Here is a 72,089-nt window from a genome sequence, read left to right on the forward strand (position 1 = left end):
CTGCCTGGTATGGGAACATCAATGCCTTTGGGTGTAAGATCTTTCAAAATATGGTGGATTCAGTCCAGTACATCACGGGTAAAACCCTCCAAACCATTGAGCACATCTACATGAAACGTTGTTGTAGAAAAGCAGCATCCATCATCAAAGATCCTCACCACCTCCCCCCACCCGCCAGGCCATGCTCTTTTCTTGCTGGTAGAAGGTACAGGTACCTCAAGACTTGCATAACCAGATTCAAGAATGGTTACTAGCCCTCAACCATCAAGCTCTTGAATAAAAGGAGATAACTACACTTATTTAAGGACTCCATTATATTGTTATTTCATGCTTGTTATTTCTTTATATCTGTACTTGCATAGTTTGTTTACAGTTTACAGATCCTGATGTTTACAGTGTACAGTTACTGTTCAATAGAGTTGCTAAGTGTGCCTGCAAAAAAAGAATCTTAGGGTTGTATGTGGTGACATGTATGTACTCTGATAATAATTTTTACTTTGAACTTTGAACTTTGAAATGCTCTCTAACTGCCAGTTCAGTTACTTGCCCTACATTATTTCCCAAGGGGGGGGGGGTCCTCTAATGCACATTCACAAGTAAGGGTGACTCAGTACATTTTGACTCAGGAAACTTTCATAGACATTTCACAAATTCCACTCCATCCAGGCCCTTAACATTCCAGGTAGTCAAGTCAATACTGTGGAAATAAAAATCTCCCACTAATACAATCCTATTATTTCTATCAACTATTAGCAATTTTTCTAAACACCTGTTCTTCAAGTTCCTGCTGATTACGGGTACGAGCAGTGGTGGAATTGGGAGGGCAGAGATCTATAACACAACCCCTCTAAAGATACATATCCCTTCATGTTTATAAGTTCTGCCCATATGGCCTCACCGGGCAATTCCCCAAGAATGTTATCTAAGTACTGCTGTTGCATTTTCCCTTATCAAAAAGGCCACATTTCAACCTTGCTTGCCTGTACCTCTGTCACACTTGTAGTTTCTGTACCCTGAAATACTGAGCTGCTGGTCCAGTCCTTCTCTCAGCCATGTTGCTACGCAAATTTCACATGTTACCTGTTAAACCTCATGTGTTGAATTAAATGCGGTTTATCTGAGTGTTCCTTTCACTGTGTCCTTGGTTATCCTGATGACTAAACTTGATCTCACTGGCTATTGCTTCAGCCCATGCTCCTGCTTAGAGTTCAAACACTCTGCCAATTTAGTTTAAATCCTTCTCCATAGCACCAGTAAATTTCCCTGAAAGGATATTGGTCCTTCTCTGGTTCAAGTGCAACCCAGCCCTCTTGTACAGGTTGCCTGTACCCCAGAAGAGTTCCAGTAGTCCAAGAACCTGAATTTCTGATGCCTGCATCCTCTCCTTTGACAGAAATTCATCTGGTCTCTCCTTTCATTTCTGACCCCAATAGCACATGGCACTGGGAGTAATTCAGAGATCACTAACCTCAAGGTCCTGCTTCATTTTTTATCCAACCCCCCAATACTCATTCTGCAGGGCCTCATCCCTTGTTCTACCTACATAAGAGACCATAGGACTAGAAGAGCTAGGAGAAGAATTAGGCCTTTTGGCCCTTTGAGTCTGCTCTGACATTTCATCATGGCTGATCCAGTTTCCCTCTCAACCTCATTCTCCTGCCGTATCCCCACAACCTTTCATGTCCTGACTTATCAAGAACCTAACAACCTCTGACTTAAATACATCCAATGACCTGGCCTCCACAGTTCCTGTGGCAATGAATTCCACAGATTCACTATCCCCTGGTTAAAGAAGTTCTTCCTTATCTCTGTTCTATATGCACATCCCTCTATTCTGAGGCTGTGTCCTCTGGTCCTAGACTCCCTTACTACTCTATTTAGACCTTTCTACATTTGATAGGTTTCAATGATATCCCCCTTCATTCTTCTAAATTCCAGCAAGTACCGGCCTAGAGCTATCAAACGCCCCTCATATGGTAACCCTTTCATTCTCCAGAATCATTCTTCTGAACCCCCTCTGAACCCTCTCCAATGACAGCACATCCTTTCTTGGTTAAGAGGCCCAAAACTGTTCACAGTACTTCAATTGAAGCCTCACCAATGCCTTATAAAGCCTCAGCATTACATCCTTACTTTTATATTCTGGTCCTCTCGAAATGACTGCTAACATTGCATTTGCCTTCCTTACCACCGGCTCAACCTCCAAATTAACCTTAAGGCTATCCTGTACAAGGACTCCCAAGTCCCTTTCCACCTCATACTTTTGAATTTTCTGCCCATATAGAAAATCGTCTACTTTTTTGTTCCTTCTGCAGAAGTGCATGACCATACATTTCCTGACACTGTATTCAGTTTGCCACTTCTTTACCCATTCTCCGAATCTGTCTAAGTCATCCTGCAGACTCCCTGCTTCCTCAACACTACCTGCCCCTCCACTTATCTTTGCATTGTCTGCAAACATGGCCACAAAGCCGTCAATTCTGTCATCCAAATCATTGACATACATTGTTAAAAGAAGAGGACCCAACACCAACCCCTGCGGAATACCACACGTCAGCAATTGCCAACCAGAAAAAGCTCCCTTTATTTCCACTCTTTGTCTCCTGCCAATCAGCCAATCTTATATCTATGCTAGTATCTTTCCTGTAATACCATGCGCTCTTATCTTGTTAAGCAACCTCATTTGTGGCAACTCGTCAATCATCTTCTGAAAATCCAAGTACACAACGTTCACCGATTCTTCTTTGTCTATCCTGCTTGTTATTTCCTCAAATAATTCCAACAGATTTGTCACTCAAGATTATTCCTTAAGGAAACCGTACTAAATTTGGCCTATTTTATCATGTGCCTCCAAGTACCCTGAGACCTCATCCTTAATCATCGACTCGAAAGAGTGGAATGACATCAGCAATGTTCCAGTCCTCTGGAAATATGCCAGAATCTAGTGATTTTTGAGAGATTGTTGCCAATGCCTCCACAGTATCCCTAGCCACTTCCTTCAGAATCCTGTGGTGTAGACAATCTGGTCCAGCTGACTTACCCACCTTCAGACCTTTCAGTTTCCTAAGCATCTTCTCCCTGGTAATAGCAATTGCACTCTCTTCTGCCCTCTGACACTCTCGAACTCCTGGCATACTGGTAGTGTCTGCCATAGTGAAGACAGATGCAAAATACTTATTTAGGTTGTCTGCCATTTCCTTGTCCTCCATTACTACCGTTTCAGCATCATTTTCCAGCAGTCCAATATCTACTCGTTCCTCTTTTTATATATCTGAAAAAACATTTGGCATCCTCTTTGATATTATTGGCTTGTGTACCTTCATATTTCATCTTTTCCTTCCTTTTGGCTTTTTTAGTTGCTTTCTGTTCATTTTTAAAACCTTCCCAATCTAACTTCTCTCTAACGTTTGCTCTATTATATACACTCTCTTTTGCTTTCATGTTGTGTTTGACTTCCCTTGTCAGCCATGGCTGCATCATCCTGCCTTTAGAATATTTCTTCTTTGGATTGAACTGTATCTATCCTGCACCTTTTGAAGTTCTCCCAGAAACTCCAGCCATTGCTGTTCTGTCATCATCCCTGCTGGTGTTCCCTTCCAATCAACTTTGGACAGCTCCTCTCTCGTGCCTCTACTCCACTGTAATGCTGATGCATCTGACTTCAGCTTCTCCCTCTCAAATGTCAGGGTGAAGTCTATCATATTATGATTATTGCCTCCTAAGAGTTTCTTTACTTTAAGCTCTCTAATCAAATCTGGTTCATTACACAACACCCAGTCCAGAATTGCCTTTCCCCTGGTGGGCTCAACCACAAACTGCTCTAAAAAGCCATCTCATAGGCATTCTACAAAATCCCCCTCTTGGGATCCAGCTCCAACCTAATTTTCCCAATCTATCTGCATATTGAAATCCACTAGGACTATCATGACATTGCCCTTTTGACATGTATTTTCTATCTCCCGTTGTAGTTTATAGCCCATATCTTGGGACTCTTCAGAGGACTGTATGTAAGTCCCATCAGGGTCTGTTTACCCTTGCAGTTTCTTAATTCTACCCTCAAGGATTCTACATCTTTCGATCTTATGTCGCCTCTTTCTAAGGGTTTGATTTCATTTTTTTTACAACGGAGCCTTCCTCTGCCTACCTGCCTGTCCTTTTGACACAATGTGTACCCTTGGACATTAAGCTCTTAGTTATAATCTTCTTTCAGCCATGACTCAGAGATGCCCATAACATTATACCTACCAATCTCCAACTGTGCTATAAGATCTACCTTATTCTAAATACTGCATGCATTCAAATATAACACCTTCAGTCCTGTATTCGTTGCCCTTTTTGATCTTGTCCCCGTGTTACCCTGCAACTTATCTCACTGACTGCAGTGTTGCCCTGTCGTCTGCCCATCCTTCCTGGCACACTGCACACTGCATCTAGTTGCATACTAACTGCCCCATCCTCAGGTTAACTTACCTTCTATGAGTTATATGGTTGCCCCTATGTGCTGCCCCATCTGAGGTATTTTCAGTGATTGTTGTCACTTTCATGGCAGATGTGGTAAATTGTACAGCACAAACTAAAAGTAGAACAGAAATCATCAATGTTACGTAGATTTCCTGATCATTTGATTTTGGAGCATAGTGAGTTGAGTAATAATACTTTGTGCTCTGTACTCAACCAAAAAGCTAAAAAATCAATTCCTAGACTGTTGGGAGATAATAAAAGGAAAGTTGTTCACTGGTGGATGGATGAATGTAAAAGAGCTGTGAAGGAGTGGAATAAAGCATTTAGGAAAGTTAGACAGTGCTACTGCTCTTCATCTTCCATACAATATAAAAGAGCTCAAGCCATAGATAGAAAAGCAGTGCATAGGGCAAAGAAAATGTATTGGAGAATGTACTGTGATATTATCAGGAAAGAGATTTAAGGAGGGGAAGTTTGGGTTAGATACTGAAAATGAGGGAGGAGTTAGAAAACTTGATGCTTCTCCGGTTTTATATGGTGGAGAGAACGTTGCTGTTACTGACTCTGAAAAAGCAGAATTATTAGCAAAAATATATGCTAATGTAACATAGTTTGGGCAATTTAAGTAAAGAAAAGAGATATTATAGATTCAAAGGTACAATTTAATGTCAGAGAAATGTATATAATATACATCCTGAAATGCTTTTTCTTCACAACCATCCACAAAAACAGAGAAGTGACCCAAAGAATGAATGACAGTTCAATGTTAGAACCCCAAGGTCCCCTCTAACTCCCCTCCCTCCCTTGAATAAGCGGCAGTGAACAACAATTCCCCCCTCCCCCCACCGGCAAAAAAAAAGCATCAGCACCCTCGCCAAGCACTCAAGTGTGAGCAAAGCAATAGCAAAGACACAGACTTGTAGTCAGCCCAAAGACTACATTGTTCACCTGGTAATTCGACATACTGCAGACTCTCTCTCTCTCCCTAATAAGGGAGAAAGAGGTGACTCCATTTTCCCAGGAAGCAGGAGAGACACACCAAACAGCTTGTTGGGCTACGATGTTAAAAGTCCATTATGTCACTTTTTTCGAGCAAAGTTGGCTAGCTATGCTCAGAGTGCCAAGAAAAAAGAATGTTCCAGTTCCAGCTTGGACGTTGAATTTCCATTGCCTGAACTTAAAAGGGCTACTTATAGTGCTGGTCAGACATCACCTGGGAAAGATGATATTTGTACTAACATGTTTACATGGTTACCAGGTTCAAGACTTACGTTGGTTTTAAAATTCTTTAATACAACATAGGTTGAAGGGTGACTTTCCTCTTCCTGGAAATTAGCAGTTGTTATCCCTATATTGAAAACTGGTAAGGATCAATCAGATCCTTTCAGTTATAGACCTATTTTGTTAACTTCACATATTTGTAAGATAATGGAACAAATGGTTATAGCCATTTGTGGAAAGTTAGCTGTATACCTATCTGGATTTTGTAAAGGGAGTATGACCATGGACTCAGTGTTAAGTTTGGAATCAGATAGTCTTTGATGTAGAGAAAGTTTATGATATATTATGGACACGCTAGTGGCTGCTTAAACTTGAAAAAATGGGAATAGGTAGTAGAACAGGATTCAAGATTTTTTACGCGACAGGAAGATATAAAGGTGGGAACAACATTTGCCAAGGATCATGAGATAGGCAATGGGACTCCATAGTGGACTGTATGTAGCCCACTCATTTTTAATATTATGATTAAAGATATTTTCTTAAATGTTCACTCAGACATTTCCAAATCCTTATCTGCTGATGATGATGCAGTGGGTAAGAGAAACAGGAATATAAAGTTGGGATAAGATAAGGAAAAGAAAGGATGGCATTTATATAAAATTCAGAGGATAGTGGGAACTTAACTAGAAGAGGAGTATAAAAGGAGAGAGAAAGTTATACATGTATTTACGTATTGGTCATACTAAGTTGAGTAATTGTTCAGAAGTAATGTGCATGACACAGGCATTTGTAGGGAGTGCAATTGTCAAGAAATGGTGCAGCATATATTGCTTGAATGCAGTTCTTATGAGGTGCAAATGAAACATCTAATTACTAAATTGAGATCTTTGGGACAGACAGGGCTTAACATGGAAAGTTTGTTAGGCTATTACTGCCTTTGTAATGTATATGTGCATATTTGACTTTCTGAAAACCATTAGAGTTTTTGATATTAATTGAGGTTTTTTTTGGGGGGGATGGGAATTTAATGGGCATACTTCATGTCTCTTTGCTTCACACTCCAACTCAATAGTTGGTCGTCATGCACCTTATATTGATCTGCCATCAACCATTAAATTTTACATCAAGAAGCTCTGCTATTCTTTTTGCTTATTAGTTCAGATTCTTCTGATAACTGCTGGTAGATTAGAACACCCATAAGAACATATTCAAAGTCCTGAGTTTCTGATGGGGGTCTTTTCCAGGGTGTTGCAGATTTTACTCCAACATTGACCTTCTTGTGGCACTTTCTTCAATTTCCCCAAAACTTGGGAGTGGTACCTAATGCTGCAGCTTTATAAATCTCTAGTTATGCTGCCTCTGGAATATTGCATACAGTTCTGATCACCTCATTATAGGAAGGACGTTGAGGCTTTGGAGAGGGTGTAGAAGTAGTTTACCAGGATGTTGCCCAGATTAGAGGGTTGAACAAACGGTTTGTTTTCTCTGGAGCAGTGGAGGCTAAGAGACGATCTGATAGGGGTTTATAAGATTGTGAGAGACATAGATGGAGTAGAGAGACAATACCTTTTTCCTAGTGTTGAAATGTCTAATTCCAGACAGCATGCATTTAGGGTGAGAGGGGGTAACGTCAAAGGAGCTATGAGAGACAAGTTTTTTCACACAGACCGGCAGATGCCTGGAATGTGCTGCCTGGGATGGTGGTAGAGGCAGAAACATTAGATATGGACATTATGCAGGCAGAAAAGATTAGTTTAGTTAGCGATTTGCTCACTAATTTGATTGGTTAGGCACAGCATTGCAATTTATTATTTCCTGTGCTCTATTGTTCTATGCTCTAATGTGAAAACTGCATTCACATCAATGGAGGTGCATGGCTACAAGCAAGCAAGTAGAAAATAATTAGCAAACAACAGGAATTCTGCAGATGCTGGAAATTCAAGCAACATACATCAAAGTTGCTGGTGAACGCAGCAGGCCAAGCAGCATCTATAGGAAGAGGTGCAGTCGATGTTTCAGGCTGAGCGTTCTTTTAAGTAATTGAGTTGATTTAAATAGTTTAGTAGCTATTTCACAGTTTATTATTTTTCAAAATTCATTATTTTAAGTTCAGTTACCTTTAATAGTGCCTTTAGTTTTCAATATTTCTTAAAGTCAAGGGCAGCACAGGGCTGCATTGAGTAGAGTTACTGCCTCATGAGCTCCAGTGACATAGGTTCAAATCTGACCTCAGATACTGTCAGTGGAGAGTTTGCCCAAACTCCCTGTGACTGCATTTTCCAGGGGGCTCTGTTTTATTTCCACATCCTAAAGACAAATTGATTGTTGAATTAATTGGCAACAATAAATTGCTCCAATTTGTATTCATGAGAGGTAAAATTTTGCACATTTGCTGGGAATCTGGGGAGAATAAAATGGGATTAGTGAAATGAATGCTTGATGGTTGGTGTAGACTTGGTGGTCTAGTAGGCCTGTTCCTGTAATGCATGACTGTAAGCGGATATGTCTATGCATTCAGAAACTCCCAAATATTATTGGCATGTTTGACAGCTGGCTGATGAGCCGTGGTGGAGTATGTCAACCTGAGACATCCATGATTCGTTTCCTCCTACGGATGCTGCTAGATCTAAGTTCCTCCAGCACATTGCTGCTCCAGTTCCAACATCTGAAGTCTGTTGTATCTCCAGTTATTCTGAATATGTGGCTTAGACAATTGTCTGTTGTCCTGCAGTGAACAGAGCTTGTTTAATCTTGCTTCTTAATGAGCTATGCTCTGCAATGAGGGCTAAAATGGTTTTGCAAAGACCATTTGCTGTAGTACGTATTGAGTGCAAAAGGCATGCTACATTAGGAAATTCTGGGCTGTTATTGTCTTCCATTGGGAAATTTTGTGAAAAAAAAATACAGTTCAATTCGTCAGAAGTAGAAACTGTAAAAGTTCAGATTGATCACTGTAGTCTGAAACTGTTCGCAGATTAGATTTAAAACTGACTTCATGGAAAAACAGAATTTGATATTTTAATTTATATTTACAACACAGCTAGGCTGTAAATTTTTCTTTTCAATTCATTCACATATCCCTAGGATATCCAACGCTTAATGTACTTGAGGAGGTTTACTTTCTTGAACATTGTTATCTTTGTAGTCAATACATTCACACAAGTAGGGAGTTTCAGGATATTAACCAAAGGAACAATGATATATTTCTAAGCCAGATATTGACCAAAGGAACAGTGATGGAGCCAGATTGCACATGGCTTGGGAGGAAATTTTGACATTGCCATGCATCTTCTGCCTGCGTCTTCCTACTTTTTCAAAATTCAAAGTACTTAGTTGTATCTTTTGCTTTGAGAACCAGCAGGAAGTTGCCATTCGTCCTCAGTAGCACCATCTCAAACTTGGAATATCCCACAGATTCGGGTGTGGTTATAGAATTTTCAGTGAGTAACTGCAGTGTACAGCAATAGCCGGCAGCCATGAGGCACTGGTAATGAAGTGAATGGTGATCTAATCGAGTGCACCATTTTGTTCTGGGTGTTTTTGAGTTTCTTTTATGTTATAGGGATGCATTCAATGAGGTAAGTGGAAAGTACTCTACCACTCTCTTCTGGTTTGTAGATGATGAAAAGACTTGGGTGAGTCAGTCATTTGTCATAGAATTTCCAGAACCTAACTTGCTATAGATATTTGACTTGTCTAGTTACAATTATGATCAATGGTAACACACAAGATGGTTATCATAAGGTGAAAGGTGGAGATGATAACACTGTTAATGCATTGAAAAGGTGAATAGATACTTTTATTGAAGATGGTTATTGGCAGCCAATTGTGAGGTGCAAGGGAACATTTTCCCTGTAATTTCCTCTCCAGATCACCTATCATCATGACTTAGAAATACCTCACTTTTCCTTTGTCATTGCTGCTTCTATATCTACAATACCCTATCCAACAGCATTCTGGGATTACTTTCACCAGAAGGAATGCAGTACTTTGTGAAAGTGACTCATTGCCATTTTACAGGTAAATAATTACTGGTAATGAGTAACAGACAATAAGTACTAGTTTTGTCAGCCATATATACATTCTAAAAAAGGAACAAGAAAAGATTATTTGCTTTTGATCAGCTCAAACTGTGTTAGCAAGTTTGCAGATGACACAACAATGGCAGGCCTTATCAAAGACGATGAAGAGACAGAGTATAGAGAGGAAGTGGAGTGACTGGTGGATTGGTGTGATAACAACCTAAGCCTCAGTGTGGAGAAGACCCAGGAAATCATTGTGGACTTCAGGAAGGGGCAGACGAGCCACCCCCCTCGGCGAATACATGGCTCCTCCGTACAGAGTTAAGTGCACCAAGTTCCTGGGAGTTCACATCACCGATGACCTTACCCGGTCCCTTAATATTACCTCTCCGAACAAGAAGACACAGCAGCGCCTCTACTTCCAAAGAAGATTGTGGCAAGCAAGCTTTCCCCACCCCAACTCCAACAGGCCATTTTAACTGAATTTTATAGGAGCACCATTGAGAGCATACTGATAAGTTGCATCTCCATCTGGTATGGGAGCAGTTGAGCATCAGACCAGAAGTCCCTCCAAAGGACTGTGAGAACAGCTCAGAGGATCATTGGGGTCTCCCTACCATCCATCAGGACATTTATCAGGAGCACCGTGTCCGCAGGGCCTTAGTATTATTAAGGATCCCACCCATCCATCCAGCATCCTCTTTGACTTTCTACCATCAGGCAGAAGACTCCGATGCACAAAAACAAGAATGGTTAGAATGAGAAAGTTATTTCCTCCAGGCCGTCAGAGTTCTGAATTCCCTGACACGTTGTATTCGAAGTGGCACTGGCTAATCTGTTCTGTACCTTACGATATTTAATATTAATACACTTTAGCTCCTCACTATTTATGCACAATTCATCTGTAGATTTTATCCTTACCTTCATAAGTTATCATGTACTATGTGTGTTATGTGTACTACTGTGCTTTACATCTTGTTTCGAAGAGATGTCTTTTTTCTATACATATTATATGGTAATAATACGTATATAGTTAAACGACAAGAAACAACTTCATATTTGGTGCACAGGGGTACAAACTGGTTTCTTATTTGAACTAAAGAATGAAACCATGCATTGCAAGTATTATCAGATATCCCAATTCCTGAACAATTACTGCATCATAATATCAATGTCCTGTAGGACCAACATTGTTAAAAACGTTACCATCTTTTAATATTATAGGCTCCAGCTTTTGGACAGCTGGAACAGAGTTATAGCTCCATCTAGTGGAATCCAAAATCTATGACTACAGAAGTAGAAAATTCCTCCCAATTGTTGAGATGGCCAAATACACCGGTTTCCAACTTCATGACAAATCTTACTTCCTAGTCACTGGTTTCATTGTTGCAACCATCATAAACCGAACCAAGTTGTTTTTCCACCCGTAAGTATCTAATTCTAATGTTCTCGGCATATTGTGTGTGATGACTATTTGGTGATACACTTGTCCTTTTCCTGCCTTCAATGTTATGCATTCCATTTAGAACTTACACATTGATACAAAATTTAATTTTATTAAACATGACTAGCATGTCCATTAGCAATAAAAAAAAAAGGCATTTTAGTCCATGAATATCTCAGAGTGATATAGTTTTATTACACTGGGGTACCCTCAGGTTGTTTCTTCAAGTCCAAATTTTTAAAATAGTCCTTTGGAAAGTGTCGAATTCTCTGCAGGTCAATCATGGGCTCCTCTCCTGTAGGTTCCTCCATTTTCTCTCTCTGAGCCAATATCATGGCACGGAGCAAAGGAGGATAAGGGACATAGCGGATAGTCACCTCGGGAGTTGGGGTGAAGCTCTTGAAAGCTTCTTCCTCGTGTTTCGGTATCAAACGCCAATCATGGTACATGACTTTGTCCATTTCTTTAACGGTGTCCTCAGTCTTCCCTAGATGTGAGAGAACAAGAGATTTAACCCACTTCACTGAACACAAGAATCTTAATAGGATTAAGTTACTCAAATCCAAAAATTAAACACCTACTGTAACAGCTGCAATATTAAAAATAAGTATATTAACTTAATTCTTCATGTTTTCTGAAATGCTGCTTTTGTCCTTTAAGAAAGTTACTGTTTTGATGTCTTTACACTTTTCTATCCAACAAATAACTCCGATCAAAATAGAACCATGGAATAGCAGAGCACAGGAACAGGCCATTCAGCCCACACCAGCTAAAAAACAGATTTTTAAAACTTCTAAACACTAATCCCTCCTACCGACACAACATCCATCTTCATCCATCTGCCTCACATTCACACGCCTATCCAAACGTCTCTTAAAAGCCTCTAATATATTTGCCTCTACCACCATATCAAGCAGCACATTCTAGGCATCACCACTCACCAAGTTAAAAAAAACTTACCCCTCACATCCTCTTTGAACCTACCCCTTCTCACCTTCAATGTATGCCCTCTGGTATTAGACATTTCAAACCTGGAAAACAGATACCCTTTGTCTACTCTATGGATGCCTCTCATAACCTTGTAAATCTGTATCAGATTTCCCCTCAGCCTCTGGTGCTCCAGGGAAAACTACCCAAGTTTATCCAACCTCTCATAATAGCACATGCCCTCCAAACCAGGCAGCATCCTGGTAAACCTCTTCTGCATCCTCTCCAAAGCCTCAACATCCTTCCTATAGTGGGCCAACCAGAACTGAAGTTTGTAAGGTTACAACATGACCTTGTGACTTTTGAACTCAATACAGCAAGCATTCCATCAGCCTTCTTAATCACCTTATCAACCTGCAGAGCCACTTTCAAGAAGCTATGAACTTCGATTCCAAGATCTCTCTGTTTAGCAACACAGTCAAGGATCTTGCTCTAAACAGTGTACTGTCTCCTGTCATTTGCTCTACCAAGCTGCAATACCTCACATTTATGTTAAACTCAATCTACCATTTCTTTGCCCATATCTGCAACTGATCTGTATTGTGCTGTATTCATTGCCAGTCTTCTACACTATCCATAACTCCACCAATTTTGGTATCATTGCAAACTTACTAACCCACCCTTCTCCATTTTCATCCAGGTTATTTATATTCATCACAAATAGTACAAGTCCCAGCACAGATCCCTGCAGAACACCACTGATTACAGACTTGCAGCTTAAATAAGTCCCTTCAACCACTACCCTCTATGAGCAAGCCAGTTCTGAACAAAAACAGCCAATTTGCCATGGACCCCATGCATCCTGATCTTCTGAGTTAGCCTCCCATGAGAGACTTGGTCAAATGCCTTACTAAAATCCATGTGGACTACATCCACTGCCCTACCCTCATCAGTCTCGCTCATCGCTTTGTCAAATAACTCAATCAAGTTGGTCAGATACGACCCGCCCCAATCAAAGCCAAGCTGGCTCTCCCTAATTAGGTTAAGGGTTTCCAAGTGCTCATATCTTATCCCCAAGAATTTCCTCCGGCAATTTCCCTGCAACTGACGTGAGACTCACCAATTTCCCCTCATTCCCTTCTTACGTATAGGTAGAACATTAGGCACTCATCTGTCCTTTGGGACCTCGCCTGTGGCTAGACAGGACAGGACCTCACTCTCCCTTATGTATCTTTTGCATAAATCCCTCACTCTGTCCATCCGCTCTATATGCATCTTCCTGTACAGTTGTAGATTAATGTGGTTTTAGAGTTCTCATTAAAATGCAACAAAATTTTACCTCTGAATGTTAACACTCCCCATGCTTTTCCATGGTCCATATCCTGTAGGGAGAAACATAAACTTAATTGCAGTAACCGCAACAGTTTTAATTCTTTACTATTAGAATATCTTTGTGATCATTTGCAAGGCACCAGGCAGTAAGAGTTATGTCAGTGGGAATATTAATTGAAAACTAGGAAATAAAATCCAACAAGGTAGAGATTAGCAGGAATAAGTGCCGTCAATCACCCTTTTCACTTTCTATAATTTACTCTCAGGTTCCGATTGTTTTATTCAATATAATATCTATCCTCCAAGCTTGCATGCACATAACATGAAAACTAACCTAAAACTTACAGTAAAAAGTGTGATTTGGATTTCAGTTGAAATACCATCTCAGTAACGACTAAATCTTGGAGAACCATTCTGAAGAAACACTACTGACCCAAGACATCAACTTTTCTGCGCAGCTACTGTCTGATCTGTAAAATCCACCCACAGTAGTCTATTTCTGTTTTAATACTTTATTGTATCCTTTTATAAATAATAGCAGGAAATACTTGGCAAGTTAGGCATTATGTGCAGAAGGTGATAGACAGTAATGTTCTTCCATTGTAACATCCAGCATTTTTCCTGAATAGGGTCACTTTAAATATTTTTTAAAATGGAAGTAAAATACACTGCCTGTACATTTTGACAAAATGGTTATTCTTGAAGTATGTAACATTTTATTTTCACTTCAGTACAGAAAACGCTTCAGGGCGATCTTCTCTGCTAAGAGTTCATTCCATTATCATTGTTAGTCACAGTGTGTAGATTTTCTGACTATATATTGAAACAAATTCAATGACATTGCCGGATAATAGTTTTTCAGACAGAAATCTGAGGAAGCAAGGTTTCCAGTCACTGGAAATGGACAAACTGAATGTGAGAGGTATGCTACATCAAATCTATCATCTATATGCTGACGTATTTGTTGACTTACGTTATTGTGTGCAAATACATCAATATACAGATGGTAGAATTGATAAAACATTCCCTCTCAGATCCTTTTTTGCTGCTCTACCTTGAAAAGATGTTTACAATTACATAAGTCAGTGTTTCAAGATTGAGCTAATGTTGAAAAATAATTAATTTACAAAAATGACTTTACTTCATTAATCATGATAATCAATACTGCAAGATCCTTGCTGGGAAAGGTTTGTAGATATGGGCTCTCAGGTAGAAACCTTGGTCAGCATGGAACCAACGGATACTGTTATGTTCTGTGTAACTTCATGACTATCACTATACAAAGGGGATGGGTGAAGATGAAGGGGAACGATCAACACCACCAGTGCTATTGTACTAATTCTCAAGCTCAGATTCTGTTAGCATGGAATTTACAGGAAACAACCACCTTGGCCTATGTGGATACAGACACTTGGGCATTGCAACTCCACGATAAACAATGAAGGAAAAAAGTCTGGGTCTCTCTCTAGAGAAAGCTGAGGAATAACTTAAGAATTCATGAAATTGTAAAACCCTTTTAAGAATGAACAATGCAAATTTCTATTGGGAAAGGAGGAAAAGTATAATCGAAACACACCCAAAGACAATAGTCACAAAATCTAATGAAATGCATAAGAAAATTATCTACTCATGCTAGTGAAAAAATTAAACCTGCAGCTGAAACAAAGGAACAATAAGTTAAACTGATAGATTTACATGTTGTAGATGGGAGGTGATTTCTACTAAATGTGTTGACGTGCTTGGAGTATCAAAATGTTCATTTTTGCACAGTGTATCATACATATTCTATGTATTAAACAACTTTTACCCTGTTCAAAATCTTATTGTTATGGTTTAACTAATGAAAACATAAAATGTGTTTGTCCATGTTTGCACCCTTACTGGTAGACAGCAAAAACAATTAGATCATTGAGACACAGTTCAAGTTGTTCAGAAGGGAATTTATGTCAGGTTCTTGTCAGAAACCATCATTCAGTTTGCAGATACTGAGAAAATACTTCAGCTTATAACAAATTTTGTGGTTGGCAATGTATTGCCATGTTAATAATAACCACTGCAAAACCAGGAAGGAATGAGTGGTTCTTTTAAAATGCACAATTACTGTACATCATTTCAACAAGGTTAAGCAGTTAATAATGTAAATGAACAAAGGTGCGAATACCTCGACTCATTTTTATCCCCCCGGTTCAGTCCCTTCCTACCTACAACTGCGACATTTCACATGCTCTTGATCTTATCAATGATTTCAAGTTTTTGGCCCCGATCATCTCATTTTCTCTATGGATGTCCAGTCCCTATACTCCTCCATCCCCCATCAGGAAGGCCTCAAAGCTCTCTTTCTTTCGGTTCCCCTCCACCACCACTCTCCTCCATCTGGCGGAACTGGCCCTCACTCTCAATAATTTCACCTTCGGCTCCACCCACTTCCTTCACACAAAAGGTGTAGCTACGGGTACTGGCATGGTCCCAGCTATGTCTGCCTTTTTGTCGGCCACGTGGAACAATCTATGTTCCAAGCCTGCACTGGTATCACTCCCCAACTTTCCAACGCTTCCTGCATCCATGCTGAGCTCGTCAACTTTATCAACTTTGCCTTCAACTTCCACCCTGCTCCTACACCTTCTCCCTCACTACCATTCAGGGCCCCAAACAGTCCTTCCAGGTTGAGGCAACACTTCACCTGTGAGTTTGTTGGAGTCATCTACAGTATCCAGTGCTCCCAGTGTGGCCTCCTGTATATTGGTGAGATACAATGTAGATTTGGAGACCGTTTCGCTGAGCACCTAAGCTCAGTCCACCAAAAAAGCGGGATCTCCCAGTGACCACATTTTAATTCCACTTCCCATTTCAACATGCCAGTCCATGGCTTCCTCCACTGCTGCGATGAGACCACACTCGGGTTGGAGGAGCAATACCTTATATTCTGTCTGGGAAGCCCCAACTAGATGACATGAATATTGATTTTTTAACTTCTAGTAATTGCTCCTCACTACTCTCCTTCACCATTCCTCATTCCCCTCCCCTTAGCTGCCCATCACCTCCCTTTGGTAAACCTCCCTCATTTCTTTCGTCCATGGCCTTCTGTCCTCTATCAGATTCCCCGTTCTCCAGCCCTTTATCTCTTTCACCAATCGACTTCCCAGCTTTACTTCACCCCCTCCCTGTTTTTCCCATCACCTACTACCTTGTACTTCTTCGTCCTCTCCCCCAACCTGCTTACTCTGACTTCTCATCTTTTTTTCTCCAGTCCTGATGAAGGGTCTCAGCCTGAAATGTCAACTGTTTACTTTTTTTCCATATAGATGCTGCCTGCCCTGCTGAGTTCCTCGAACATTTTGTGTGTATTGCAAAGATGTGAATACTGTAAACTTACAGCAAAGTAGATCTATACATACTCTATGTCCTGCATGTAAACCAATCTTTTGGACTTTGACCATTTATCTGCTTGAAGCAAATGACAGGAACTTAATTATGTCTTAGGACATTAATTTTGCATTTCAACCATGCACATGCTTTATGTTGAAACCTAGGGATTGGTATTGAACTTTGGTGGTCCTTTTGGTGACGTCTCTCTCATACTTGTCTGCAACTCACTATGGTCCAGGTTCCCATGCTCTCTTTAAACTAACTGGATTCACCCTATAATTTATTAGAATACCACAAAACATCTCAAAAAGGTGAAATGAAAATGTGTTGTGGTATAATTAGGAATTATATCCAATAATTCAGAAAAATTCTTCTTGTCCCACGCTGAAGTGTTGAGTATTCCACATTGTCAAATTGCTATTGCATAAAAATAACTTCTGCTTCTTTCAGTTTTTATTCCTCTGCGACACATTTGTTGTTCAACACGATTTACAAGTGTTAAAATGTGTTATCATTTCCTGAAACAATTATTTTAACACCTCCTATTGAATATAAAAGAAAACATCCCAAAATAGGAACATTATAAGCACATAGGAAAGATCGAAGAGTACAACCAAACAGAAGATAGATGTCCTGTTATTAGTTTGTCAATATAGTAACACTGTCAGAAAACACAAGCAAAATCAAACAAAAACTAACATTGTGTCAAAGGAGGAAATTGCAGGACAACTGACCAACAGCTGCTTAATGGTAAGTCTTTGGGAATGCAGATGTTAAAGGTTGCAGAGGTTAAATCCTAGATGATTGATAAACTAAATACAAATGGTGAAATGAAAGCTGTAGACATCAGTCATATTGGCCTCAAAAAGGAAACGTAGAAGGAAAAGGCCATTTAGCAAACAAATATAGGTTAAGAATTTTACGATTAAGATAATTTAAACCGGGGTGGGGGAGAGAGGGAGTCAATGAAATGGATCAAATTGTTCACCAAGGTTGTGAACTGTCTGGTTCTGAAGATCATTTATCATGATTTTGCCAAGAGCACGTAGAGATGAAACAGAAGACAAGGTCTCTTGAGCAGGAGGAGGAATAATTATACAAGATTCCTGATTACATTCAGATGGATAAGAGTGAACACTCTTTCTCTCAGCTGGACAGTGGGAGCTACCAAGACATTTGGTATGAAGGGGTAAGGTGCCATTTAATCATTGTAGTTGAAGTCAATTGGACTTAGATTCAAGCTGTTTCTACATTGTGGCATGGGAAGAAAATGTATTGAAGGTACTCAGATGGAATTCTAGAAATAATAGCTGTTGATTTGTACAATATATTTGCATGTTTATTAGGAAAAGCACCGAGATAGAGGTGCTATGGCAGCTTTGTTGAGATGTTAGGTATTGGTAACAAACCTGAAAGGCTCAGCATCCAAGGTAAGGGATGCCTAAAGGTCAACAGCTCACTGAGAAATAAATTGAGTGAAGGAAGGGAACCAGCAAAAACAACTGAAAGGTATCAATAATTAGTGAGGATGAAAGTTCCTGCCTGCTGCTCTTCATGGTAAACTCCATTATCATTTGGTGCCTCTCTCCCTTCCCTTTCCTCCATGGTCTTCTACCCTTTCCTATCAAATTCACCCTTCTCCAGCCCTTTATCTCTTTCACTAATCAATTTCCCAGCTCTTTACTTCACCCCTCCCCCACCTGGTTTCACCCATCACCCTGTACTTCCTCCCCTCCCCCCCCCACCGTCTTACTCTAACTTATCTTATTTTTCATAGTCCTGATGAAGGATCTCAGGCTGAAACTTCGACTGTTTAGTCTTTTCTATAGATGCCACCTGGCCTGCTGAGTTCCTCCAGCATTTTGTGTGTTTCTCATGTTGTGCATCATCTTTAATTTCCAAGTGAATCTTTGGGAGTAATAAATTGTTTTGATAGAGCAGAGCAGGCTCGATAATGGCCCAATTGACTAGACATTTACAATTCCAATTATTTGACCCAAACACAAATACCTGACTCTTGATTGAACCTCAAGTCACAGGCTTCGAACAGAATTGCAACCAGCAGACCAGGGCAAAGCTAGACTGAGCCGAGGAAACAGTAATAAAAATAGGGTGACTGGAAAAGGGAGGCAGGTGAGTCAAAGTAAATGGAGTAATAAATAAATATACTAAATTTACTTTGAATCCCATGGAGCATGTGGAAACTTTCCAATATCCAGGCAGTTCTTCTTTCTTTCTTTTTTTTTCAGGTAGGGTTATATATTGGGAGGAAGGGTTAAGGGGAGGGGGGAGGGTAGATATTATCATTCTATGTAATCGTTTCGAAAACTCAATAAAAATTGTATTTAAAAAAAGTAAATGGAGATGTGGGTGAATGAAGATGAATGATGTAGACAATAGACAATAGGTGCAGGGATGGGCCATTCGGCCCTTCGAGCCAGCACCGCCATTCACTGTGATCATGGCTGATCATCCACTATCAGTATCCAATTCCTGCCTTATCCCCATTACCTTTGATTCCACTATCTTTAAGAACTCTATCCATCTCTTTTTTGAAAGCATCCAGAGACTTGGCCTCCACAGCCTTCTGGGGCAGAGCATTCCATATATCCACCACACTCTGGGTGAAAAAGTTTTTCCTCAATTCCGTTCTAAATGGCCTATCCCTGTAGGAGTAGGAGGGAAAAAGAATGGAGGTAAACAGGGATAAGCAGATTGCAACAGGCAAGGTAGGGGTTACGGTGGTGACACGAAAGCGAGTGGAAAGGTTACAGGATCGGCTGACTTGTGCAATGTAATTAACTTTTAGCTTGTTTTTGATGCAGTAGCTGGGCTTATCATGAACCTGGAGACGCAGGGGGCGGAGGAAGGGATGGGAATGAGAGGGCAGAAGATCAGAGGCAAGGGTTCGAGGTAGGGGAGGGGTTAGAAGCAAGGGTGAGAGCGAAGGCGGAGTAGGGATCAGCTGACCTGAGCGGTGTAATCCACCTTGACCTTGTTGATGACCCAGTAGCAGGGCTCGTCGTAAGCATGGAGCCAGGACTTCTTCGTGACGAGGCGGCCGATGCCGAAGAGGGGCAGGCGATTGAGGATCTGGAAGAGGCGGCTCTCGGTGCGGATGTCACGGTGCGCTAGCACCGGCAGCTTCTTGCCGCTGTACGGCCGCCTCATGTTCTCGTAGTCCAGGGCGTAGCGCTCACAGTCCCGCGGCTGCGACTTGAGCGCCCAGTACTCACGCACTTTGCGGGCCATAGCAGCGATGGCGCGGACCTTCTTCTTACGGGCCATGGCTCGGCGATGTGGCTGGCAGCTTTCGCCAAATCCGCCAGCACCCGGACTCTGAAAAAGAGAACACCGGTCGCCTCTTGTAACACTTAAACCTGTCCCCCCACCCCAACACCTTCTGTAGAATAGTTCCGCCCCAGGTGCTGTGTTCTCGGGTCCTGGCGGGGATTTATCTGGGGCAGAAACAACTGCAAGGGGACATAAGATAATCGGAGGAGGTGCTAGCCGTAAGGTCCCTGTAACTTGTTTTGCAAATCAGTAAGTTTATCGCTGATCTATACTTTCCTCTGCAGTTATTCTGTGCCAGTTCCCCATAGCTTTCAATTTCCTAAATGTTATCCCTCTCTCCATCCTTGTATATCTAATGATCTGCCTCCACTACGCACTGGGGTTGCGAACTCCAGCGATTCACCAGCATCGACAAAAATAAATTTCAAACGTCTGTTCTAAATGACCAGTCCCTTGCGACTATGACCCTAGTTCGCGACTGTCCTAGTGAAAACATCTGAACCCTGCCTCATATTACTCAACATGGTCATCCTCTCATTACTCTAAAGTGCAAGGAATACAGTCGTAACTTTCTTGGTTATTCTTATTTTAGGATTAGCTTGATTAATCTATTTTGGACTGCTTTCAATGCTATTATCCAAATTATTTTAGGTTAAGGGAAAGATTGTGCAATACTCCAGGTGTGGGCTCATCTTGTGCAACTGAAAAAAACCTTCCCTATTTCTAAATTCCAACCCTTTCCAAATAAATGGCTATATTTTATTTGCCTTCTTAATTACATGCCTGCAAATATTTCGTGATTCATGCACTTGAATACGTATATCTCTCTGTTCTTCGTTCAGAAGTTGCAATGTCAGTCTGCCCTGTGGGTACAAATAGAAGTACCTGCCAGAAAATTCTGAACACAACCGAAGTTGCTTGAATTCCTTTGTAGGGCAGGAATGTCCAAAATGTGGAGAAATGGTTAGGATTGAAAACAGGTCAGGCAGCATCTCTGAAAATATAGAAACAGAGCTAAAATGCTATAACATTAAACAAAACCTAAAACAATACAGCACAGGGGGAGGCTCCTCATCCCACCATGTCTGGAGTGACCATGATGCCAATCTAAACTAATCCCATCTACCTGCATCTGGTGAGTATCCCTCTTTTACCTGCTTGCTCATGTATCTGTCTAAATGCCTCTTAAATTTGCTATCTGTTCCTTATGTATTCCCTGGCAGAGTTTTTCCAACACCTAATGCTTGCCTCACAAATCTTCACCTTAAACTTAGTATTTGATATTTCCATCCTGTGAAGAAGACTCAGTCTAACCTATCTAATTTTATGTACTTCTGTCCGGTCACCCCACAACTTCCACTGTTCCAGAGAAAATTTGTAGTTAACATACTCCATTCCAAACCTCTTCTGCTCCATCCTCCACACCGATGTTTACTGCACAGTACTCCAAATATGTCCTGGTGAAAGTTTTACACACCTGCAACATGACCTCCCAACTTTTGTACTCAATGCTCCAAACAATGAAGACAAGTTTGTCACACACCTTCTTTACCAGTCTGCCCACTTGTGTTCCCACTTTCATGGAGCTTTGGACTTGCATCTTAAGATTTCAGTGTATATCGTTGTTCCTAAGGATCATTCCCTTTACTACATGATGGTCCATGGCCTTCTGTATTGCACGATAAGGCCACACTCAAGTTGGACTTCTGTCTGGTAGCCTCCAACTTGATAGTGTGAACATTGATTTCTCAAACTTCTGGTAATTTCACCCTTCTGTCTTTTTTCCATTCTCCATTCTGGTTCCCCTCTCACCCCTTTCTCTTCACGCCTGCCCATCCTCCTTCCATTTTTTCCGTGGTCCACTGTCCTCTCCTTTCAGATTCCTTCCTTCCTCAGCCCTTCACTTCTTTCACCTATCACCTCTTGGTTTCTTACTTCATCCCCATCCACCCTTTTCCCCCTCTTTGTTTCATCCATCATCTACCACCTGGTACACCTACTCCTCAACCTTCATATCCTGCCTCCTTCTCCTTCCTTTCCAGTCCTGAAGTCCTGATGAACATCGACTGTTGACTTCACTTTATAGATACTGCTTGACCTGCTGAGTCCCTCCAGAACTTGGTGTGTGTTTCTCTTTTCCAGCATCTTCAGAATCTCTTGTGCTTACGTTTCACTTACTATGTACTTTCTTCTTGCATTTGACCTCCCAAAATGCATCATCTCACACTTATCTGAATTAAACTGTCGCTGCCATTTCTCTGCCCAAATTTTCAACTGATCCATAGGTTGCTGAACTTCTGTCAAATATATTAAACAAAGAGATGAGTTCATCTGGGTTTCTATACCTGCAATTTTGATTTGGTTTAGATTTGCAGGATTTGTGTTGGTACTGATGGACCTCTGCAGTACTTTGAAGCGCCCACTAGTCTTAGTGTCAGGTACAAAAGGGAGGACAGCTATCACAATTGCCCAGTAGACCACGACCCTTATGTCAGGTTTGAAGTCATGATCTGCAAGCACTCTTTTCATCAAGTGGCCAAAGACTACTAGTGCACTGAAGATGCTGGCCAATTTCATTCGATATCTGCCTTTTCCGATCTCAGACTCCTGAGTTATAGGAACAGCTCCTCATTTTCCATGGTTTATTTATTGTTACAGTCTACTTATTGTCAGAAGGCGGTTTGTATAGCAGGGGCAGACTGATTTAAGGAGCTTTGCTTTGTGGATGTTAAGTTCAAAACCCGTTCTCGTATATTCTTTAGTGAACAGGTGTACAAGGACATGGATTTCACCTTCCAATCTGTGTATTTCCAAGCTTCATCCAGAGGGCCAGTGCCTCCCAGGAGCTTCTGATAGTTCCTAACAAATATATTTCATCTTGGTAGAGGGTTGGGTTCATCCTTGACAAGGGAATGATTGGAAAATGTGCGGAAGTAGTAATAGCAGACAAGATTGGATGCCTGAGAAAGGAGGGCCGCAGATGGAATGGTAAGTGCAGGAGCAGCAGTGTTTGTGAAAGAGCTGAGGGAGGGCGGGAGTGATTGGCATCCATTAACCTCTCCAAAGATTTGTTTTCTTCACCATTTGCACAGAGTGGCTCTAGGGTGTATAATTTGCAAAAGTTGTTGCTCAGACTATTGTGACAGCCCTTCTCTAACTTGTGAACTCAACAAGCAAAGATCAGGGGAGTAGGTGCATGACTCCACTACTGACTGCTGTTTCCATCGTGCCTTGGAATTATCTGAATATCACTGGTCCTTTAGTTGCCGGGTCTAAGTCCTGGAACTCCCTCTTCAACAACACGATGAAAATAGCTTCATCAGAAGGACTGCTATGTTTTAAGAAGGAAACCCAGCACCACCTTGTCAAAGAGAATTAGAGATGTTCTGGGCGATCATCCCAGAAATGAATAAAATACATCCATTTTCAACAATAGGAGATTTTGTCTGTGTTCTTGTCAACTGATATCAGGATGGTATCTAATCTGCAAAGGTGATATTGTTTAGTTGTGTGAAGTGTTTGGTTCATACTCTCTTGCTACATGAGCCTTTCATCAGAGATCTTCTTTGCCTCTATCTTGAAGTGTGATAATGGTAGCAGACAACTCAATTGCAGATGCTGCTGTATTAAATAAACCTTTAGCTTTCTCAGTACATCACAGTTCACAGGGTCACAGTTTGAGGATAAAGGGGAAGCCTTTTAGGACCGAGATTAGGAAAAACTTCTTCACACAGAGAGCGGTGAATCTGTGGAATTCTCTGCCACAGGAAACAGTTGAAGCCAGTTCATTGGCTATATTCAAGAGGGAGTTAGATATGGCCCTTGTGGCTAAAGGGATCGGGGGTATGGAGGGAAGGCTGGTACAGGGTTCTGAGTTGGATGATCAGCCATGATCATACTGAATGGCGGTGCAGGCTCGAAGGGCCGAAAGGCACCTATTTTCTATGTTTCTATGTTTCTATCTCTCATTAATAGGAAACAATTCCTAAGTTATATTCTACGTGGCTGGAAGCAAGCTGTAGAAATTTGCCTTAAAAAGTAGATGCACTTTGAATACTCCTCTCTGTGTACCACTTCTCAAGTGCTAGGGATAAGCTCTGAGTCACAGTTATTGATTTAGAAAGCAATTTTAAAAGTGCTATTTTTAACATGCCAAGACTACCATCAATTTCAGAGTCTTGATAGTTAAATTTGTTTATTAGTAAGCTGCTTGTCCTCATGATCCCAAGTTAACAGTAAGAATATTAATAGAAATCAATATTACAGCTTTGTGCACTTCAGAATATTTATTTGTATATAACCAAGTTGTCTGATTCAGTGAAATTGATCCAGTGTGTTTGAAAAACTTTTGACAACGATTGTTTTCATTACTCTAATGAAAGTGAATCACATTTTGAGAGCAATTTTCATTTTAATGGCTGACTGAAACTGAAAGGAATTGTAGCAGGAATAGAAACAAACCTGTCCGATTTTCCTTCCACTGAAATTAATCCAGTTTTAGTTTCCATTTAATGCTGGGTTAATGTTACAGTCATTGTGACATCTCTGTGAAGTGGCACATAGGCTTCCCCACCTTCCCTTGGTGTGGAATCATGAAAGGACATCCCTCACACCCTCACACAGTCTTGGCTGCACATTTGTTTCCAGTACACCTGGCAATGATGAGGGAGAGGATGGAATATGGAAATCCACATGTTAATACCCAATAAATCCTACTCCATGATTAATTACCACAAACCTCACAATTACACTCTTAAGAGTCATAGAGCAATACCACACAAATACAGGCCTTTTGTCCCTATGAGCCTTTGCAGGTCAAAGTGCCCACCCAACATCCCAATTTCCTGCATTTGGCCCATATCCTTCTAAGCCCCACAGAGGGCTTATGATTATTTTAGTTCAACTTAATGATATTTTTCCTGATACTGAGGTAGATGCTTTAACTATGGATGTACAAACATACATTTGAGCAGCTCACTGAATACCTGAGAGAACCAGGATACCAGGGTTGGTATCCATGGAGAATTGTCCCTTTAGAGACCTCCCTGGCTGAAGTACTTGGCTGTAGCACTAGATGATCTGAGTGCTGCCCTTGCACGAGCAACTTGTCTTATGTCAATTCTGTTTTATTCTAGACCATCCAGGTTTCTCCAAGACCTTGGGAGCACTCTCCTCTCCCAGCTGCCTTCTCCAGCATAGCAGCTAGCCTCCCCAGCGTCGAGGAGACCTTCAAAAGGCGATGCCTCTGAAAGGTGGCATCCATCATTAAGGGCCCCCATCACCCAGGTCATGCCCTCTTCTCATTGCTCCCATCAGGAGGGAGCTACAGAAACCTGAAGACACGCACCCTGTGCTAAAGGAACAGCTTCTTCCCCATCATCAGGTTTCTGAATGAACACTGAACACTACCTCAGTGTGGTTTTTCCTTTCTTTTTGTACTAGGTATTTAATTTAATTGTATTTGTATAAACATGAGGAAGTCTGCAGATGCACACAAAATGCTGGAGGAGCTCAGCGGGTCAGACAGCATCCATGGAAATGAGTAAGCAGTTGACGTTTCGGGCGGAGACCCTGCTTCAGTACGGGAAAGGAAGGGGGAAAACGCCAAAGGAAAAAGTTGGATGGAGGGGAAGGAGGATAGCTCAAAGGTGATAGGTGAAGCCAGGTGCGTTGGAAAGATAAATGGCTGGAGAAGAAGAAATCAGATAGGAGAGGACAGTGGACCGTAGGAGAAAGGGGAGGAGGAGGGCACCCAGGGGAGGTGATAGGTAGATGAGAAGAGGTAAGAGCCCAGAGGGGGGAGTAGAAGAGGAGCGATGGAGGGAATTTTTTGTAACAGGAAGGAGAAATTGATACTCATGCCATCAGGTTAGAGCTTACCCAGATGGAATATAAGGTGTTACTCCTCACCTTGAGGGTGGCCTCACAGAATGGGAATTGGAATTAAAATGTTTGACCACCAGGAAGTTCTGCTTTTGATCTCACCCGCATCTCCCCCATTTCCTGAACATCCGCTCTCACCCTATCTTTCTGCCGCCTTAATAGAAATAGAGTTTCTCATCCTTACCTACCACCCCACCAGCCTCTGCATCCAACACATAATTCTCCGCAACTTCCACCATCTTCAAAAGGATCCTACCACCAAACATCTTTAACCCCCCCCCCCCCGCGTTCCACAGGGATCGGTCTCTCCATGATTCCCTTGTCCATTTGTCCCTCCCCACTCCTGGCACTTAACCCTGCAAACGGCCTAAGTGCTACACCTGCCCATTCACCTCCATTCAGTACTCCCAAGTGAGGAAATACTTTACCTGCGAATCTGCTGGGGTCATCCAGTGTGTCTGGTGCTCCTGATGTGGCCTCCTCTATTTTGTTCAGGCCCATCGTAAACTGGGGGACTGCTTCATTGAGCATCCCTGCTCCATCCTCAAAGTGGAATTTCCCCGTGGCCAAACTTTTTATTTCCCATTCCCATTCCATTTTCCAATATGTTTGTCCATGACCTCCACTTGTTCCAAGATGAAGCCACCCTCAGTGTGGAGGAGCAACACCTTATATTCCGTCTGGATAACCTCCAACCTGGAGGCACTGGTATCGATTTCTCCTTCCAGTAAAAAAATGATTCCCTCACTCCCTCCCCTCTTCTTCTCATCTGCCTAATGGTCCCCTCCTCCTTCCCATTCTTCCACTCTCCTCTCCTATCAGGTTCCTTCTGTTCCAGCCCTTTATTGAAACATAGAAAACCTACAGCACAATACAGGCCCTTCGGCCCATAAAGTTGTGCTAAACATGTCACTACCTTAGAAATTACTAGGCTTACCCATAGCCCTCTATTTTTCTAAGCTCCATGTACCTATCCAAAAGTCTCTTAAAAGACCCTATCGTATTCACCTCCACCACCGTTGCCGGCAGTCCATTCCACGCACTCACCATTCTCTGCGTAAAAAAACTTACCCCTGACATCTCTGTACCTGCTCCCCAGCACCTTAAACCTGTGTCCTCTTGTGCCAACCATTTCAGCCCTGGGAAAAAGCGTCTGACTATCCACAGGATCAATGCCTCTCATCGTCTTATACACCTCTATTAGGTCACCTTTCATTCTCCTTTATCTTTCCTACCCATCTGGCTTCACCTTTCACCTTCTAGCTATCCTCCTCCTCACCACATCTTTTTATTTTGGCATCTTGCCCCTTCCTTTCCAGTCCTGAGGAAGGGTCTCAGCCCAAAGCATCAACTTTTTGTTCATTTCCACAGTTGCTGCCTGACCTGCTGAGTTCCTGCAGCATTTTTATAATTATGTATTGCAATGTACTGCCACTACAAAACAACGAATTTCACAATGTATGCCATTGATGTTAAACCTGATTCTGTTCCTGATCAGGTTCCTGAAGTCACAGCTGCATGGCTCAGTGCCAGCATGTGAGGTCAACAGAACAGTATATGCTGGAAATGACAAAGCACAAAAAAATTACAGGGCTATTTCACTGTGATCTTTAAATATGTGATCCTTTTATAACCCATGTTAGGCTGAAACAGAACATTGTTTTAGTGTAATTGAAAATTCATAAACGTGCTTTCTGCTGTCATGTTTGTTACTTACAAGGGTGCTGTTAACTAGTGAAATACACACCATTTCACAAAGTTCTTAGGAAAATATTGTCTACGTTGGCATTGTAAGTGGAATGTAGGGGGAGTTGTGTATAACTCCTGGGATTTTAAAAGCTCCCTCAGTCTTTATTAGCTATTCTTCTACCTCTTCCATTCTAAATATTTACACAGATAAATGCGTAATTACCATCCTTTCTGCTTAAGTGCTTTCCCTTGGGTGAGAGTGCTGTTTTGTGGAGAGACCATTTTCCAGTGATCTCTCACTGATAAACAGGAACAAATTTAAGGACAAAAAGATTGGTGTGAAACACCCTTCCCAGTGGTAGCATTTAACAACCAAGCTGTCAGTGCATATGTATCCTAGCAACAGACATACTTTCTCCTAGGATACTCCTAGATTGAGAGTGCAGTTACATACACTTTAACAGACAGTAGGTAGGTCCTTTGGGGGAAGAAAACATGCTGAGAAACTTGGGTGGATTGAATTTGGAGCAGAGATATCACAGAATTGGCTTCCACTGAAATTGTGGCCAGAAATGTCTTGCCCTATGTAGTACACAAGGTTTACTGAAAACCTCAGGGAATTTCATAGCCAAGTCCTTTATCACAGCTGCATAGTTCATTCCTTTTATAAAGTTTTATAAGGTACAGTCATTTTGGAGCTGAATTGAATTCACACGATGATAAATGAAGTCTTTCATGCTAACTCAAGCTTGTCTCCATTACGTTGATGCTTTTGTTCCACTACTTGTTTAGCAACAGACAAACCAGCAGGCCACTTGACCCAAAAAGTTCTCAATAGCACTTATGGTCCATTTGAAGCTCATCCCTTTTCATCTACATCATTCTGCATCAGTAACCAGTCCTCATCTCTTCAAATATTTATCTCAGCATTGATAGCTCTCTATATTTTCAACACTCTCTGAATGAAGATCTTTTTCTCCCTCGCTCTTATTCAGCCATGAAATTCCATTTAAGGCAAATTGTACAGTTAAATTTTTATGATTTGATTGCTGCATTTTTCTTTCCATATTTTTCATAACTTTCCTTATAACATAGAAAGAGGCCACTCAGCTCATTGAGTCAATGCCAGTTCAAAGAGTAATCCTATTTCAAACCTCTCCCCACCGCCACTACTAATTTCCCTGTAACTTATTCTTCTAGGCAGGCAATAACATGTGGAGTTCTCTCATCATTGGAGCATATGGTGGGGCTTGGCTCATGCTATATTTCATCAGAATGCGTTTCGTTCATTGGACCACGATGTACGAGTCTGCAAAGAAAGGGGAGAGAAGAGTACGCGACATAATCCTCATCCTGATGCGAGTGGCTGCATCAAGTTGTTGTTGTATTCATTTTATGCCTTTGACTGTGAGGCTAAACACAGCTCCAATGCCATATTTAAGTCACTGACAACACCACTGTCATTGGTTGAGTCAAAGGTGGTGGCGAATCAGCATGTAGGAGGGAATTTGAAAACCTGGCTGAGTGGTGCCACAGCAGCAACCTCTCACTCAATACCAGCAAGGTCAAGGAGATGATTGTTGACTTCAGGAGGAAGAAGCCAGAGGTCCATGAACCAGTCCTCTTTGGGGGCTCAGGGGTGTAGAAGGTCAGTGGCTTCAAATCCCTCAGTGTTATCATTTCAGAGGACCCGTCCTTAAGCAGTTGTATGGAAAAGCCTGCAAAGAGTAATGAATACGGCCCAGTCCATCACTGGTGAAGCCCTACCATTGAGCACACCTACACAGAGTGATCTCGCAGGAAAACAGCATCCATCATCGAGGCCACCCACCATCCAGGCCGTGCTCTCATCACGCTGCTGCCATCAGGATGAAGGTACAGGTGCCTCGGATGAGCACCGCCAGATCCAGGAACAGATATTACCCCTCAACCATCAGGCCCTTGGACCAGGGGGGATAGCTTCACTCAACTTCACTTGCCCCATCACTGAACTGTTCCCACAACTTATGGACTCACTTTCAAGGACTCTTCATCTCAAGTTTTTGATATTTATTGTTTAGTTATTATTATTTCTCTTTTTCTCTATCATTTTGTATTTGCACATTGATTCTTTGTCCATACTGTTAGGTATAGTGTTTCATTGCTTTTATTGTGTTTCTTGTAATTACTGCAAAAAAAAAGAATCTCAAGTTGTATATGGTGACATATATGTACGTTGATAATAAATCTACTTTGAACTTTGAACCCTGAGTACACAAATACTAGTGCATTCTACCTGTCCCTGCTGTTGCAAAAGATGGTGGAGAAACAGGTTGCGGGGGAAGGGGATAGAGGAGTACCCTCGGGATCTAACAATAAAGGCAGACCATTTTTAGAAGTGAGGCAGATCCTGTATGGCTGTGCAAATATGCTTCATAATGAGTTGTCCATCACTGGTTGTAGTGAGCCATTCCAGGTGGTCTTGTAAAGTAGAACATGAGAGTTTATTTTATGAAATCTAGGCTCTCTTAGCTGATTGTTTGAACTAAAGTAAATTGATTTACTGTTGAAAGGCTGGAGAGGGTTGCTCTGTCTGTGTTGGAGACAAGGCTGCTCTGTCTGTGTTGGAGACAAGGCTTTAGAAGGCAGCTTATTAAAACCTTACATCAGGAGTGTATTATGGACTGTGAAGTCATGGCACGCAGCACCACATTGCTGGAAGTTAAAGTTGATGATGTTGTTTTGAACATCCCCCAGAATCTTTCCTCATTCTCCTCTTTATGGTTCTGCATTTCTTAAGAACCTTAATATCTGTCACTGTAACTCTCCAAATTATCTGCGCTTTTCTAATCACCCCAAATTAATTTACTATACAATTAACAACAATGGTCCGCTACTATGAGTACTACAGGTACTAAATTTCATGTGGTATTGTTCCAGTGAAGAATTTCTGCCTTTAATTGTAGTGTGTACTGTAAATGCAATTGACTATTATTGAGTCACTCATTGTCTGGCCACTTCTAAACCGTGAATATTACTGACCGTCTGGCTGTTACCCAGGTGTTGCTGAATGTGAATGCAAACTGCTTTATTATCTGAGGAGCTGTGAACGGAACTGAAGACTAGTAGTATTAAGTGTCTTTATTTCCTACTTGAAGATAAATTGAAGGCTATTGATGAACCAGATTAGTGTCAGTCCTCAGGATTCACCCCCTTTGGGAAAAGCAGTTCCTCCTCATTTCCGTCCTAACTCTACTCTCCTGAATCTTGAGGTTATGTCTCCTAGTTCTAGTCCCACCTACCACTGGAAACAACTTTCCTGCCTCTATTTTATTTATCCCTTCCATAATTTTATATGCTTCTTTCAGATCTCCTTTCATTTTTCTGAATTCCAGTGAGTACAGTCCCAGGCAACTCAATCTGTCCTCATAGTCTAACCCCCTCATCTCTGGAATCAACGTGGTGAACTTCCTGTGTAGTGCCTCCAAAGCCAGTATATCCTTTCTCAAGTAAGGAGACCAGAACTGCATGCAGTACTCCAGGTGCAGCCTCACCAGTATCCTATACAGTTGCAGCATAACCTCCCTGCTCTTAAATTCAATCTAGCAATGAAGGCCAGCATTCTATTTGCCTTCTTGATAGCCTGCTGCACCTGCAAACCAATGTTTTGCATTTCATGCATAGATATAGTGAAGTCCAAGGTTCCAAGGTTGTCAAGCTGAGGAGTGGTAGTGAGGACAAGCTCCCACTACCTAAAAGTGCTCCTCACGGCATGCGCCTCAAATAGCCTCTGACAACCAAGTCCAACTCCTGGCCTTCTCGTGTGGCTTAGCCTCCAAGCCCGACGGAACTGTTTCTACTGACAGGAGAAGGGGCGAAGGCGGGTCCTGGTGCCTTAAAACCAGTGCTTTGGGTAGGTGGAGCTCGTCAGCCTGGGAAGGCACTCCATCTAAGAGAGGGAAACTCTGATATTAAACCTCCACTGCCTTGTGGCCATACCCACTCATGGGAAAGGCTTTGAGAGTAAACCCTGAGGACAAATCCGGAGCTGGAGTCCCTAAGGCAGTCCGACGTTGCCTTCAATCTCGTTCCGGCAACTCCTGCGTCGACACTGGTGCCAAGCTGTATTGGCCCTTGCCCTTCCCTTGGACAACATCAGTGTCATGGAGAGGGGAGACTTGCAGCATGGGCAACTGCTGGTCTTCCATACAACCTTGCCCAGGCCTGCGCCCTGGAGAAGACACTCCAGCGTCGCCTCACCGCGACGGCACAACACGGAAAGCAGCAGTCTACCGGTTGTTGCTGTGGCCGAGACTGTCACTCCCGTGTGGGCCTCTACAGCCACAACAGATGCTGCTCTACCAACACAGACTGAAGCAAGACTTTCCAGGCGCAGATCCATGGTCTCGCAAGACTAACAGATGCCACCACCACCACAGTGAAGTCCAAAACCTGTCATTTTAAGTGTAAGATAAATACAACACAGATTTCAGGAAAGCTATTGTTACCGTGGAGTGAGAAGAACGTGGAAGTTGCTACAGCATGGGACAATTAAAAATGAATTTATTTTCTGTAATACATAGAATTAACGTGACAGGAACAAGACTGACAGGCCTGTGATATGCCCCACGTAACTATCTTTCCATTCCATGTCATTTAACCCAGTAAGAATACCCTTTTATTTATTATTCATTCCTCTCATATTTACATATCTAGCTCTCCAATAAATTATTTAGGCCATCAATCTGAATTATTTCCCTCTACACAGATGCAAACCAACCCGTTGAATATTTCCAGCATTTTCTGTTTTCATTCAAGAATTTCAAAGATTCTTAAGCTAAAGTAGAAGTAGTATACATACACAAAGATGTGTTTGAGTATTCTTTATAATGAGATGTCTTACACTGAAAAGAGCTTGATGGTGGAAACATTGTAGAGATACAGCATGGAAACACCCCTTTGCTGCATCAAGTCAATTCCAACTATCAAAACCCATTTGCCCTAATCCTACGCTAATCCCAGTTTTTTTAAAGCTCACTCCACTTTTTTTATCAGCTCCTCCCTCATTCTAATATTCTCAGACACACTTGGAGCAATTTGCAATGGCCAGTAACCCACCCACCCTTGGTATATGAGAGGAAACTGTAGTACCAGGAAGAAACCCATGTTGTCACAATGAGAACATGCAAACTGTAATTAATTCAGTGAGAAGGTATTTGAGGGAGTGTAGTTATTTATAACTTGAAAGAATGTAGAGGAATGCTTGGTTAAAATGTGGCCAACAGTGAAAGTGGCAGTTATAAATTGAGTTTTCCATTGAGATCCCTGTGTCCCAAACTCTGCCTTTTGCAATGCACTTTCTCTGTAACTATAACACTGTAATCTGTTGTTGCTTTCTTGTGTACTCTCAAGTGACTGATCTGTCCAGGTGGTTTATAAACTAAAGAGTTTCACTGTCTTGTACATGTGAAAATAATAAACATTAGAATTATTAATGTCCCGGCTCCTTTTTAAGTGATGAAATATTAAATATAACTGAAAAAACATCAGCTTCTGCAGTTGAACAGAAAATACAATCATTATGAAGTTCTTAGTTTTGCCCAACAAAAAGTTTGAAGAAAAGATTAAAAGCTGCTGCTGGTTGGAAGGGAATAGAGCTTCAGGTGCAATGGGTATAAACAAGTGAAAACTTCACAGACGTACCAAGTGCTGCAGAATATGGACAACAAAATACTGAGCTCTTTTCCAATGATGTGACCTTCATCTCTCTCAGCAATTGAAAACTTTGATAAATTCAATGAGCTGTTAATAACTCTGTTCTAACTTTGGAGAAGGGAGGAACAGAAAAGATACAGAAGAGAGAGTTTGGGGCATAGGGGCCCCAATGGAAAATCCAAATAAGGGGCAAGAGCCATGACAAGTGATATCATGGATTGTGATGTCAGGAGTTCACCTTTATCATTCAAGTGTGTTATAACAGCAGGATAGAAGCTGACAAGCCTCGTGTAACATGTTCTCAAGCTTTCGTATCAACAGTGTGATGGAAGGGGGAGAAGAGACAATGACTGGAGTCTTTGATTATTTTGTAGACAGAGTAAGGGAAAGGAAGGGTGTTCTTGTGACAAAGTGGATTGTGTTGCCAATTCTGCAATTCCTTGTAACCTTTGGCAGCACAGTTGTCATTACAAGCTCCGATACATCTGGATAGGATGCTTTCTATGGTACATCTGTAAAATTTGGAGTGGAGAGGGATGTGCCAAATTTCCTTAGCGTTTTGAGGCAACAGATACGCCGGTATGTCTTCTTGGTCATAGCATCTCTGTAGACAAGCTATGTTATATTAACCTGCAAATTATTGTGTATTTTAAAGTCCAAGTTATTCTATAATTTATAAGGTGTATGTATTTAGGATATTGGAAAATGTTAGTCCCCAAAAATGTGAGGAATGTTTGTCCCTCTACAAGGTTTTGTTCTCCTCCAGGGTATATAAGTGCCCCAACTTTCCCATGCTACAGAATTAGCCCCACACCTGCCCCCTGCTGCCTGTTAATCCAGTTTATTGTTAGTATGAATACTTCAAAACATAAAAGACGAATTGTTGTTAAATTTAGCAAGATACAGAGGGAATTGTAACCTGCTTTTCTGAACAACCCCATTCTCTGCTTGGGTTGAACCAAGCATCGTCACCAATGAATCTTGCTTTTTGGTCTGAACTGAACTGCAATAATTCAGGTTGACTAAGTCTATACTGCAGAATAAACCTCGATCAGCACGGTAGTGTAGTGGTTAGGGCAATACCACGACAGCTCAGGATGTTCCGCAGTTTGCAGTTCAATTCTGGCACTCTCCTGTAAGGAGTCTGTGGAATGCACGCGGTTTCCCCGGGTGCTCTGGTTTCCCCCCACAGTCTAAAGACCTTCTGGGTTCATTGTAAGTTGTCCCGTGATTGGTTTAGGGTTAATCGGGTTGGTTGGGAGTTGCAGGGGAGGCGTGGCTCAAAGGACCAGAAGGGCCTTCTCCATGCTGTGTTGCTAAGTAAATAAATAGATAGATAAATAAATAAATAGGCAGATAGATAAATAGATAAATAAATAAAGTAAATAAGTAAGTAAAATGAGGTGCTGTACAGTTGAATCATCTCAGCCCAGAAAAGAACAATATTACCCCACTTCCTGGCATCTTAGCATGTGTTGGAAATACAATTCTAAATTTGCTATTGTATTATGTTTGTGCTAACATCTTCTCTGGCAGAAAACTTCCTTAACTAATGTCATCGAGTGACACAACACCCAAACTTTCTGTCCACATTGATTGTCAACATCACCTTTCTGATGGCTAGTTCGTAGAACAATGTGTTTTTACCATATAAGAACAGAAGAACCTGGGGACACTCAGCAACTCAGGTAGTATCTGTAGAAGCAGAAATAGAGTTAGTGTTCCAAGTCATTGAACAGGAAAAGCAAGAAAGCTTATTGTTTGCCCTAAATCATGCTTTTTAGAAAGCTCAGGTTTTAAACAAATTGATCATTGAAGACTTTTAAAAATGTTAAAATATTGTTTGGACTTTTTGCCATCTCAAGGGACACAGTCAGGCATGAAGCATCTGCGTCAGAGAAACTAAGTGTCTATGGACAAGAAAAGTCAGCAGCAAGTCTACACAGTGAGCTAGGTATAGTAATAATTCAGTTTATATGCTTGAAAGATTCAGCTAAGTGGCACCAGATGGGCCATGCCATTTTCTTGCAGCTAGCACCGGGCAAGAGCTGGAGAAGCCTGAAGTCACACATCGCTGGTTGAAGAACATCTTCCCTTTAACCATTTAGCTAATGGTAAAACTCTTATAATTTGGCAACACTATGACCATTTGATAACTTTGCACTAAAGTTTCCTATTTTTTAGTCTAATTCTGTTTTATCTTGTAAAAATTGTGTATACTTTATTTTTTCTTGTGAATGCTGCTTATATAATGCTACGTTACTGTAATGCTGCTGCAAGTAAGTTTTTCATTGCATGCATGTACAAATGATAAACTTGATTTTGACTCTTTACTTTTGATTTTGAGCATAGCTTTCTACTGCATATTATCTCTTCCGGTGACCCAACTACCAGAATTTACAAGTAATTAAGCACTGCATTCTTTTCATGTACATATATCTTTTCTAAAGTAGAACTGTCTGCTGTACTCCAGATGTGAGCTGCCCAGATTTAATTTAGTTCCCATCTGCTTCCTTGTGTTCCAGCCCTCTGGATACAAAGCCCAGCATTACATTAAATGTTTTGATCATTGTTTTGCAAGCTCTATATAGCATTCTAACAATCTGTATATATATAATATAGACAGACCTCTAATTCTCTTTGGATCACCACCATTAATATTTGAGAAAATATTGTGTTCTGACAGATAATGCAAAGTTAACCATTTCAAGTTTAAAAAGAACAGTTAGATTTATTTAATTAATGTATAATAAGTTCTTCTAATTTAATGCTCCCAGGTATATTGCACACAATGCATCTTTTTTTTTATGTATCATTGACAAACCTAGACTTTCTGTAACGTTACTGGTAAATAGTTTCAGTTTACTATGGACAGACTTTTGCTTCACTGCGTGAGCAGCAGCTTCATCAAAATGGCAAACGTGGAGTAGCTATTTTGCACTTCTCCCTTTTGACACTTCTTCAGCAGTCCCTCGGGATAGAGGATGGCTGACTTCCACTCCATTTTGTGAGGATTAGGATGGCCAATGGGGACACTATGGGGCCTATTAGCCGCACTTTGACATCATAATGAACCCAATTATATTATGGTGACAATCCGATAAATGGAAATGGAACACTGGAAAGAAAGCTAAATCTCACACGTTTATTACAGCTAAATCTATTATGACCTACTTCTAGCTAGTTTTAGGATGTGCTATTGCAGTAACCTACCCGGAACAAACTCTAGAAATTCTCTGGCATTCAGATATGAGCCAGTGTACTTACCCAAACTAAATGAAAGTTATAATACTCCATTAAAACTACCCTGCTTGGTTACACACAAAAAGATGGAGGAATCCAACTGGTCAGGCAGCATCCATGGAGGGAAATGGACAGTCGACATTTTGGGTTGACACCCTTCATCAGGAATAGTCATAGTCATAGTCATACTTTATTGATCCTGGGGAAATTGGTTTTTGTTACATTTGCACCATAACTGTCTTGTCTCCCTTTCTCTTCACCATTTACACCTCGGACTTCAACTACTGCACAGAGTCTTGTCATCTTCAGAAGTCGCCCTCCTTTTAGCGTTCAGGATGTTCTGAATGAAAAATAGAAGGGAGATAGCCAATGTAAAAAAAAAAGTGGAGGGAAGGGATGGAACAAGATTTAGCAGGTGATGTGGATCTGGGTGAGAGACCGGGGTGTCCGGGGGGGGGGGGGTGGTTTTGCTGTGGTTGAGAGGCAGATGGATGAGGTTTACTTGAATAATCACTCCATTTTTGTAGTCCTTCACTTCATTACAGCTGCTAATGAGTCACACTCATAACTTCTTGAGTCTTAAATCCTTTTTTGATCCATTAATTGATAATATTACCAACTCCTGCTTACCTCTTGATATGTTCTGTTTCATCATTGAATTCATCTCCCCCTTGTAGTGTCTTTTGATTCTTTTGTGCTGCTGCTCATTAAGACAAATAACAAGAACAAAGCTATCAATCACACAAAATAAAATCCTTTCCTTAACATTGGCAGCACCCAACAAAATAATAATGGCTAGAACAACCAAAGACATTCCTCACAGTACATGCCAGTTCTTGAAGTTGGACTTTTATGTACATTAAATTCCACCAGTTATTAACTATTTACATATATGACATTATGCTGCCAAAAACTGGTAGTAAATCTGTATATTAGTTACACAGTTCCAAAACTTAAGCACACGTAAATGTATGCATCTCTTTAGTTCTTTCTATGAGAAAATCTACTTACTAAACTAATATAACACCCCAACAATATCTGTCCGTTTCTGATCATTTCCATAAATTACTTATCCAAAATATTATGCATAACTAATCTCACATTCCATACTGCTATTATTACTTTCATAAAGTCCTGAATTCCAAGTGTAGGGAGCAGGGAAAGAAGCTAAAGAGCAGGACCTCGGTGGTGGTAATCTCAGGGTTGCTCCCTGCGACATGAGGGTAGGAATAGGATGATATGGCAGATGAATCTATGGCTGAAGAATTGAAACAGGGGGCAGTGTTTCAGATTTGAGAATTATTGCAATCTCTTCTGGGAAAGGTACCTGTACAAAAGGGACATGTTACACTTGAACACGTGAGGGGCCAATGTCCTTGCAGGCATGTTTGCTAGCACTGCTGGGGCGAGTTTTATACGAGGTTGACAGGGGTATGGGAACCAGAGGGAATATGTCAGATAATGGAGTTGGTGTAAAGGTGGATGCAATATTTAGAGAAGCTGTGAAGATTCAAGATTGTTTAACATCATTTCCTGTACACAAGTATGAAGAAGAAGAAAGCCTTAACTCCGAGTGGAGTCATCGGGACGCCGTCATGACGGTGTTTTTTTAGCAGGCTTTCTTATTTTTACAAGGCCGAGTTTCTAGCTCGATGCTCAACCCAGCACAGATGGAAAGCGTGCCTGGGGAGCTGGCTGGATTCGAACTCGGGTGCCATTGTTCCGAAGTCCGGCGCTGATGCCACTACACCACCAGCCAGCGTACACAAGTATAAAGGAGAACAAAATAATTGCTAAACCAGATCTGATGCAGCACAAAAAAAAACACAATAAGATAAAGAGCACAATAATAATAATAATACTATAAATATAAATATATAAGATGACTTGTATACTTAGATTAATTGTATGTCCATAAGGTGATGCTATGCCCAGAAGTGTCTGTTCATAATGTGACTGATGGGAAATGATAAAATAGTAGTGGTTGAACGTGTGAAGGGATTGGTTAATGGGTGGAGGTGTTGATCAGCCATACTGGTAGGGGAAAGTAACTGCTTTGAGTCTGATAACCCTGGCATGGATGCTCCATAGCTTCCTTCCTGATGGGAGTGAGACAGATAGTCCATGGGTAGGTGGGACTGGTAGATCCTTAACATGTAGATTAAGGATCTCACATGTAGGACATGCCCTCTTCTCATTACTATCATCAATGATGAGGTACAAGAATTTGAATACACACACTCAATGTTTTAAGAGCAGCTTCTTTACATCTGTCATCAGATTTCTGAACAGTCCAGCCATGAATACTACCTCACTATTTTGCTCCCTTTTGTGCACTGTTTAGTTATTTTGCACAGTGCTGTCTTTGTCAACGTGGAGCGGACGTGGAGGGAGCAAAGGATGTTGGGAGTAGTGAGGCTGGAGCGATGCGGGAGGAGTGTGGGAGAAGAAGTGCCAGGGGTGGCAGGGTTGGTGGCGTGGGTGCAGGCACTAGGCAAGTTCATTTGAATCCAAACAAATGGTTGTTTGATCATTACAGAGTGTCTCTCTGGTGTTTTCTGCTCCTTCCCCTCTCCCTGCCCCCTTTTCCAACTATGATTCCCCTCTCTCTGCCCCCTTCCCTCCAGTGTTGAGGACAATTGTTGCCGTTTATCCTCAGTGGTAGTAGTTTGTTGGTCAGGAAGTGTATCAGATTCAGATTTACATTTAGATTTAGTTATCCCATGTATGTGCAAACATACAGTAAAATATGCCTTGTGTTAACAACCAATACACTCAAGGATGTGCTGGGGGCAGCCCACAAGTGTTGTCTCGCATTCCTGTGCCAACATAGCATGCTCATCATACAGGGCAGCACAACACAGAACACAACAAAACAGAAAACACCAAGCAACAAAGCAACCACAGCGAAACAAGTCCTGTTCCTCCTCTGGCCATTGGGCCTCAACTTCTGGACTTCAATCGAACTCCAAGTTTCAAGCTGGATCTACAATCGACCTTCGGGCTTCAATCTTTGATATCAAACCAGGACTTGCAGAAGATGATGAATGAGAACATTGGATGAGGGCCCACACTCTAAGCTTCGAACGCTGGACTCCACGGGACCCCAATAACTAGGTCTCAAATTTCATTCTTGTTGATGACAGGACCCTGAATGTCCTCGCTGGTCTGACCATGCCTTCGTCACTGGCTTTTGAATGCGGAGTGGAGGCTTAGATTCCAGCTTGTCCTCTAATTCTCTCACATCTCTGTCCCTAAACCCTAACCTGACCCCTAACTCCCTTCTCTATCACCAAAACCATACCTACGAACCTAAAATAAAGCTAAAGGATAACTAAGTCTAGGCAATGGCCTCAACAGAGATGGCAGCTCGGTGCCATCTTGAAAAAAATGTTTTGATTGGAACAGTTGCATAGCTAAGTCTGAGCAACAATATGTGTGCTTAATCACTAAGAAACTGAATCATCAGAGTTTATGGCAACAAACAATCTGCTGGAGGAATTTAGTAGGTTGAGCAGCAGTTGTAGGGGGAAAGAAAGTGAGATGATCTTGGTTGAAACCCCACATCGGGACTGAGGTTTGAGAGGAGTCTTTATGCCAGGGTTCGACCTGAACCAAAAAGTAATCTTCCTCCCCATTGATGCTGCTGAATGCTTTTAGCAGATTTTTTTTGTTGCTTCAGCCACCAGCATCTGTGGCCCCTTGTGTTTCCAGTGTTTATAGTAATAGTCAGCACAATATGTTTGACAGGAACTAATATAACATGAGTTTGGGGAATTTCAATCTACTTCCCAGAAGATGTGGAATAACAGAATGAAACTTCCTCTAATCTAAGTGACGCTGTCACTCAGAAAAGTCAGAAAAATAGCTGATGAGGTGAAAACTGCTTGCACCTGTGCAGCAATCGTTGCTCTTACAAGGTTAAAGACTACACAAACAGAAATGTAGCATGCTTCATATTGCTGTTGGCAAGGAATACATGTTGCTGAAATGTATGGCTAAAATAGGAAAACTTTCCATTCCTCACAGTATCTACCTTCCCTGTGGATAAAACTTCACAAACTATTTATTATTATGTAAGGGGGTTTCGTCTCTTATGTTACTGTGTAGGCTAATTAAAATGGCTTCTTTGTTATGTTATACTTGGGAATGCTTCTTTGTTATGTTAAACGCTGAGGAAGTCCTTCCTGCTAGCAGTTTGTTGAATCACGTTACTGATAAGAAGGTGTTATGAACCAATTGGGATAGTTGTTATGTTTTTGGTGTATTTGTAAGATATTGTATGCACGGGGTTTTGGGGCAGAAGGCGGGAGAGAGAGACAGAGAATAGACCAGGTGCTGTGCGTCCGCTAACAGGGTCGGACCCCAGGCGAGGCGTTCGGTGAGGAGGGGAGACAGAGACAGACTGGTGGGGAGCATCTGGTCGACCACTGTTATTGGTCCCAGGCGGCCGGTTGAGGTGGTCCGAGGGGTCGCAGGGTGAAGAAGAAGGGTCCTGAGCTCCAACTGCTTGTGCACGAAGAGATTGAACTTTGGTAAGTGTGGCGCCTTTTATTTTCCTTTTATATTTTATTCTCTACTAATTATATAGTTCCAGTAATATCTATTTAACTATTTAACTATTTAACATATTACTATTTAACTATTTATTACTATTTTTCTATTACTATACTATTACTAGTTATTATTTCCATGACTATTACTATTTACTAATAGTAGTATTACTATTACTGTTTCTATTACTATTTATTATTTATGGTGCAACTGTAACGAAAACCAATTTCCCCCGGGATCAATAAAGTAAGACTATGACTATGACAATGACTATAAACTGTAAATCATTTAATCGTATCTGGTGCATTGTCTGTTATTTGAGCGGGGTGGGGTACATCACACAGCATCCACACAAACTAATTACCCAGATTGGCGGGGCCGAGGGCTGTTTCCCTAGACGACAACGAGCTGAGCGACTCTGAGGGTGGCCGGGGGGCTACAATTATTTCTGGGATATCAGTGCATCATTGTTAATGGTTATTATTGCAGGGAAGCATTAAGTCAGGTCCTAAAGGGTAATTTTACCTTATTGTAAAATTTTGGAAGCATCATACCATATGAATGCTGACAGAGATAACTTTTATATCAATACAGTATAGATAAGTTAAAATCATCTTGCATTGCACAATTTGGAATTTACAAAAACTTTGAAAGTTTCCCCACAATGACCACTAGGATATTTGTGGCTACAGTTATTCTGTGATTTGTGAAATTGCCATTTGGTTTCACGGTGGAACTGGTAGAAGTGCTGAAACAGCTGTTCCTATATGCTTGCTTTCAAGAAGTGAGGCCCAGAAGAGATTTAAGCAGCTGTTAGCTTCAAGACACTTGAAGAAACCAGATGTATGACAACTTCATATCCTGAGTCTGAAACTGGAACTGCTTCAACTTCATCTATGGATTCCCTAACCTTTTGGCTATTTTTACTGCTATCAGGTAAACTGAATTATCATTTGTATATTTTGTTAAAATATTATTTGGAGACAATCGAGGACAAAGACTGCTATGAGAAATATTTTTACTTATATAATATTATTAAGTGTACTGCATTTAAAGTTCTAAAAGAAACATGAAAGTAATAACTAAGGAAAGAAGAGTGCATTCCACAGAAAATCTAGGCAGGAATTTTACCACAGTTCGCAACTATAATGGAGGAATCCACAGAGATGTGGATAAATGAGTGTTCCTGAATTCCGATCTGAAATATGGGGAATGAAAAGTAACATATTGACCATGATTTTTCAGAGGACTGAAATGGCTGAATCTTTTTGGAGAATCCAACAATGCATCATTCTGTAAAAATGTCAAGGTATAATTAGGAAGGCAATAGGCTGAACTGGAAGAAGTAAAAAAATAAATTCATCTTAGCATGCTGGCAGGATTACCATTTTCAGTTTCCATGCATTCACCAATATTTATCTCTAAATAGTTAAGTACTGTATGTTCCACAGAGACAGTCAGATGTGCAGGTGAGTGTTCTGAAATGAAGGGTTTATCAACATACTGCCCCTTAATTTTGACTTTTTTTGTTTTTGCTTTAATTAGGATTCATTATGTATACTTTAATTGTGTATACTTTCCCCAAGCTACCTTTGTTTCTTAACTGTTTCATTATGTATTGCTGGTTATGCTAAACAGCTTAAATTCACGGAAATGCACTTAATTTCATCAGTGAGGTTCCCAACAGCACTAGAATATCTTATTTTTTTATTTGGGACCAGATTTCAGTGGTTAAATTATACAACTAAGGATTGTAACAACTAACAATTGTAAGACTTAAGGATTGAAGGGTGCCCATTCAGAACAGAGATGTGAAGAAATTTTTTTAGTCAGAGGGTGGTGAACCTATGGAATTTGTTGCCCCGGGCGGCAGTGGAGGCCAAGTCATAGGGTGTGTTTAAGGAAGAGATTGAAGGGTATCTGAGTAGCCAGGGCATCAAAGGTTATGGTGAGAAGGCGGGGGAGTGGGACTAAATGGGAAAATGGATCAGCTCCATAATAAAATGGTGGAGCAGACTCGATGGGCGGAATGGCTGACTTCTACTCCTTTCTCTTATGGTCTAACTAACTGGACAGAATCTATGACCTCAAAATCAAAGTCCAATCTGTTGTATTCAAGAGACGTTTTTTGTTGTCGAAAGCACTGCTGTTAGAAAGCAATGTGAAACACATGCAGGTGGGTGCAAGATCCGGAAGGAAAAATATCTATAGAGTTACAAAATCTAATGCTTAATAATATGCGTTTGTCACTCAGCTCCTCTTGTCTATTCCACCATTCAATGAGATTGTACTTGATCTGTATCCATTCCACCATTCTTGTCTGGAAAGAAAATCTATCACTAACAGAGTTAACATAAGTAATTGGACTAATATGTCCTGCTTGTGGTTGGTGAATTTCACACTTCTACCACCCTTTGAATGATGAAGAATTCCCAAATTTGACATCGAAGTCTGTCATCCTACATCTCAATACAGCCAAACAACTCTCAATTTTGAAACAATATTGCATCCACATTCTTGCAGGTCCTTTTATTCTACCCTTAGTGTGTAAAGTGCACTTTATTCTGCCTGCAATTCTGAGTTCTTTGCCCAGTATTCTGAAAACTCCTTGAAGTTCAAATGAATTTGAAAACTGCCATGAGTCTGCATGCTGTCCATTTATGAATTAGGTTTTTTATGAGTGGGAAGAAGGCTTCCTCTGTCTGCCAGCTGTAAGGTTTCCTCCCAAATAATATGAGCTTGTCTCCCTGCAGTAAGTTTAACAAAACTGGGTCTGAAATGCTTTGTACTGACGCCAGGTCAAAATACTAAAATAAGGAAAATCCAACCAGCAAACTCCAACCCAAAAAAAGCATTTTTGAGAAGTTTCTATTAGTCCTTATGCTGCTGACTCTGAAAATCAGCTATGTCTTATCTAGTTAGCTCTTTAATTTTGTTTCATGTCAATGCTCACTTAAGGAATTCGAATCTTGGTTGAAAAGTAAATATGTTTGAAGAAAGATGATATTTATCAATTTGCAACTATTGGAGAGAGACTTAATGCAGCTGTATTTTTGCATGTTATATAGCATTTAATCATCTATCTGAAAGCCAAAGACAGATTAATGTTCTGAGAACTTTATGAGTACTTTGCTTAAAATGTTCAGATTTCTTGCCTGGCTTTTAACTGGGCCATAGGCAAAGTATGGAATGCAAACACTTTATGTTTGGCTGTTTTAATTGAAGAGCTTCATTTGCAGCAGCCACATGCTGACCAAAACAATTGCTGAAAAAAATTGTTTATTGGCTTCAGGCAGGTTCAAATCAAAAGGTCCAGAAACCATTCCCAGCAGCAAAGGCAGTTATAGACAGGAGCGATCAAAGTGAGGTTGAGTAGATCGGAAAGAAGGAAGTGAGGGTGGGGTGGGAGTCATATGAGGTAACACTGGTGAAAACTTATGCACCCTGTGCTATTACCCTTATTTATCTTAACTGAACTCAATAAAATGTTTTGATTTAAATAAGGGAATCCACATCCGTCACAACATTCGTGTACTTGGTCCAATATTCAATTCTGTTGAAATGGAATTAAAAATTAATTGTGGCATTCAAGGGGAGGTAAATGTTATTTTATCTGTTTTGTATGCCCAGTTTCATTCCCATTGTCAATGGGAGTGGGGATTATGATCTGATGCAAGGGCAGCTTAATTTTAATATACATTGAAAATATTGGATTATTTGTGGTTTAAATTAAATACTGCAATTTAAGCCACAAAGATACAATATTTTGCACATCAAATTTGGAATGTAGGCAAGAGACTTCTAAAGCTAGGATATGGAGCAATAAATTGACCGGCAGAGGCACTCAACAGGACAAATAACACCGACAGAGGCAGAAGGATAGCTGATGTTTTGGGTCAAGACCAGGATGTGGTAGGATGTAACCATGTTTGTGATTTTGATCCAGTGCATGCCACAACTGTGAAGGGACATAACAGACTGAAAACGAGAAGTATTTTGGACCTGACCAGTATGATTAAGTGCAGCACAGGCCGCTCCATATCGTACATCGTGTATGGTTGTTACTGTGGACTTGGAGGGAAAGGCTGGCCACGGGATAGTACAGACTGGTAAGGAAGATTACTGTTCTTTAACTTTATAACTGCAGTCACTAGGAATCTGGATTTGTTATCTTTGGATTTAGTCATCAAAATTATTTATGGAATCAAAACCAAATACTTACACTGACAGTGTAAGTAATCTGACAAAAACAGCATTGTACATGAACATCCAGCCTCATGGATCACCAACTGCTTGCCACATACCTAACTACCACTAGTACCTCCTCCTAGGTGGTTCACGCTTCCAAAATCAATACTCCTACAAGCATTTCAGTGTCAGCACTGGCTCTGCTGGTCGTGGTGTCACCACTAACTCAGAAGGGTCTATGTTAAAGACCCTTCAGTGCCTTCAGCATAAAACAAGGTCTTGTCTGCTGAAGAAAGGATCTGAAAGATCCTATGGATCTTTTACTCTATGCACTATTTGTTCTTCTCACTACTTCAGGATTGAGCAGGAGAGTTATCCCCAGTACCTTGAATAACACTTATCCCATAAAGAACATAACATAATAAATAAATAACAGATTATTACACATGGGAGCTTGCTGTCTACCAATATTGAGGAACAGAAATGTAATCAGATTAAGGAAATGTGTAAAAATAATAGGGTTGTTGTCATGGGGGAGTTCAACTTCCCAAATATAAACTGGGACTTTCTTAGTGCAAGGGGCTTAGATGGGGCAGATTTTGTTAAGTGTATCCAGGAGGGTTTCTTAAATCAATACGTGGGCAGTCCAACAAGAGGAGGGGCTGTACGAGACTTGGTGTTGGGTAATGAGCCTGGCTAGGTGATGGACCTTTCAGTGGGTGAGCAGTTAGGGAACAGTGACCACAGCTCCTTAACTTTCAGGATAGCTACTGTAGTTACGGTCCTTGCGGGAGAGTTTTAAATTGGAGTAGGGCAAATGACTCCAATTAAGCAGGAACTAAGAAGAGTTAGTTAAGAACACCTTTTTTTTCTGGCAAGTCCACATCAGACGTGTGGAAGGTGTCCAAAGATCAATTGCACAGAGTTCAGGAAAGTTATGTTCCTGTCAGAAGAAAGGACAGGGATGGAAAGACAAGAGAACCTTGGATATGCAGAGAGATGATGAAATTTACAAAAAGAAAAAAAAAGAAAAGTATGTAAAGCTTTGGAAGTTAGGATCAAACAAAGCACACGAGGAGTATAAAGAAGCCAGAAAAGAACTAAAGAAAGGAATCAGGAAAGCCAGGAGGGCCATGAAAAGTCCTTGGCAAGTAGGATCAAGGCATTCTATACATACATCAAGAGCAAGAGGATAACTAGGGAGAGGGTAAGATAATTCAACAATAAAGGGAGGAACATTTGCTTGGATGCAGAGAATGTGAGTGAGGTGCGTAATGAGTACTTTGCTTCAGTATTTACCAAGGAAAAGGATATGGAGGACTAGGGGATCAGTTCTGAGTGTATAAATTCGTTAAGGCATTTAGGGGTCAAGGAGGAGGAAGTGTTGGGCCTCCTAATGAGTAAAAGGTGAACAAGTCCCCCAGCCTGATGGGATTTACTCCAGGTTATTGAAGGAGGCCTTGACCAGTATCTTCGTGTCCTCTCTAGGCACCAGAGGACTGGTGAGTGGCTAATGTTGTACCTCTATTTAAGAAGTAATAAGGAAAAATCCTGGAAACTATAGACCAGTGAGTCTCACATCAGTTGTAGGGAAATTGCTGGAGGATATTCTTAGGGATAGGATATATGAGCATTTGAAACCCTTGACCTATCTAGGGAGAGCCAGTATGGTTTTGTGTGGGACAGGTCGGGTCTTACCAACCTGATTGAGTTTTTTGACAAGTTAACGAGAGAGATTGATGAAGGTAGGGTACTGGATGTTGTCTACATGGATTTTAGTAGGGCGTTAGACAAAGTCCTTCATAGGAGGCTAATCCAGAAAATTAAGAAGTATGGGTTCCGTGGCAGATTGGCTGTTTAGATTCAGAACTGGCTTGTGCATAGAAGACTGAGGGTAATGGTTGAAGGGAGTTATTTGAGCTGGAGGTCTGTTCCACAGGGATCTGTGCTGGGATCTGTGCTATTTCTGATGTACATAAATGACCTGGATGAAAATGTAGATGGGTGGGTTAGTAAGTTTGCAGATAATAGTAAGATTGGTGAAGTTGTGGATAGTGTAGAAAGCTGGCAAAGCATACAGCACGATATAAATCAGTTGCAGATATGGACAGAGAAATGGCAGATGGAGTAGACAACATCCACTACCCTATCTTCATAAATGTGAGGTGTTGCACCTTGGTAGGGCAAATGCAAGGAGACGGTACACTGTTAGGGGCAATACCTTTAACAGTTTTGCTGAGCAGAGAGATCTTGAGATCCAAGTTCATAGGTCCTTGGAAGTGCCTACACAGGTCGATATGGTGGTTGAGAAGTGTTATGGAATGCTTGGTGTTATTAGTCGAGGCACTGAGTTCAAAACTCAAGCGGTTAAGCCAAGATTTTTACTCCTCATGTATATGAAGGATGTAAGTAATAAAGTCAATTCAATTCAATCTGGAGTCATTGTGGCTATCCCTTGAGGTCGAGGATGATGGTCTTCGTTCTGAAGTGGCCCACAGAGCGAAGACGACTGTGAGTGTATTTGTTTAACGTGTACTTGATGTTGCACTCCAAGAAGCACACGATACTTCACAAATCAACCAACTGATTCCAATGGCATGGAAACCATGACGACTGGAGCTGTTGGATTTGTTGCAGCTTTCATCCGCCTTCACAGCCGTTGATTTCGAAGTAACTTTGTCCGCCTGTTCCACCGTTGAGGTCTTGGTTGGATTGTTCATTGTCAGGGACCTCACCCTCGACCTTACCGCCATGGTTGACCCTACCAGGAGCATAGCTCCAGACGGCATTGCTCTCGGGATCACAGGACCACACAAGCTTCTCCACCATGACAAGGTGACAATCCACGGAGAAGAATCTGGAGTAGTGCATACAGCATTAGTCACCCAGTATAAGAAGGATGATGGGATTTTGGAGAGGGCACAGAAGAGGTTTACCAGGATGCTGCCTAGTTTAGAGGGCATGTACTATCACGAGAGGCTGGATCAATTTAGGTTGTTTTCTCTGGAGTGCCGGAGGCTGAGGAGAGATCTGATAGAGGTTTACAAGATTATGAGAGGCATAGATAGAGTAGACAGGGAGTATCTGTTTCCCAGGGTTGAAATGTCTAATTCCAGAGGGCACACAGTGAAGGTGAGAGGGGGTAGGTTCAAAGGGGATGTGAGGGGTAAATTTTTTACTCAGAGAGTGGTGGATGCCTGGAATATGCTGCGTGGTATGGTGGTAAAGGCAAGTACATCAGAGGTTTTTAAGAGACGTTTACATTGGCACATGATAGGAAGATGGAGGGATATGGACATTGTGTAGCTAGGTGGGATTAGTGTTTGGGGGCTTTTAATTTGCTTTTTAGCTACTTCAGCAGAACATTGTAGGTTGAAGGGCCTGTTTCTGTGCTGTACTGTTCCGTGTTCTATGTTCTAATATGATGTTTTATTCTGATGTACCACAGTTGAAACGTACTTATTTTGATATATTTGTCTTCTATTTTGAGTAGACATTCTGCCCATGGGGAAATAGACTCCACACATCTGAACAGAGTTGACAATAGTCATGTGTCCCATGGTACATCTAATATTTGGAAGGAAAATAATTTGTCATGTTTGACGTTAATACAGGACATTGGTTGGTTGGCATCCGTCTGTCTCGAAGGATAAAGGGTGATGATGATTATCATCAAAGGGTGATGCCTGGGCGGAAGGTATGGAGATCCTGAGATGCCCAGTCATCAAGATCCCCCTCTCAGCTTCACCAGAGTAGCCCAAAGGAAAGCTGCAAAACAGTACGTTTGACACCAGCTTGGCTGCAGAAGCTGCTGGAAGGATGTTCAATGACGTCCAGCTGCCTTAGGAATTTGCTGTCTAGGTTTACTCCCGTAGCCTTCGTCTCTCCCGATGCTGCCCACAAGGCAGTGCGTCTATTTACCCCTAGCTGGAGATGTGGTTCATGAGCACCAGGGCACGTCCAGACACCAGTGGGCCTGCGTGCTATGTGTGTAGGGGCCGGACCTTCTCCCTGTCCCCTGTAGTTCAGCCTAAGTCCAAAAGGAGTTCAGTTTCCATGTGTCCCCAGCGAGGAGACAGTACTTGAGGCTTGCTGTTGGAGATGCTGTGTACTGGCAGGGAGACACTTACACGTTCAGCTCTCCTTTTCGCAAGACTGCCAGCCAGTGGTGGAAGCTGAAGTGAGAGCAACAGGCACTATCTACTACACTACCACACTAGATGAGTCATAACAACCATTTTGACATTTTAATAAAGGATGTTAGTTTCCTCATAAAACCAGAAGAGATCATGGGGGTGGTCTGTAATCCCCCAGCACATTCACTATTTCTTTAAAAGGAGTGATCAGTGATATCATATCCTCAGTAACCTTTGTGACCTGAACAGACACTGTGGAGGCTACAGCTGAACACTCAGGATTGGACTCACCTCCCATCTGCTGCCTGCTCAGTTCTCGGCAATGTAAGACATGGCATCCACTCAGCGTCAGACCCAGACGAAATGGACCAGCCTGACCTGCTCTCCAGAGATCGACCTGGGTCTAGGCAGTAGCAACCTGCATTGCAGCAAAGAACAGCCAAGGAACAATGGACTAGACTGGGCCAGAATACCATGGATCAGCCTGAGCATTTAGGATTATGTCAAATGTTATTCTAATGGTGTACTGCCACCTCACACCTTTATTTCCCTGTACCTCTTCAACATTCTCTCTCACACTTCCCCATCATCATCCCTTGATACTCTTTTACTATTACCCTACACTGAGAGATAATTTATAATGGTCTGTTAACTTACCAGTAAGAGCTCGGGAGAAAACCAGAGCACCTGGAGAAAACCCATGTAGTCATGGAGAGAGCATCTAAACTCTGTGTGGGTCTGGATCAAATCTGGGTTCCTAAAGCCGTGTGGCAGACTTTTATGAGAAATAAAAATCGATACTGGCAAGCCTTTGTGAAATTCGAGGCTTCTGTGAACCAATAATTGTATTTCATAAACTTCTTAATTTGTAGTTTCCACATCCACCACGGATAGCGGGGGCTGTGCTCACCCTTGGACATAGGGTACCATCAGGTCTATTCCACATTAAGGACAGTCTCCCTGGGAGATCGTTGTACTGCCCCCTCCTTCCTTCTCTTATGTCCAGTTTACTCCTCCCTACCTCCATTTTCTACACCTGTCTCTCATGATTTACTCTCATCTTTGTGGCAGTAAGGAGAAATACCTTTCCATTTGGTCATTGTAAAAATGGCAAAGAACCTGCCACCTATGAAGCACACAGGTTGTGTTGCAATGCCCTTAATAGTAATGATTACTTATCGTGAGGATTTCCGAAGTTTCAGATATTTGAATGTTTTAATGTTCACACTATATACTACATGCATTATTATGCATCAGAAGTGCCTGAAATCAATTTTAGAAACATAGAAACGTAGAAAACCTACAGCACAGTACAGGTCCTTCGGCCCACAATGCTATGCCAAATATGTACTTACTTTAGAAATTACCTAGGGATACCCTTAGCTCTCTATTTTTCTAAGTTCCATATACCTATCCAAGAATCTCTTAAAAGACCCTACTGTATCTGTAATTTTTTACGCCATTCTCTGAACTTTCAGCAATGTGACAACTTTCCCCATTCTAACTTTTAATCCAGAAAGAAATGTTCAAAAGGAGGTTGAAAGCAGGGTATAATAACTAAACAATTTTATGTGTGTTCTTAAAATTGTCAGCACTGTTACCCTATTCCCCCATTCCTCAGGGATCAGCTGTTCCAAAAATGGTCCAAGGTGACCTTTTTTTTTTCTCCCAGCAATAAAAGTGAAAATACATAATTTCTTTCAAAAATAATATTTTACTTGTTACCAGAAAAATTAGTATTGAGACAGTTACTGCTGGCAAAACTAATTCATTTAAGTTAATCTTGACACTTCGTTGAAATTCAGCTGGAATTTCAACCCTGTCTTCTTCTGATATAGTATGATTTTCAGCTTAAAAATAACATCAAATTAATGTTTAAAGTAAACACTGAACTTAAGAATTTCGTCATGACCCAACAACTTAAAACACTTCATTACTGATTCATAGAGAACATATGAATATATGAAATAGGAACAGTAGTAGGCTATCCTGCTCCATAATGCTATATGACAATCAATAAAATGAAACTTTCAGTCAGCTCAACTTTTCTGCGCCTTAATTTACTTTGTACCAGAACTCTATATATTAATTTTGAATAACTCAGACAATGAGAATCCACACGATCTCATGTGGAGAATTCAGCGTAGCCCTCAGTGATGAAACATCTCACTTCAGTTTTAAGTGACCGTTCCAATTTCTGGTTTCTTCACTTAAGGTAAACAGCCTTTAAGAATCACTAATTGGCTGTGAATAAGAATGTGATGGTATTCCCATGCATTTGCTAGCTTTGTTCTTTGAAAAAGCAAAATGTACTGGGTTGGGATATGATCTCAAAGAAGCGTTGGCAAACTGCTGCGGTGCATCTGATAGATGCAGAAATGGAGCACCATAGTTGTGGGAGTCATTTTTTTAATGTGGTGAATGGATGGCCAATCAAACAATGTGTAATGACAACTGTGTTGGAAAGTTATTGGAGTTGCAGGGAGTATTGCATCACACTCCTGACTTGTACCTTGTAGATAGTAGAATGTTTCTAGGAAGCTGAGATCTGCTGCTAAATACAACTCTTCCAACCTCTTCCTAAAGCCACAACATTTAAAGTTGGGCAAATTGAGTCTGTGGTCAACGATGGCCCTTAGAACGTTGGTGGTGGTGAATTTGTTGTGTTGAATGGCATGGTTTCTAAAGGTCTTCACTACTTTTGTCACTAATGCAGGGCTTCTATGTGATCTACTGGAACAACTCCAGGTTCTCAATAGAATCTCAAATCCCTCTCTAATTTGAAAGTCATATTAGAGGAAGCAATTGGGCATCTTCAAGGAAACTTTGGGTAGATCCTTTAATCTTTTCCTCTGTCCATCTGATAATATTTTCCCATTTCATAATAGGAAATAAAGTCCCTATTATGCGACTCTGACTTCAGGCAAGTGAATGGCGTGGTCTGCTCAACAGAGAGTGATACTGGGTCGGGGAGAGGACAATAATGTTGATTCATTTGTCCTTCCAATGAATTTAGAAGATTTTGCAAAAACAGTAGTAGTATTTTTTTTGTGGTTTTAGATGGTCCATGCTTCAGAGACATGCAGAAAAGCCAGGATCACTGCTGCCAGATAGACAAGGAGTTTTGTATCAGGTTGAAGTTTTGATCTTCAGTCTTTTCCATATTTGTCAAAATCTATGCTGAGACATTGAAGGCAAAGATGTTTGCAAGTAAATATGAAATACACCACATTTTATTATTTGCTTTGTCTGAGAGTTCTTCTGCTTAATGCTTGTGTGAGGACGTTGACTGAGATCAGTATTTGTCAATACTGGTACTCTTGCACTGGGGTTCACACAGACGAATATGCATTTTAAGGTACTAATCTAATTTCACCCAGAGGGGAATGAAAGTGTTGAGGAACAAAACATCACTTCTCATTTGCTTCCAGAGGCAGATACTAGCATTTGCAGAAATAAATAATTTAGAGTGTCTCTAATAATGCACTTTCCCACCTCCCCCCACCCCCATGTTAACTGAGTGCCCAGAAAATTACTTACTTTCTCACTCATTCATTTATTCCTTCTTTTCTTTTAAGGTGCTGCTTTGCTCATGACTGTTGTTATGAGAGAGTAGAACAGGCTGGTTGTCAGCCCAAGTTTGATCATTATGACTGGCATTGCCAAAATGGGACACCTGGATGTGGTGAGTATTTCAAAAAGAGGTGGTTCTTAACATCTCCAGAAAACATCATCAGGAGGCAAGGACGGGTGAGGCTTGAAGTATGCAGTGCACCTGGAAGTTAAGAACTAAGCAAAGCAAGTCCAGACACGTGTGGAAATTTTGGCTTTCTAGTGAACCCATTATTCAATAGTTGGTGTGGGCAATATTTTTGGGAGCCTCCATTGACCAAAACAGCTGATGGATAGTCAGGAGAAGCCCAAGGCAGAGAAGGTAACATGTATTTGCTGAAAACAGCTGTGGGCACATTACACACCTAGCCCGTCTCATTCAAGAAAGGTCATATTCAGCTGAGCTACTTCTGATCATTGATTCACTAGGTTGTTCAAGTAAGAACATTGTCACATTGGAAGAAACTGGAAGAAATCATACCAATAGGAATAAAAAAAATAGTGATTAGAAAAAAACTTGATTATCAACAAACAAGACGCATACAGTGTATTCATTTAGTATAATAAATAAGACAGAGTTAAAATGTGTTCCATATTTCAGTATTAATAAGAAAAATGTGCTAATGAATATTTCACTCTGAGAACAGAAACATTTTAACATCCTGAATGCTGGTGCCTGACTTTACCTTACTGCCTGTTATGCTGCTGGCGTTCCGGGCAGCAATGAAGGTCCTCCATCTCTGGAGGTGTTCAGGGCTTCCTTCACCATTTCAGTAGCTTCCTCTCGGTTTTCACTGCTGTCAGTCATGCAAGTCCTGGGTGGAGACTCAGGAATACCGTCTCACTCAGATGTAGAAGGATTCCTCATTGCTGATTCTGTAACAGTTTTATTTTACCAGTCAGGATTGTTAGCCCTGAGCTGAAATCCTGAACCTAGAGATCCGAAGGATCACTTTTAGTCTGACCTCTACCCTTGGACCTTTTTGGCATGGGTGACCCTACCAAGATCAAAAGCATAAAGCCCTGACTCCAGTGAAAATAGCTCTTCGGGTCTTTGACGCATGCGAACCTCCAAACCCAATGACAAGTTTGAGATCCTCTTGCAGTTGGTGTCTGAGCAGCTCAGCTTATTTTTTCTCTGATTTTCTGGTGACTAAAGTCACAATGGCTTCTGTACCATTCTGTACTTCAGTATACTTGTCCTGTGCAGCAAGCTTTGGCAGCATTTGCAGGTCTTCTATTTGGTAATTAAAATTATTCTTTTTAAATCTGAATTATAACTAATATTTTAGAAATGGATGCCACTATTCGGTAATTGAAAATTCTCTGCAGGTTTTACTTGTTACATACACCTGTTAGGGCACATTCTCCAGTTACCTTATAAGGTCACCGTAGCCTTCAGCCAGAAGCAGATGTCATCAGGTGGTTCCCAACCTTCACCGAGTGTTTTGACCCTTAACCACGACACTCTCCAGTTGGTGGGCCAGCGGTGGTGGCCAAATCACTGCCCATCTGCTCCTGGCTTCCAGCTCCCCTCCTCTCGCCTACTCCAAATCCAACAAGAGATTCGTTCTGCCTCTTCCCCCATCCTACAAGCTGCTTGTTTTTTGCTCCTTTCGTCCGGACCCAGATCTGACAACAACCGCCATGCTGATTTGGCTGGGAAACCTCTGCAGCCGATCTCCACAGGGAACAACCATGCCTGCCATCCCTTGTCTTTACACTCCTGCACTAAGGGCTGGTACTTCAAGGCCTTTCTCTCGTGGGCCTCTTCCCATCCCTCCTCCCACGGCACAGTCAGCTCAACCAGAATTATTTTCTTGTCTTCGGTTGACCACAGCACAATTTCCGGGCATGGGGTTGTGTGCACCACATCCGGGATCTGCAACCTCCTTCCCACATCGACCCTCATTTCTCAGGACCTGGCCGTTAGCAGCAGATTGGGCTTTGGTTCTTTGGTTACGAAAGGCCTGGCCCCCTCTTTGATGAAGGTGATGGCCTTCCTCAAATTTGTGCTAGCCGTCCTCTTCTTGTATCTCTCCCGCTCTAGTGTGTCAGCAAAAGCCAGAAACACCGTATCACGGCGTCCCTGAGTTAGAGCTGTTTTACACCCGGACGGTATATGAGCCAGTGTCCCCTTTTGACCACAGTGCTTACAGTTCGTGTCCTCTCTCATTCCCCATGTGTACAGATGTAATGGTGAAGGAAGGGTGTCATAATCTGAATTATAACTAATATTTTAGAAATGGATGCAACTATTTGGGAATTGAAAGTTCTGTGCAGATTTTAAAATATTTAGCATTGGATCAGAGTTGACAAGACACAAAATGGATGGGCTTTATTATTAATGAGAGTGGGCCAATGTGTTTGAAGGGGAGGGATGATAAAAACACTTAGAATCTAATATCCAGTGGTATTCAACTCCTTTCATAGTTCTTGCAACTGATCTTATAATTTGGATGCTATTAGTGGCTGCGCTGCACAGAGGCACAGTTAGAACATCAAGATAAAACACTGAGAATTGTTTTGGCTCATTAAGTTTATTGTGGAGAACATGATGAGAATTGAACAGGGCATTCAGTACCCAAAAGAAAGTATCATAAACATATTCATACTGGGGTGGTGTCCTCTAATGAGCATAACACTTGGAAGTTATTGCTGAGAATTCCCAATTGTTTGAACAATGCAATATTTTCAAAGATGATATTTTTTACACAGTTCCTACTAGCTGAATTTGCAGGCAATTTAACCATAAAATAATTATTTTAAAATCTTAAATTGCAAGCATTCTTAAGAACATACATGCATCATTAATTTATTTCTTCTAAACTTCTTGTTATTGAACATAAAGTACTAATGGTATAAAAGGAACTGGTTTGTAGAAGCTACAGCACCAAACAGTTAAATTAATATTAAAAAATATATTCACTGACCCAAAATACTCCAGAATTATTTTTGGTTTTGTATTTAATGTTTATTCTACAAGCCAGTTTACAGAGGTCCATTACATTCACATCTATTAGTGAAATATTTTAAACTTGCTTTTATTTCTTGTACAAGATTTGAAAGAACAAATAAATATGGATTTAATATTAATTTTAGTAACCATTAAATTCTTTGACCTGTAATCAAGAACACATGCTGATCTCTAAGTATGTAAGAAAATAAAAGTTATGTCTTGTACACCCATGTTTGTTCTGCAGATTAACTGATATGAATAAAGTTTAAAGTGGGGGTCATAAAATAAAAATGTCCTATAGAAATTAAGTAGTTATTTTCCAGGCAGAGATATTGAGTGCTTGAGATCAGATTACCCAGCTGAGTCTCTCCATTATTTTGCTTTCTTGCCAAAAAGCGAGATCCCACTTGGAATGTTTGAATTATTACAGCTCAGACTGAGTGCTGGGCAAGCAAGTATAGAACCAATCTTTCCGCTGGAAGTTAATGCTCCATTCTTCAAAGTAAACTTCTTTTTAATGAGATTGCTGGAAATGAAACCCTGTTGCTTCCTTTTGTCTCTCTGCAGAACAATTATGGAGGCACCGTTTTAATAACTTCTACCTTGAAAGCATCAGACTGAAACACAGCACCACTTAATCAGCTATTTACATATGAGTCTTATTACTTGTATTTTAACTTCTTTCAACATCCATTTCCCTTAACTACTGAGTGAACAGCAATATACTGATGTCTCTTTCAACCAATCTAATTCCCAAATCCTTTGTTTCATGTTAGATTTTATAAGAAGATCTTTTAATATAAATTGTTGAAGTTAATCTTGAACCGAGCTTGCGAAATACCCCAATCAGATCATTTTAAAAATGATAACTCATAATAATTTTAATTTTATTTGATCTCATTTGTAAGATAGTGTTTGTCAAAGTAAAGAAATGATATCAAATGTCTATTTACTGAATTATGCACCGAGGTGCATTGCATTTACCATTTCCAAAGGTGCAGTCTAACACAGTAAGAGAGTTTCTTCTACTTTAAGAAAAATGGTGCCTAAAACTTGCAGAACACCCAATTTTTTGTGTAAACAGGTATTGTGTGAAGTACCCATGACCAGATGGGTGACCTGAAAGGAAGCCAAAAACTTGTGAAAGACCTGGTTAACTTCCATTAAGGTGATTTAAACCTTGAATCGTGCACAAGCATTTTACTGGCACATTTCCTGACAGCAAGTGACTGCGGAGTTTTCAACCACTGCATTTTTGACATGCTGACTAATAAGAAACAAGGTGGCTCTTAATAAACCCTATCCATGGCAGCCACAGTACAGAGCACAAAGGAGAGGTGGGAGAAACATGACACCCCCCTCTGTAATTCCTGGCACCATCTATGGATTTATGGGCTTCGTTGGTGCAAGATAACGACTCTCTAAGGAAACGGTAGTTGCAGTGTCTTGTCCTGGGATCCAAGATACTTTGCATTTGCTATGAATGCAAAGCCCATGTGATAGGCTGCACCATTAATGGACAAACTCCGCAGGTAAACATGAAAGCACTATCACATGCCAGGTGATGGCATTAAATGTGTATCAAATATTGGGTGTAGATCAAGCACACCAAGGTGAATTATCCCTGACAGTACCCGAGCAAACTTCCTGTTGATCGTGAAATGAACTGGAAATAATCACAAGTGTAATCTGCTATGCAGAAAACAGCATGAATCACAAATTACAATGGGTTCATCTTATAGACATATAAGTCTTAAACATTCATGCTAGAATTAATTTATCTTCCACCCACAGCCAAGGCAAATTCATAGATAAGTTGTTGAATCAAATGAAGAAGCAAAACAAGTTGCATTTCGGAGCATATTACCCTTATCCAGGACATCCCAAAATATTGGCTGAGCTGTGATTGTTGGCTTGGTAATCAGAATAACCACAGTGATCACATCAGTGCTGTGAGATTGCTTACACCTACCCAACCAACAGGAGGCAATTGTGTTTAATACTTCAACAGATAATTATCACATCTTTGACATTGCAGCACTCCATATTTACTGCACTAATGAACTGGTCTGAGTCGTGCACTCAAACCTTTGAGTGAGATTTGTATACAAAGTTTGCTGAGACTATCATCAACGAAGTTTAGAACATAAATTATCTAACATTCAAGTATTCATCTTTTAACTTTTTTTTTTGACTCCAGGAAGACTGTATAACAATTGTGAGAAGATAACTTGTGACTGTGATGTACGATTGTCAAAATGTTTGAAGAAGGCGGCATATCAGAACCGATTTGCACTGTGGCCCAATTTCTTTTGCGGGAAAAGAAGACCAAGTTGTGAGAAATATCGGGGCATATTCTGAAATGTTAATCTTATATGAGCACAAAACTAGCTTTCATTTGGTTTTGTATTCAAGGAATCAGCAATATAATGCTAAAAATGATTTAACAAGGGCTTTAAACAAGAGCAATTCAAAATTGTAGTCAAGCTGCCACCAACAATCCAAAATTTAAATTTAATCAATGGCAAATCACAAGCTGCATTGCCATGATATGCTTCTTTTATGTAAGTTTAACAGAAGGAGTACAGGGTTGCAGATTCTGGCCCATCCCTGTGAAATTGATTATGAAGTCAGAGTGTACTTGAACTTCTAAATTCCAGCATTTAACACATCCAAAGAAAGGGAGGGCATCTTTGCAGAAATGAAGTATCCTTAACATAGCAAAATATCCCAAACCATGATTATAATTCTACATTTCAAGATATTGAAACTGACAATGAAAATCTTGGGTTTAAAAGGGAAAAGAGAGAGATGGATTTAGGAAGAGCATTGGCCCAGGCAGCTGAAGCTGGGATCACTGGATGAGCAATGATTATCATCAGGGATTGAAGCATCATGAAGATCTCAGAGGGTTAAGAACTGTAGATCATCAGAAATGGTCAGCATCTCTTCTGGGTTTAATGATAGTTAGACAGGTTACCTGGGCTTTGGGAAACATAACAGCAGAAGGGAGATAAGGTCTTTGGGTAAAGGAAATGAACTTTGTTTTCAAGCATTGCTTGTTGCTTGTGGCAAAAAACAAGCAGCAGTGTTTCCTCCTAGCATTTCCAAGATAGCTAGTTTTCCATCCTGGGATCAGACTCGAACTATTGGCAACCTATCTCTCCTTCTGGATTTGAATCTCCCCTAAGATATACTCCCTCATCATGTGATCAGTCCCACTGCCCAGTGATCAGGCCTTCCTCTATGCAGAGTGTCTCCTGCAGTTAGAACATATCCTGTTGATTACTCGACACTATCCAATCCCCCGCATCATTAGAAAAACTCCAGGAGACCTTGATCCCTTGTCGTATAGCTCAACAACACCCTAATAATCTGCCCACCATTTTTCTCAACCACATGGCATTCATCCATCCTCTCATTTCTCTACTCCAGCAGCAGGCCATCTGCATCCTACTAGCATGTGACCATTACTGCAATGTTCCCCATTTATACCACAGAGACTGATCTATCTACCTCCAAGTGAGAAATCAATTTGAAAAAAAAAATACAAGCCCTATGAGTTTATTAGCAGATTCCAGCTTAGCCCATTGTCCACACCCTCTCTGCTTGTTTGGAAACTCAAAAATCATGCTCCTGGAAGGATTGGGATCTATAGATTCTGCCAGCACATCATAAATAAATGTGTTTTAATATTTCTTGATGCTAAATAGTTCAAGTCAGTAGCCTGAAGGAGTAATGCAGGAACAATAGAAAAAAAAACAAGAGCTGAAGATTAAGTTAATAAATGGTATGAACCATAGAAGGCAACTAATGCCTGGACTCGAAATATGGGAGAAACAAGAGTGATTGATGACTTGAGTGTGATGGTGGGAACGGCCTGCCAGGTAATGTAAGCTGGAGTAATGGGCTATGTGATTTGCACAAGACCATTATGCCCTTTTATGCTGAATGACTTGTATATCATAATCAAAGATACAATTAGAACAAAAACTTATTAGGAAAACAAATCTTAAATGTCAATCTATTTTGTTCAGATTGTAAAAGGATCACAGAACTGGAATGCTGCCTGTCTGTTCTTTCTCTTAAATACTACTTAGTTGTGATTATTTTCTCTGTTCCAATGCACTTTCAGATGTCAACCTATAATGTGACTCAACAGCCATATTTTGTTCTGCAAAATAAATTTACCCATGATTTACTATTGAACATGTAATCTGAGCTAAATTGCGGAGAGAAGTGTACAAAACAAACAGTTATTTGCTCTGGATTATTTTTGGAGCTGTTTCAAATAAGAAAAAGCTATTGTGATAAAATTAGAGTGGGTGAACACATATGATCAATGTTTGAGAATGTAGTGTACATATGAGAATGGGACACTATATTTATAGTTCTTCTATTATGTCCCTCGTTAAGTTTTCAAGTTCTGGTGATAGTGTTTATTTAGTTTTAATTATTATCTGGGAGCAATAATTGTTATAAAATGTGTATATTTTCCATAATTATTTGGGAATTGGACATTTCATGAATTGCTGGCACTGATTCAGTTTACTGGTTTTCCTTTACCACACCACTGTAGAAACTTGCCTTGTTTTTTTTTAAATATTCCCATTCCCATAGCATGGAACACATGTAAACAAAGGGCAAAAAATTTGCCCCATAGACTCAGTGACACTGAGATTTGTGTCTTTAATTGTTTTTCAAGGTATTTGTCCATGAGCATTTGTGTTTTTCCTTTAATAGTTAATGTTTCCAGTTTTTACTTTTATCTTCGTAGGTAGCAATCCTTGTCCAATCAGATTTACCATTCTAAGTCATAAGAAAATGTGTAAATTATCGCAGAGCTGATGAATGGAAACATAAAAAAATCCTGCAATCTGAAATAAATATAGAGAATGACGAGAACACTCCACAGATCAATTAGCATCTGTTGGAAGAGTTAGTATTAAGATCAACATTTATTGTTTGTGCCTAATTGTCCTTGAAAAGATGATGTGGAGCAATTGCCTGGAATTGCTGCAATCTTTTGTGTGAAGGTGATCACAGAGTGTTGCTGGTGAGGGATTTCCAGCATGTATGGCCAGAAGTGATGAAAGTGGTGGAGATGTGTTTTCAGGGCAGGGGGTACATAGTTTGGAGAGGAACCAAATAGATTTCGATACAGATAAATGTGAAATGATGCATTTTGGAATGTCCAACTAGGTTGGACTTAAACTATGAATGGTAGGGTACTAGAGAGTTTAATGGAACAGAGGGACATAGAAGTGAAAGTGCACAGTTCACTGAAGGCAACATCACAGGTAAACAGGGTCATGTAAAAGATGTTAGATCAATTACCTTCATTTATCGGGGCGCTGTGTATAGGAATTGGGACATTATGTTGCAATTGCAAAAGTTGAGGCCACAGTTGAATTATCAAGTACAGTTTTGGTCACCTTGATATAAAAAATATACGGTTAAAACTGGAAAGGAAGCAGAAAAGATTTAAGTGGAATCTCCAGGACTAGAAGGTATAAATTAGAGAGAGAAGTTGGCTTGGCTAGGTTTTTATTCCTTGGAGTGTAAGAGAATAAGGGGTGACCTTACAGAGTGTTATAAAATCACAAAGTGTATAGATAAGGTGGATGATAACAGTCTTTTCCAAAGGTAGAGGGTTCAAAACTAGGAGCATATTTTTAGGGTGAGAGAGGAAATATTTGTAAGAGACTGGAGGAGCAATTTTTTCATGTAGAGTGTGGTGAGTAAATGGAATATACTGCCAGAGGAAGTGGTTGAGGCAAGTACAATAGTATCATTAAGAAACACTTGGATAGGTACATGCAGGGGCAGTGTTTAGAGGGATATTAGCCAAACACAGGAAATTGGGACTAGATGGACACTATAGTTAGCATGCTCTCCCTTTAGGCCAAAGTACCCGTATTAGTGTTGTATTACTCTATAACTCTAAGGTGATGTCGCCACGTAGTATGTATCCTTAGAGTCACAGGAGACCATAGATGATGGAAAGTAGAGCAACACACAAAGTGCTGGAGGAATTCAACAGCATCAATGAAGGGAAATGAACTGTTGAATTGGATCCAGACCGCCCTTTTGTTAACTGGATAGACTGGGCAATTTTCCATATTTTCTAATTAATATAAATAATCAGAGACTGGAATCCTGAGGATTCTATCTGCTGGCACTATAGCTAATTATGAACACCATTATGTGCATTAGCTTAAATTACTGCCTCACTTAGAGTTTACTATGCTGGTTAATTGGGAGGAAATCCTTAACTCATTGAATAATTTGATAAAAACAACTAGAAATTGGAATGGCTTAGTATCTTGGCACGGCTGAAAGTAAATCTTAGGATACTGTAAACGCAGGCAGTAAAAGCCGTACCTACATTTATAGCCTTGATGTTTAAGAGAAGTATTGCAGATTGTTGGAGGCATCGGCAGTGCAGATGCCCTGAGCAGGTCAAATGCTGCCTACAGATCACTGGCCTTCTACCCTCTTCCTTCTTGGTTCTGGGTCTAGCTTTCCATTGCTGGGTTTGTTGCCTCTCCCAGTGCTAGTGGGCAGAACACTTTGACATGGTGAGGGCTGGTGTTACGCTCACCGGTTGTCAAAGCTGTCATTGTTGATGAATCCAGAAACTAATATCTGCAAACCAGGGAAACTGGAAATAAAACAGAAAATGTTGTAGATATCAAACAAGTAAGGCAGCATTTGGTAAATTGGTTTAATTATTGTCACATGTACTGAGGTACAGTGAAAATCTTTGCTTTTATGCCATTCCATACAAATCATACATCACATCAGTGAATTAAGGTAGTCTAACAAAATGCAGAATGAAGTGTTACAGTTCTAGAGAAAGCAGTTCAGATAGTCAATAATAAGCCAAGTTATTACAAGGTTAAGTGTCCATCTTATTGTATTAAAAGACCATTCAATAGTCTTAAAACAGTGGGATAGAAGATATTTTTGACCCCAGTGGTACGTGCTTTCAGGCAATTGTATCTTCTACCAATGGAAAGGGAGAGAACAGGGAATGTCTGGGCTGGATGGGGTCTTCAATTCTGTTGGTTGCTTCACTGAGGCAGCAAGAAGTGGAGGGGAGGCTAGTTTCCATGATTTACAACAACGGGGAATAAAGTTGAGTTAATTCAGGTGATTACTTTTCATCAGAATCTCTTTGAAATTCATTAACTTTCAATGCTGATTGAATTCTATCAAAAAATACTAGAAGTAATTTTAAAGCATTGCCTATTAGTTTAAAAATAGACTAAAAAACAAAATTCACTCATATGAAAATCACTAAAAATGTTAACAATAATTTAATGAAACAGACATAAAAAGCTCTGCTTACATTTTTCCTTCTGTTGGTTCTCCCATTTATTTCAATACATTAAACTAGAGCTGGTCCTACGGGCAAGTTTCCAAGGTTGAGCTGGAAAATTTGTGTAACTGTGCGCTGTGCTGACATTCAACTGCACAGAGGGCTGTGCTGCAACCTCTTCCTGGCACTTAGAGGATCATCTTCCAGTAGATCTAGTGGGTCTTGGTGGAAGACTAGTCTCATTAGCTGCAGGATGCTTTTCCTGCAAATTTGCAGCCAGATGATAGAAACATAGAAAACCTACAGCACAATACAGGCCCTTCAGCCCACAAAGCTGTGCCGAACATGTCCTTACCTTAGAAATTACCCAGGATTACCCATAACCCTCTATTTTTCTGAGCTCGATGTACCTGTCCAGGAATCTCTTAACAGACCCCATCGCATCTGCCTCCACCCCGTCACTGGCAGCCCATTCCACGCACTCAACACTCTCTGCGTAAAAAACTTAGCCCTGACATCTCCTCTGTACCTACTTCCAAGCACCTTAAAACTGTGTCCTCTCATGCTAGCCATTTCAGCCCTGGGAAAAAGCCTGAACTATCCACAGGATCAATGCCTCTTATCATCTTATACACCTCTATCAGGTCACCTATCATCCTCCGCCGCTCCAAGGAGAAAAGGCCGAGTTGATTCAACCTATTCTCATATGACATACCCCCCACTCCAGGCAACATTGTTGTAAATCTCCTCTGCACCTTTTCTATAGTTTCCACATCCTTCCTATAGGGAGGCAACCAGAACTGAGCACCAAGTGGGGTCTGACCAGGGTCCTATATAGCTGCAACATTATTTCTCGTCTCCTAAACTCAATCCCATGATTGATAAAGGCTAATGAACCGTCTGCTTTCTTAACCACAGAATCAACCTGCACAGCAGCTTTGAGTGTCCTATGGACTTTGACCCCAAGATCCCTCTGATCCTCCACACTGCCAAGAGTCTTACCATTAATACTATATTCTGCCATCATATTTGACCTACCAAAATGAACCATCTCACACTTATCTGGGTTGAACTCCATCTGCCACTTCTCAGCCCAGTTTTGCATCCTATCAATGTCCCGCTGTAACCTCTGATAGTCCTCAACACTGTTCGCAACACCTCCAACCTTTGTGTCATCAACAAATTTACTAACCCATCCCTCCACTTCCTTATCCAGGTCATTTATAAAAATCACGAAGAGTAAGGGTCCCAGAGCAGATCCCTGAGGCACACCACTGGTGACCGACCTCCATGCAGAATACGACCCGTCTACAACCACACTCTGCCTTCTGTGGGCAAGCCAGTTCTGGATCCACAAAGCCTTGGATCCACAAAGCCTGGATCCCTTGGATCCCATGGCTCCTTACTTTCTCAATAAGCCTTGCATGGGGTACCTTGTCAAATGCGTTGCTGAAATCCATGTACACTACATCTACTGCTCTATCTTCATCAATGTGTTTAGTCACATCCTCAAAAAATTCAATCAGGCTCGTAAGGCACGATCTGCCCTTGACAAAGCCATGCTGACTATTCCTAATCACATTATGCCTCTCCAAATGTTCATAAATCCTGCCTCTCAGGATCTTCTCCATCAACTTACCAACCACTGAAGTAAGACTCACTGGTGTATAATTTCCTGGGCTGTCTCTACTCCCTTTCTTGAATAATAGAACAACATCCACAACCCTCCAATCCTCTGGAACCTCTCCCGTCCTCATTGATAAAGCAAAGATCATCGTCAGAGGCTCAGCAATCTCCTCTCTTGCCTCCCACAGTAGCCTGGGGTACATCTTGTCCGGTCCCTGTGACTTATCCAACTTGATACTTTCCAAAAGCTCCAGCATATCCTCTTTCTTAATAGCTACGTGCTCAGGCTTTTCAGACTGGCGAGCTGTTTGACAAGAAAGCCCTTTGCACAAAGGTGTAGCAGGATGACAGACAATGTATTAGGAGGGGGAAAGGGATCACCAGAGGAGATGATGTTATGGGTGAGCTGCTTAGCTACCTCAGTATGGTGCAGAGAAAATTCCATAACACAGAGAGAGAGAGAGAGATTGTAACTGGAGGGTTCCAGTGGGTGAAGGAGCAGGGACATACGCAGCTAGGTTAGAAAAACTGAGATTGAGAGAGAATACAGCACTGGAGCTGGTAAAATTAAGTATGGCCAGTCAGAGTGTGGAACATTCTCATTCTTCCTGGCCCTTGAGCATTGCTGTAAATGCCCCTTTTTGCCTTCTTTTATTTGCTGGATTCCCAGAACAAAGGAAACACACACAGAATGAAGATCAAAATAAAAATCTTATCCAAATTCTGCCATTCAGCCATCATAGGTCTCTTACCTATTGATTCACCTCCTGAGAGCAGGTTAGTCCCTGTTAAATGCAAGATTAGGTAGCTTGGTCAACTCCAAAATTTCAACTTCTTATCCAAATCGTACCAGGTATTTTTGAGAACTGAAAACAGATCTTTCTAAATTTAGAGTTTAGATGTTTACACAAATTCCATGCAAATCACAGAAAAATAACAAGTAGTTTATTGAAAAATGAATAATTAAGAAAAATGATTTAAACTCCGTCTGAAGCTATTAACCTGGAGGCCAATTACATACATACTATTGTGTAATTATGGTGCTGCTTACAGAACAATGGGATTAAAGGTCATAGGGATGAACAATTATAGAATCAAAAAACAGTTTTAAAAGAACCATCTACGTAGAAAAACATTGTGCGCTTTGTACAATAGACCCACATACATATGGTGGAATGTAAAAGCACTTGTGCATTATTAAATGTATGATAAAAATCTGATATTCATCCTCAGAAAAGTTGTTCATCTCTATTTCTCAGCTTGCCTGAAAACGGGAGATGGAGTAATGAATGTGGATACTAATGTTAATATATACATCTTAATGAGAAGCTTGTGTAAAGTACATATCAGAATGTTTCTGTTGTAGTAATGGATTGAGGAGAAGCTGGTCAGGATATGCTCTTGAACTGAACTGAATCCTGTATCATATGACCAAAGCTCTGGATACATAGTAACACTGCACTGCCAAACTGAACCAGCCCTGACCACCATGTTATTAAGTAGCAAGACGCAATCAATATGAATAACTTCTCCCAATCTAAGCTCTCACTCCCAATTGTGCATCATTGACATGTTAATCACTCCAATTTTAGTCAGAATTGTCATTGTTCTTTTTTTGTTTCTGCTTTGCCTATTAAGTCATGGCCAAAGGGCTCCCTTCACTTTGCTTATGTTGCCTTAGAACCTTCCTTTGGCCCTTTTTACTTCTTTATTTCCTCATTGTGATTTGCCTGTGCCAGCATCTCCAGACATTAGTCAGAAAATCATAGAGAACTAGAGCACTACAACACAGAAACATACACTTTGGCCCATCTAGTCCATGCCAGCCTCGTCTTCTGCCTAGTCCCATCTATTTCCACCTGGGCCATAGCCCTCCATACTTCTCTCATCCACGTACTTAATGAAACTTCCCTTAAGTATCACAATTGAACCCACATCTACCACCTCCGTTGGCAGTTTGATTCACACTTGCACCACCCTCAGTGAAATAATTTTCTCTCAGATTCCCCCATAAATATTTCAGCTTTCACCCTAAATTTATGACCTCTGGTTCTAGTCTAATCCAACTTGAGTTGATGACACCCATCTCTACTTTGCCATCACCTATCTCAAATCCATCCAAATTAATTTAGCACAATTGTTCATTTCAAAACTGAGTTTGAACAAAACTGGTCAGGATCAGGTGATTGAGGTTGCACGCCGTAGAGGTTATGGAACAGTGATAGTCCAGGGTCAAAGGATTGAACGGCATATTCAAAAGTTAATATCAGAAAATGTATACAGTATACAACCTGAAATTCATACTCTCCACAGACATCTACGAAACAAGAACCCCTTTAAATGAATGATAGAAACGTCATAGCCCTGAAGTCCCCTTTCCCGTCCCTTTGCACAGCAGTATCAAAAGCATCGACCCCCCCCCTCCCACCATGCAAGCAACAGCAGAAGCCCCCTAAAGAGTCCTTGATTCGGAGTCCATCAAAACTACAGTCCATAACCCAACATTTTAATATCTCAGACAGGCTCTCTCTCACCATCAAGGGAGAGAGAGCTCACTCCTGTAACAACAAGAGTGGAGACCAGCAACTTGCTGTCCAATGTTACAATCTTCCGCATTGCTTCTTCCAGTACCTCCCCCCACCCTGTCTTGAGGACCGACAGGCTCTCGCTCTTCATCAAAAGAGAGAGAGGAGGATGGCTTGAGTTGAGAGGACGAGCTCCGACAGCAGCCCACGATTAGCAAACTCACCACTTGCCACTCGATGTTCCACTCTCGATGTTCCAGTCCCCCACGACACTTCAGTTGGCAAAATTGGGGAGAAACTGGGTCATCCATGGGGCCACTCCACCCTCTCAAACCTGAGGATGCATGTCTTCCTGGAGATAGTGAAGCACAGTAGGTCCGAAAACTCATTGCTTGCGAAGAACCATAGTTTGACATGTAGGTCATGAACTCCAACAGAACCCAAACCACCCTGAAAAAGAAAGAAAGACATAAGAGAAGAAAAATATGCTGTTTCATGGACAAACTGAAAGAAGTCACCTGGGTCTTCAAATTCCGCTGGCGCATCTTTCCTTGCTCCTCCCATTTCTACTTTGATATTGAGGTGGTATTTAATCAAACATGGCTCTTGTTTGGATGAATTAAGAGAAAATATTCCAGTAGATTGGTGCTATGGATAACATGGCACCAACTGTCTCATCCTTGGGATATTTCTACAAAAGTTCCTCAATCTTTTAGCTCGATAATATTCAGCAATTTCATTAATGATTAGTGTTCTGGTGCACTTGTCTACATGAAAAAAGAACAAGATAATGTTCTGATAAATAGCAAATGACTCTCATACCAAACAAGTTCACTATCAGCCACCAAACATGGATTTAATAGATCTAGAGTCTTCTTCAGGATAGCAAATTTCTAGGATCAACTGACTCAAAAGAACCACCCACATACTTACCACAACTACAACACCAATTCACAAACACGAGAGAATCTGTAGATGCTAGAAATCCAAGCAACACACACAAAATGCTGGAGGAACTCAGCAGGCTAGGCAGCATCTGTGGAAAAATGTACCGGACCTGCCGGAGGGCCTCAACCCGAAACTTGGACTGTACGTTTCTCAGTCGATGCTGCCTGGCCTGCTGAGTTCCTCCAGCACTTTGTGTGTGTTTCAACAGCAATTCTGAGATTTTTATGATTGCCCCCTGTATCTCCAGCATACATAAATAGTCACAGTTTATCTGGATGTGTATCTTCATTGACTGACAAGATACTCAACTACTTGTGCACTTGATCAATCAGCTTGAATAGCGAATCACACTTCCACCACTGTCATCTGTACCAACCTCACAGTGCATTACCAGCTTTGGTCATACTCCACAGAATTGTGCCCCTCACTGCTTTGAACATGAAAGCCCCGGGATTCCTGTCTTTTTCCTCCAGACCATACATTGTCAAAGGATCAAAATCCTGGAGCTACTTGCCTAATTTTCCTGTAGGAATACCTCTGCTGTACTACGTCAATAGCTTAATGCAATCACTTGGTTTAGACAGAGTCATAGCACCAGACAGCAAACCTCTTACCTCCCACACTTTATCTATAGCAGGGGTTCCCAGCTTGGGGTCCACGGACCTTTCGATAAATGGTAGGGGACCACGGCATAAAAAAAGTTGGGAACCCTTTGATCGATAGCATCTTCTTTTGGATACCCCATCAACATCATCATCATCAGGTGCCGTGCCCAGTTTGAGCTCTGACTGCCATGGGCCCACACACTCCTGTTTCGGGTCAAGTGGATCAATTCATTGGTATTCATTTCCAGTTCTCTGGCTGCTGTCTCCATCATCATTTGTCTTTGGCTTCCTCTTGCTTTCTTCCCTTCAATCTTTCCCATAATTACCATGCATTCTAACTCCTCTTTCCTGATCACATGCCCAATGAAGTTACGTTGCCTTTTCATGACCTCATACATTATTTCTCTTTTTGTGTTTGCTCTGTTCATGACATCCTCATTAGATATTCGTTTCGTCCATGATATTCTTTGTATCCTCCTCAAAAATCACATCTCTGCTGCTACAATTCATTTCCTCATGTTACTAGATATTGTCCAACATTCTGAGCCATAACTGGATAAATGTAACATTTCAGTACTCTGAGGTGGGTTGTCATGCCTAGCTTAGTATTGGTCAGTATACTCTTCATTCTCATAAAGGTGTCTTTTGCCATCCCTATTCTTCTTTTGATGTTCATGTCGCACCTGCCATCTGATGTCACCCAGCTTCCTAAGTAGCAGAAGTTCTGTACTTGTTTTATGTCTTCCCCATTTATTCTCAGCCTGCAGATAGGATTCTCCTTCTTTTTGGATATCACCATACATTCTGTCTTTTTGCAATTGATAGATAGACCCATGTTTGCACTTTCTTAAACAATTATATCAATTAAGTTTTGTAGTTCTTCCTCCGTACTTGCAATTAACACAGTGTCATCTGCATATCTGAAATTATTGATGTTTTCACCGCCAACTTTGATTCCCAAGATGTCTCTTATCTTTTGTAATACTGTTTTACTGTACACATTAAATAAATCAGGAGAGAAAACACACCCTTGTCTAACGCCTTTCATGATTTTCATAAACTGACTCACTTCTCCATCTATTCTAACAGCAGCAGTTTGTTCCCAGTACAGATTTCTGATTAGGCGGAGGTCTTTTGAATCTAGATCTAGAGTTTTCTGTAATATTTCAAATAACTTATTGTGCTTCACTTTATCAAATGCTTTTGTGTAGTCAATAAAACAAACAAACAAATCTTTTTGCACTTGAATAACTCGTTCTGATAGTATCCTTAACATCAATATTGCGTTTCTTGTACTTTTGTCCTTCACAAAACCACATTGTTCTTTACCTATTTCAGCTTGTATCTTACTTTTAGCTCTTGTCAAAAAAATTCTTAGAAGTATCTTGGTGATATGACTCATTAAACTTATGGGCCTATGTAATTCACATTCTATTGCTCCAGGTTTCTTAGGAAGAGTGATAAATACAATCCCTCCACACTAATCCTAACCTTACTATAAAACCCGCCGATAAGGGGGGTGCTGTTGTAGTCTGGCGTACTGACCTCTACTTGCCGAGGCACAGCGACAACTCGCGGATACCTCCTCTTATTTACCCCTCGATCGTGACCCCACTAAGGAGCACCAGGCCATTGTCTCCCACACCATCACTGACTTTATCCGCTCAGGGGATCTCCCATCCACTGCTACCAACCTTATAGTTCCCACACCTCGCACTTCCCGTTTCTAACTCCTACTCAAGATCCACAAACCTGCCCGTCCTGGCAGACCTATTGACTCAGCTTGCTCCTGCCCCACCGAACTCGTTTCTGCATACTTCGACACGGTTTTATCCCCCCTTGTTCAATACCTTCCTACCTACGTTCGTGACACTTCTCACGCTCTTAAACTTTTCGATGATTTTAAGTTCCCTGGCCCCCACCGCTTTATTTTCACCATGGATGTCCAGTCCCTATATACTTTCATCCCCCATCAGGAAGGTCTCAAAGCTCTCCGCTTCTTTTTGGATTCCAGACCTAATCAGTTCCCCTCTACCACCACTCTGCTCTGTCTAGCGGAATTAGTCCTTACTCTTAATAATTTCTCCTTTGGCTCCTCCCACTTCCTCCAAACTAAAGGTTTAACTATGGGCACCCACATGGGTCCTAACTATGCCTGCCTTTTTGTTGGCTTTGTGGAACAATTTACGTTCCAAACCTATTCTGGTATCTGTTCCCACTTATCCTTCGCTACATCGACGACTGCATTGGCGCTGCTTCCTGCATGTATGCTGAGCTCGTTGACTTCATTAACTTTGCCTCCAACTTTCACCCTGCCTTCAAGCTTACCTGGTCCATTTCCAACACCTCCCTCCCCTTTCTAGATCTTTCTGTCTCTATCTCTGGAGACAGTTTATCTACTGATGTCTACTATAGGCCTACTGACTCTCACAGCTATCTGGACTATTCCTCTTCTCACCCTGTCTCTTGCAAAAAATGCCATCCCCTTCTCGCAATTCCTCCGTCTCTGCCGCATCTGCTCTCAGGATGAGGCTTTTCATTCCAGAATGAGGGAGATGTCCTCCTTTTTTAAAGAAAGGGGCTTCCTTTCCTCCACCATCAACTCTGCTCTCGAACGCATCTGCCGCATTTCACGCACATCTGCTCTCACTCCATCCTCCCACCACCCCACTAGGAATAGGGTTCCCCTGGTCCTCAGCTACCACCCCACCAGCCTCCAGGTCCAACATATTATTCTCTGTAACTTCTGCCACCTCCAACGGGATCCCACCACTAAGCACATCTTTCCCTCCCCCCCTCTCTGCTTTCCGCAGGGATCGCTCCCTACGTGACTCCCTTGTCCATTCATCCCCCCCATCCCTCCCCACTGATCTCCCTCCTGGCACTTATCCTTGTAAGCAGAACAAGTGCTACACATGCCCTTACACTTCCTCCCTTACCACCATTCAGGGCCTCAGACAGTCCTTCCAGGTGAGGCGACACTTCACCTGTGAGTCAGCTGGGGTGATGTACTGCGTCCGGTGCTCCCGATGTGGC

General features: G+C 41.1%; 2 protein-coding genes across 2 annotated transcripts; one reads left to right on the forward strand and one right to left on the reverse strand.

Annotated features, from left to right (window-relative positions):
• Nucleotides 1-11,268: 11,268 nt before the first annotated feature.
• mrps34 (mitochondrial ribosomal protein S34) lies at nucleotides 11,269-20,190 on the reverse strand. Its single transcript, XM_063058834.1, has 3 exons — nucleotides 19,744-20,190; nucleotides 13,415-13,457; nucleotides 11,269-11,635 (listed from the first exon to the last, which is right to left on the reverse strand). The coding sequence occupies exons 1-3, from the start codon at nucleotides 20,059-20,061 to the stop codon at nucleotides 11,343-11,345; spliced, it is 654 nt and encodes a 217-aa protein (XP_062914904.1). The 5' UTR covers nucleotides 20,062-20,190; the 3' UTR covers nucleotides 11,269-11,342.
• Nucleotides 20,191-41,001: 20,811 nt separating this feature from the next.
• Nucleotides 41,002-60,240, forward strand: pla2g10 (phospholipase A2 group X). The gene is made up of 5 exons (XM_063058835.1): nucleotides 41,002-41,111; nucleotides 41,913-42,066; nucleotides 45,077-45,239; nucleotides 53,033-53,139; nucleotides 58,226-60,240. Exons 2-5 carry the CDS (start codon nucleotides 41,976-41,978, stop codon nucleotides 58,384-58,386), a joined length of 522 nt encoding a protein of 173 aa, XP_062914905.1. The 5' UTR covers nucleotides 41,002-41,111; nucleotides 41,913-41,975; the 3' UTR covers nucleotides 58,387-60,240.
• The last annotated feature ends 11,849 nt before the right edge of the window (nucleotides 60,241-72,089 follow it).

The sequence above is a fragment of the Mobula hypostoma genome, chromosome 9 (genome assembly GCF_963921235.1).
Source record: "Mobula hypostoma chromosome 9, sMobHyp1.1, whole genome shotgun sequence".
NCBI lineage: Eukaryota > Metazoa > Chordata > Chondrichthyes > Myliobatiformes > Myliobatidae > Mobula > Mobula hypostoma.

Coding starts and splice junctions, on each gene's coding strand:
- pla2g10 (XM_063058835.1), top strand. CDS start 41,976: ATGACAACTTCATATCCTGAGTCTGAAACTGGAACTGCTTCAACTTCA. Junction 42,067..45,076: donor GCTATTTTTACTGCTATCAG/GTAAACTGAATT, acceptor ATTTTGATCCAG/TGCATGCCACAACTGTGAAG. Junction 45,240..53,032: donor CCACGGGATAGTACAGACTG/GTAAGGAAGATT, acceptor TTTTCTTTTAAG/GTGCTGCTTTGCTCATGACT.
- mrps34 (XM_063058834.1), bottom strand. CDS start 20,061: ATGGCCCGTAAGAAGAAGGTCCGCGCCATCGCTGCTATGGCCCGCAAA. Junction 13,458..19,743: donor AGGTGGATTACACCGCTCAG/GTCAGCTGATCC, acceptor TTCTCCCTACAG/GATATGGACCATGGAAAAGC. Junction 11,636..13,414: donor GGGAGTGTTAACATTCAGAG/GTAAAATTTTGT, acceptor TCTCACATCTAG/GGAAGACTGAGGACACCGTT.